Source organism: Protomyctophum parallelum, assembly GCF_964188405.1.
Source record: "Protomyctophum parallelum genome assembly, chromosome: 20".
Taxonomy (NCBI): domain Eukaryota; kingdom Metazoa; phylum Chordata; class Actinopteri; order Myctophiformes; family Myctophidae; genus Protomyctophum; species Protomyctophum parallelum.
In genome coordinates this window covers 33,734,067-33,806,155 of record NC_139718.1, presented here as the reverse complement: position 1 = coordinate 33,806,155, position 72,089 = coordinate 33,734,067, and positions in this window count along the sequence as shown.

Below are 72,089 nucleotides of genomic sequence, written 5' to 3'. Positions count from 1 at the left end.
ACATTGTAGGCTCTACAGGGCCGAACCGACTTTTATTCAGCTCTAAAATAGGAGTATGAATCGCGCCTAGGATCAGAGTTTGTAAAAATCAGCATTCTTCATACACTGACATATGGTCAAGAAAAACAAAGACAAAAGACTCTTTGTGAGAGGTGAAAGAAGGTGAAAGACTTCAGTAACATACATCCTCACACACTGCTATTGTAAAATAGAGCCATCTGCCAAATGCGTCCATCTGTCGTGTGCCCCACTTTTCTCAGCAGCAGGGAAATGGAAAACGTAGCCCCTGGACAACGGTTGAAGGTGGCTGAAAGTTAGATTTAAGCCATCTCATCACACAATTCAAAATCCTGGATATCAATTCATAATCTCCCCTCAAACAAAGTCATCTTCATGGAAACCAAAGAGCGCAATTGCAAACAGAGAAAAGCCTTATTATCTCATACAAAATTCTCTCAGATCTGACTACAAAAAAGATCTATAACAAAAAAGCAAAGGCCCTCTGATGATTACATCACTAGACTCCAACATCACACTAATTACGGCTTAAAAAATACATAGATTTTTCAATATGTTGATGTGAAGCACCGACTCCCAAAAGCAATAGCTACTCAGTACTCACAATATGTATGTTCCCCCCGACATCTTTTGTTTGATTCATGCATTTCTGAGGCTTAATTATCCATGAAAATCCTGGTGGTTTCGCTGCAGAATTAATGTCGAGTTTTACATTTACAATATCGTTTTCAGACCAGCACTCACTGACAACCGGTTTGATGCACGGCACCCAACTCTGATGGTATGCGACACCATGAACCTACTAAAGCCAATCAAAGCCTCATCAGAGACATGCATAAACAACTGATATGCACACTCGTGCATGCAACAGTATGTGCCAGTGTGTCATAGAGTGTGTGCGTGTGCGTGCGTGCGCGTGCGTGCGCGTGCGTGCGTGCGTGCGTGCGTGCGTGCGCGTGTGCGTGCGTGTGTCTGACACACCTGGTTGAGGGTGTGTGAGAGCTTCTGTGTGCATATAGACGAATTCAGAAACGGGTCTCATGGTCGCAGTTTACGTATAACGCCAGTCTTATCCAATACCCAATCTTTCTGTTTTATGAACACAAGGCTGCTGTACTTTATTCCTCATACTAAGCATTTAAAGTATGAGATGATCAAGAACCTATAGACCCATAGCCTCGCTGGACACAATACCATAGCCTGGAAGGACGAGTTCTCTGCAATGATTAATTCGCAAAAATGACTAGAATATTAAGGAATTTAGGTCCTTGTGCCACGTGCACAAGAAATATGATACCGGCGGGTCTAGTAGTATAGTATGCACTATTAGATGGCAGACAGACACACAGGCACAGAGCCGGGTGCATGAATCTCCTAGTGGAGATTAATGACGCTCTTCTTTGGGTAGAAGACTTTCAAAGGAGGGCAACGTCATGTAGCCAAACATTGTACACTTCTCTTCAAAGCCCCTGTGCTGCTGCTATAAAACCCCCCGGAAAACCATTTGCCTGAGTGCAGCAATGTCTATCGGTGACACAGTTCTTTATCTGTTTTGCATGATGAAGAGCCATTCAGCGACTCACTGGCTGCTACAGTCAGCGGAGTGTGAGATGTGCCTTGAGAGGACAATCAGTCTGATTGTGTGCCAGAACTCAGTGTTTTTACATAGACCATTAGTGGCTATGTATTGGCCAGTATATGTCTAGCAAGGTTTAGCACTAACCCGTTTCACCTTAACGGTTACCCATTTAGGCCTGACGTCGAAATAACAAAAAGAAGTATCGTGCCACATTTTCACGATTTTTCAAAAATAGCAGACCTACAATCTCGTAGCGCGCCCTTATCTACAAAATAGCTTATCTACAAACTCGCAATGCGTTGTGTGAGCTTGTAGTTGAATATATATATATATATATATATATATATATATATATACACACATGTTGAATATAAATTATATGTTGAATATACTGATATTTCTGCCAAATCTGTCTGTTATGACATGCCCAGCTAGTATAGAGATGCTAGGTTAAAAATAAACACACCAAGGAGGTGTGTTTCAACAAATATGCTGTGACACAAAACCTGAAATTATATCTAAAGCCACTTTCAGACACTGTACTATGGAACATGGAGAAAATAGGACTTTAGGAACATACTGTAGAACCCTGAGACCTGAGGAAGTAGGACCCTAGCATACAGTAGGTCCCTAGGAAAGAACATGTGTATGTGCCGTTACAAACTCATGTGCCTACTGCCTAGGGGTATAATGAGAGAGCAACATGTAAAAATCATAATAAACAATAAACACACACGTGACCACAGTCGACAGTGCTCACACGCAGTGAGCACATAGAACCTTGGGAACATACAACCCTAGAGCACACATGCTGGGGACATTGGGCCCTTGGAATATAGGGAACATTGGGGGAAATAATTGTCTGCCCATTATGTACTTTACAAAGCTTTGGAATTTTAGCTTTGGATTCTCAGATACGGTGATTTCCTTCTCTCATGCAGCGTCACTGAATTCACCATTCACTAGTATTCATCTCAACAGTTTGTGACGCATCATTGTAATCCTTGACCATCAAAACACGGCAGACGCTTTATCATGTTTGGTTCAGGAGATATGATGTGAAATACATTACCTTATGGCAGAACAGTAAAATGGCTACCATATCTGAAAATTATTTTTCTTCGACATATCCACTGGATTACAGTACATCATGAATTGCAGGTACAGTGTGTGGGGAATCACTATTTCAGTGTCACAAACTGTTTATCTATACACAGTGTGCATTGCACAATAGAGGGGGAGCAGCAACATAGTAGGCTACTTAGCATTTCTCATCTGCTTAGGCTGATCCCAATCCCATATGTATCAAAGGATTAGCTTTTCACACTGCCGCCTCAGGCTTTTGCTTCTCTGTCAATATGAGGCACGGCTGGCATTTTTTATTTTCCCAATGACATGAAACAAAGATCAAATTAAAGTTGTCTTTAGCTTTCACTATACTGTACATGCTGCTTTGAAGCGATAGTATAAGGCCTACATTTGAGGCCCTAGCATTATACCCCAATTATTACTTAAAGACATAGAAATGAAAAATGTGTTTTTCACACTTTTAGAGCATATCCGTGTTCATCATAAGGCATACCTAACAATCTATGCCAAAACAAAAAATTTGTGTATTTTTAAATGAAGTCAAATTTTAAATGACTTGCTTTGAACGAAAACATGATGCATGATGCGTTAATCTTGATTTCATTAGATTCCCATTGCTGCGCGTCCTCCAAACACAGCTGTTTTTTGATTTTTTTGATTTTTTACAAATACAGAAAACAGAAAACAGAAAAAACAAACAGAAGCAACAACAACAACAGAATACGTATGCATGGATGGATATGTATGAACACAGAAACATAATATAAAACAAGGATAGACAAGATAAACAAATAAAAATACAAATAAATCCAATTAAAAGTTTAAATTAGTTTACACGACCAAACACGCAGCATCATCAACCGTATCATAATGTATACTAATACAGTAAACAATCAAACGGGTATTGCCTGACCATGGATCACATCAAGGACCTGCAACATGACTGAGGAACACGTTCCACTTCGAATCATATTTATCCAACTGATTATTCATCTTAAAGGATAACCTCTCCAAAGCCCCTCAATACCAAGCTGAGTGAACCATACATGTGCTGGAGGCAAATCCTCGGACTTCCATTCCTTAACAATGATATTGTTGTATGAATCCAGTCAGCTAGAGGTGCGGGGAGGTGTTTTAATGGCGATGGATCACCCAGAATAAAGAGAGCAGGTGTATAAGGAATATCCTGGTTTGTGATTTGCATTATATTCTCATGAATAGCACACCATAGTGTGCATGGTCCTAGGGCACTCCCACAATACATGAATAAGTGTACCAGGGTCCTCATCAGACCTCCAGCAAACCGGACTATCTGAGCTTAGCCTTGAACAATCTTGTCGGAGTCCAATATATACATTATTTTAAATTGAACTAATCTGGTTCTAAATTCACGGGACCAAACACAGCTGGTTTTGATTACAGAACTACTCCCTTTTTATTCTCATTCAAGATGAAATCCAAACAGTATCAACTCGTTTTAAACTTGCATGCTAAAATATGTATCTGAAAACATTATAGTTTAGAAATAAGACTCTCTGTGACACGCGTCGTGCATGTATAGCGGAGCTCTGATTGGTTCAAAAACACACAGCTTTCCGTTTCAGAGTGAAACTTCAAAATAAAATGCTCCAAAAGGACATTGCATCGCGTCTTTAAGAGCTTGTTCCCAATTAGGAAATCTTTACTAATTATAGCCTTTGAGGTCAGAATCCAATGCTGATGAGACCTCAGGTACAACAGAGCAGAGGCATGGAAGTTCAGGCAACTTGAACAGCGCCATGCACTGGTGTCACATATCCAGTTATACTGGATCCATTGATGGCGAAATAAAATGCACCTCTTCTTCATTACAAGCAATGACTGTAGGCTAATAGATTGCCATTTTCTATGGGTGTGCATCTCTCCCTTACAAGACGATTCGATACATATCGATACGCATGGACTACGATGCGATTCGGAGACGATACATTTTATATATAGAACGATTCGATTCGATTCAGTCCAAATCGATGCGATTTTGATTTTGTGGAATTTGATGCAATTTGATGTGATTCGATGCGATCGGACACATTTAAACTTTTTTTTTATTTTTTATTTGAAGCTAGATCTATAAAGAATAGGGTTGGGAACTTCATTAAAAAACGTTATCTAATTAATTGGAGGCTTTGTGATTAATTAATCTGTGAATCAATAGTGACTACATAAGCAAAAAACAAGTAGTTATAATAATAGTGATAATAATATTATTTATATAATGCTTCTCTGAGCATTTCCCCTCCAGTCATTTTGCATGATAGGAGGTCAGGCTGCTGGTAGCACACTGGGCGATCACCTTATAGTCCCTGCTGTTCAGTGCTGTATAAATTATACTAGAACATGATCAGTGCTAAAACTTGGATTATATTTTGTTGTACGACAGAGTTGCGCACCGAATATAGCCAATCTACAAGCTCACAACGTGTCGCCAAATTTGACACAGAGGGTCGTGTGAACAATGCAGAGCCAAAAGCAATTTCACTTACACTCATAGACCCCCTTTCCACCGGTTGGTTCCCAATGGGAACTGGTTCAGTTCTTTTTGGTTTTTAGTCCATGAGCCAGAGCTCCAAAATTGGTGGGAAAAACTAGACCTAAATTAAATTGTTTATAGGATCAATACAAGTAAATTAATACATGATAACCCTTCCACAGTAGTAGCTTTTTCATATTTTCTATTATTTTGCATATTATCCTACATAATGCCTCATTTTTTAAATTTGTAATACAATAAATCATTGTCTTCATGTAAGTAATCAACTGGGGAAGTTTCATGGTGATAACAATCTAATATACAGTAGGTATAGTTTTGCCCACTCAATTCATAATTAACGGTCCAATTTTGGAGCTCTGGCTCATGGACTAAGTGGGAACCAACCGGTGGAAAAGGGGCCTAGGGTGATAGGCAGATGCTACTGTACAAATGTCACAAATGTCGGTTCGTTGCCGAAATGTCGAAAGGTCTCGTCATGTGATAAGGACCGTCGCATGACGAAACAGGGTTTTGATGCTTATCTGGAGTCAGGTCACGGGGGTAACAGTTCCAGCAGAGAGTTCCAGACATCCCTTTCCAGGGCCACATTAGCTACTTCATGCTGGGGGATCCCAAGACATTCCAAGGACATGGAGATGTAATCCCCCCCACCTGGTCCTTGGTCTCCCCCGTGGCCTCCTCCCAGTGGGACACAAGTTACAACATCAATCATAATATAATTGGAATTACATGTTGAGAGGCGCTTCCAAAACCACTTTTACTTCTTCTCGTAGGGGGCACCACAAATGCGAACAGTATAGCACTGGCTATCATACAAACTCTATTTCCCTCCACATCCTCGTGTCCTGACCGACACAGCCATGGAAAGGCAACCTGGCCTGGCAGAGGGTGCACTTCTATGCGGAATGCGGAATAACTGTACATACTGTACATACATAATATATGCAGTGGCTATTCCCCCTAGCCTGCTCTGCACGTCGTTCTAAAGCTGAATTATTCAAAGGCATTAAACATGCTCAATAACCTGTCTAATCAAATATAATAATTGAGCTGGCAGACCCTGCCCCTCATTTGCCAGGTATAAGCAGGCTATCACATTGCTATGAGAAGAAGCTCACAATCACATCCTCAGCTTGGAGATTTACATACTGTCTGTCTGTACATACGTGTGTACGACTGAACTCCACGTAGCTCGAGAACCGTCTGCCCAGGGTCCAGAGAGACAGACCAGAGATCTCCATATATGGGCAGACAAGGGACACATAGACAGATGGGTGGAACGGGTACTAGCCAGGTGTCCATCGTTACCGACTCGGTGCGCTACAGCCGGGCACGGGTCTAGTGTGTAAAAAGATATACAGTATAGTTGTTGGATCTTGGAACAGAGCCGACGATCCACCACCAATCTGAGCATCACCTGTCCCGCCCCCCCCCCCCCCCCCCCCCCCCCCCCCACCCTCTGGTGCCTCGCCTCCCGAGTGTCCTGCTTTGGGCCCATGGCGATTTTCTTAAAACAAATATCTAGACTAGTCGTGTTGGGCAGAAACCTTGTATCTCCATATTTCATCCTATTTCTATTTTATTTATTTATTTCATAAGTGAATGCTGTATTTTGTACAAGCTTACATGCATTGAATCTCGCTGGTGTTGTGAATAACTAATAACTACATCGGATCCATATTGCAAAAAAAGAAAGTTAAAGGTTTTGGACATGCTAGGTTTCTGCCGGACAGCGACGGACGGCACACTGTGCTCTCCCACCTCGCGCTCCCCAAGAAGCCACATGTCACGTGGATGGACTTCAGCTTGAGATAATGGAGTCGTGAAGGCCCGTCAGAGAAATGCATGAATGAATGTTTATAGAAATGTGTGTTTGGCACCGAGAGAAGGGAGTGGAGAAGAAAGGCAGCACAGCAGGGACACAATGAACATCTCCCTCGGGTGTAGGTGAACTCAGTCGCCTCGTGTTCACGAGGAAGAGCGGGGGGGGGGGGGACTGGAGGGTGTTTACCGCACTTCAAACAAACTTGGTGCCTGCACAGCACTCGCCATTCTACCTCGTTATTACGGTCTGTTTTGTTTTCCCCTGTGCTTAACCAATAGCCTCCGGCTTCATTACCTTTGAGGGGGGTCAGGGTAATGCTTCTGGAATGGCATAACTAAACACCCACATGGGCTGGGCTACAGTAGTTTCCCTTATAATGATACCAAGAATAATGCAAGTGCACACGCACACACAGAAGCTCACACGTACATTCTGCAGACACCTCCCTCTCTCTCTGTCTCTCTCTGTCTCTCTCTCTCTCTCTCTCTCTCTCTCTCTCTGGAGTAGCTTGGGTGACAGTTAAAGTAAGCATTGCCTTTGGCTATGGACTAGAGACCTACCGCTGAACAAACCCCAGATGTGCAGGTTGGACAGGCCCCCTTTAGCAGGGATCAGCTGGCTCCACTTCTAATGAAAACCCAACGAGAAATAAAACAGGCAAAATAAATAAATACTTTACGTGAGCGTGAATTCATTTTCAAATCGCTCACAGTTGTTCAACAGGATATTTTCTCTACCGGCAGCAATGCCGCAATTAAAATGCACATTCATGGCAACGGCAAAACTGATATAATCAATTAAACTATGGGCGCCTTGTGCCATTAGATGTCCATTTGTTTTTCTTGTTGATGAGTTGAACTATATTTTCCAAATGGCAAACACAGGATGAGTCATTTGTTCCTATAGGGCTCCCGGCGAACATTGGAAGCCTCTCTGAGTGGTGTAATCTCAGGCCCTCTGTTTAATCAGGTGGCTAGTTTGGTCTGTGATAACTAATCTGTTTCAGTTGATAAATGATGCTTCACAAACACATTGCCGGACAGATGAGGATAGGCCTATACTGTATGCCAGGATGCGACGATGGTAACATACAGTACCAGGGTCAACCAACACGCCGTTTAAACATTCAGACCCTTGGCATCCCAATTATAGTCAAACATAAATTCTAAAGGTATGTTTGCCATATCAAGAGGCCTTTGGAGAGCACTGTTCAATGTAGAAGCGCACACAAAAAATATTATTATTAAAGTTTTCTCAACCTCAGTAACCTTCGTAAAATTCATAGCCTGCCAAATTATCACGACGGGTGGTTGATCAGAATGGCTCACAAGATCCTGTTTATGGAATGAATACACAATAGTATACTGTATAATACAGTAGATAGTTATCCCCATCAAATAAAGAAATCCAGCATTATTCAGCCATGGCCCAGCCTGTGAAGGCAATAGTTATACAACACTCTGTTAGACACATCATCACAGACAAGAAGATCCAGATGGGGTCAACAGGTCAACAAAATGACAAATGAGCAGTGTGCTGATAGCAAGGGGCAAGGGGCAGCCATACCCTTGGCTACGTGTCCCTTGGCAGGACAAGTGTCCACTAACAGCTCCCCAAGCTTTGTATTGTATAAAAAGCATACACTGCTGATAATAGTTAGGATGGGTAAATGCAGAGAGCAAATGTACAGTAATGTCATCATGTCATCAAATGTGCCATCATGGCAATCCAGCCATTCGGGTTCGAGATATTCCTAAACATTTCCGTGTGGTGGAGAAAAGGTCACAAAAGCTGTTTTCAAGACATATTATCTTTAATGTAAACTAAATCGAAAAGGGCCACTTAAAACAGCTGTGTGCTGCCTGCAGTGTGTTTTGCGGCCTGCGAGCATTGTGACCACTGAGACTCTCTCTCTTTTCTCTCTCTGAAAGAGTGAGACTCTCACGCCCACCCTAGATTCTACTCGTAGTTGGACGAGCCATCCCCATGCAACATGTATTCTCAGAGTTATGTCAACATTGCTTTGAAGCATTTTTGTCACCGAACATTTTTCAGTTACGTACAGGAAGCCTGTCACACGACCACTCTCTTGTTGAAACCAATTGCTCGCTCGATCACCATGGCCGTACTTAGAACGCTCTCTCACTCGACGCTCTCTCTTTCTCCTTGTCGTCAGTGTCATCACGCAACCTCACTCAGTACTTTGATTTCTAGCGTTTTCACTACGGGTAAATTGTTTCTTTCACCAGTTCATTCCTGAAAATGACTAGCAAGCTTGTCGTAAAATATCGAACACCAAAACTTCCGCCAAACAAGATCAGTGCCTGTTTTCTCATGAGATGAATTTCAACATTACAATTTTCCACTATACTTTGGCTATTTGAAAACGCAGTAAAAGTCACCAGAATCAATTGCTTCATCCTCTGCTGAGCATGAACGTGCTCAGCTCAGCAGTACATTTGGGACCAAAGTGGTGGATGGACAGGACAGCGGGTGGATGCACCATCATCACCCATCATTAGAGAACTGCTGTTAGTGTTAGTGGGGCTAAAACTGTACAAACTCAACAATCTGGGTCATGCAGTTAAAAGAGGCGATGACAGAGGGGGCAGTGATTGTGAAAATGCATATTTCTCAACAAGCCATTCATACAAAACCTCGTACAGTATGTTGAAATTGAAAATGTAAGCCGTGTTAGACAAACTGCCAAATGTCTTCGCCGAAAACAATTGATCTACAAGCTTGTAACCCCCGTCGCGCTGTAAGCTTGTAGATAAGCAATTTTCGATTAATGTTAGCCCAAGAATAGGGATACTAGGGTTCAAGTTGTTTGAATATAAATATATGAGAAATGCTTTGAAGAAACTAAATTGTTCAGGATTTTGGTTATCCTGAATTGTCATGCAATGATGACAGTTGCAGTGCCAGTGAGTGAGTGAGTCAACGAGAAGAGCAACGTCAAACAAACTAGACAGCTAAATGCTGATCTCATCCTGAATTGAAGATTTGAGAAGTTTGCTTTCAAGCTGCTCTATTCCAGAGCCAACATGTCTCTCTGTGTGTGTGTGTGTGTGTGTGTGTGTGTGTGTGTGTGTGTGTGTGTGTGTGTGTGTGTGTGTGTGTGTGTGTGTGTGTGCGTGCGTGCGTGCATGTGGGAAAATGCATGAGAATTTGCATCTCAAGCATGCTGAAGGACTGTGATATTAGACTGACTATTGTGTGACACTCACGCGTGGGACACAAACCTCTGCATGTGTAAACCTTTTCACACGTCATCGAAAACGCCGAATCCTATTTTCAAGCATGTCATAGAGAGGCATGCCTCGTGGCAGCACATCCCATTCAGCGACAATGCAGGTCATTTTTGATACAATGCTTCAACGTCATGTTCTCAGTCGTTGCAAGCCCATTTGTTCTTAGTCACCATGTTGGCAGGCAGCAAACACAAAGGATGGGATGGATTCTGAATGTGAATCCACGTGTAGCTTTATCAAACACCATCCTCTTTGTGTGCCTTGTTTACCAGACATTCTAAAATGGAAAAAAAATCTAGTTTTTAGAACTTAGTTTTTTTTTGTGAACAGTTTGTGAAGTTAGATTTTTCTTCATGTCTCTCTCCTAACAAAAACTCTTTGAACGCCACCCACGATTAACGGGAGATGGCCTAATTTATACGTCGTCGTATGACCGTGAAATGAAAGTGATTTTCAGCCGAGTTGAAAAACACTTACTTTCGGTGAGAGACACGGTCACACAACGAAGTATAAATTGGCCATTACTGTGAAGAGAGACGTGATTTGATTGAGAATGATTGTGAGGGCCAGACGGCAGTGGGTAATAGCACTGCTCTAATGTATATTGTTATTGCTGTGACAAACAGCTCCAGACAGAGGTGAGATGGTCGTTTATCCTCTTTTGTGTTTGCCATCCCTTATCCCCCTGGGACCCGCGGGGCCAGTGGCAGTGTCACCGGGAATTCATATAAGACCCACGAGGCGTTCCCATAATCATCACTGTCGCTGTCAGCCGACGACACGAGGCGGCCATTACTCTCCTCCCACGCGGTGCCTGACCTGACCTCCTGGCGGTGTTCCGCAGCATGGGCATTAGACCATTTGGCCCCAATTCATTCCTTGTCTGGTGGTGGGTGGGCAGGGTGTTCTTAGGATGGTAAAAGAAACCTACAGTATCAACTGCCAGGCCCAACAGCATGGAGCAACTACAGCAGTGGTTCTCAATACTAACCTTTTCAGGCCGTGAGTCCGTGACCCCCGAAAATAATAATATTTTAACCTGTGTGAGGGGTGGGCAATCTGGGTTGACTATACAGTGAAAGAATAGTGTGAAAGCAAGCACTTAAAAAAGATAAATACTAGGTTCTGGACAGAAAAGCACTATGAAATATGGAAAGCAAAGTCTTAACACTAGAACTGTCACTCACAGTCATGGTGAGTCACCACACATGACACTCAAAAGGTCACATGTGGTAGTGGTAATGCATTGAAGAGCACCAATGGCATTTTGGACTTCTTATAAGCTTACTTCAAATCAAAGATTTATGATGAGATAAAAAACACTTTGTCGTGTGATGTGTCGTGCACCGATAAGCTTAGTTTGTGAGCTTGTAGATCACCTACAGTAGTTCCGGTGCACGACAGAGCATAAATCAAACATTACAAAGTTGTGGAGACGAATCCCAGCGGTCTGAAATACCCCTCAAGGGCTGAATGAAAGTTCCCACCTAATGTAATAGCAGCCACTATCCCAGCAACAGACCAGCTAGCAGCTGGCATATAACAAGCTCTGAGGATTGATCCAGCAACTTTTGGGTTATTAGTCAGCTCTCCTCTCCCTCCAGGCCATGGCTGCCACCTCAGAGTTGAACATCCATTTGTTTTGTGTTACTTCACCAAAGGGACTCGGACGTGAGCCAAAGGCTACAAGTATAATTTCTTCAGATCCTCTTTATTCAATTGTGGCCAATATAGTGTCTGCTTGACAAAATAAATGGGCCTGTAGGTTCATACAGTAAGTGTCATGGAAAGCATTCCTGCCTAATCGAGTGTTCTCCACTTTACAGTGTACTGTATAATGACTATACTGTAGGTATTCTGTACAAGTTAAAGCACAGACATGAATTGTGTTAGAGTGGATGCCATGTTATATCTAAAAGATATGCAACACTGATTTTCAGGGTTTTTAGCTCGTGAAACGGTCCACCACTGGCGCTGGGAACAGAGAGTAATTAGTTACAAAATAAATTCCACTACAAATCGTATCTGGACCAATCAAGAAATATTCTGCTTTTCTCAAATCAAACACTAATTTAAAAAGATGTCAGTACACCCTCCAAAGTCGTATGCACTGTATTCTATTTCTCACTGCAGCTTTGAGTTATCGGTTTTTTCATATATCACACAACCCTCAGGCACTCACACCTTGCTTATCGGCAGAGACTGCACTTCTCTCACTTCTTCCTCTGTAGAGAAAGAAAGAACCCTTTCTACCCAATTACTTCGTTACTATAATAACAACACACTGTGGGTGTCTTTAGATTTAAATCTGAAGCCTCAGAGGAGATTGTGCCGATAATATATGTTCTCTTCCTACTTGTGTACTGTATGGTTCATGGTTTTAAGCAGCTTGAGGGGATAATCTACCGGACTAATTCAGTACAGGAGAAACTGTTAGTATATCCCTTATTCCTTATCCTCAGCTCATTATTCTAGATGGCAAAGCCATGCCCATTGCTTGACCTAGGGGTGAAAGTTCTAATTGAACTAATAGATTTAACAATTTTGGAGTGGGAGGGTTTTTAAGATGGATGGCTGGATGGATGGATGGATGGATAGATAGATGGATGGATAGATGGATATATGGATGGTTGCCCCTGGTTCATGCCTGCATGTCCATAGTTCTATTGCATTTCTCATCTGTGCCTGGACTTCCTTGGCACATCCCCTCAATTGCCCAATTACAAGGTAAATTAATTTGCATATATAGGTTGTGCATGGAGTCACAGTTAGCAAGGCCCGCAAGCCTCTGCACACCTGCTTTCCTCATCATTGGCCTTGGTTTCTCAAGATGTTTTAATTAGTGGAGGCATAGTTCAGGCTTCGGGAGCTAGATGAAGCAGATGTTTGGGGGTTTTGCAGAGCCCAAAGGTTAGACAAAATTGATATTGACACGTACAGTCCCTTAGCCAATTATCCACAGGCATATGCCCATTTTCCCCTCAGTGCAGCAGGTAGATGCAGAGTAAATACAAAAAAGAAACAGCCAAAATGCTCAATATCTAACCCCCACACAATAGTCTATAACCATTGGTGCCTATCCACAATTTTGGAGAAATAGCAAGCGGAGAAACACACCTAGGTGCTAAGTCATTGGTGCCTATAACTGCACCAATGACTGGCCGTGTGTGTGTACGTATATGTCTGTCTCTCTGTCTGTTTGTGGTACGGATAGCTGCAATACCAATGGGTGACCTAAAGTGACACTGTTGAGCAACCTAAAAAGGGCCATTCACACTGAGCACAGGGCTGAAATCACCCAACGGCTTCTGACATACATAGTGGGGGTGAGGCTTCCCTCACTATATGAGTGGCACCGAGCGTGGAAGCCACAGGTGTTTATCTGACAGAATTATCAGTCTGCAAGTCAGTGCAACTACCTTTCTGACAGAATTAAATTCTGTCAGAAAGGCAGTTACCAGACTTGTAAATTCAGAGAATTTACCAGTCTGATAACTGCCTTTCTGACAGAAATACCATCTGATCTGATAAATGCATTTCCGATAGAAATACAGTGTGATACAACTAATAGTGATGTATGTCGGACATTACTCTAACACTAACCCTAACCTAACCCTGAACTCACAGGGAAGCCACGGCCACATAACTAAACTTTACAGTAGCATAAGCAGGATTCGAACCCAGGAACTGTGGATTGAAAGTCTGTTGCCTAACGAGTGCATGCTGCAAGCTGGCTGCCAGAATGGGTTTTCGGTCTGTGGTAGAATATGACAACAACCAACTCATGTAAAAAGAAAGAAAACCCTCACCCAGTAGGGGAGGGGAGGGGGAGGAAAATAAATAAATAAAGGAAAACCCTCTGCATCCTCTCCCCAGGAGACACAGTGAGAACATGCAAACTCCACACAGCACATTAGTAATCTTAAATGTGCCCTTGATCAAATAATCTTGCGCAGGACAGCAATACTTGGTTGGTTCAAACTACTTTGGTCTAGTTCAGTGTAGTGTAGCTAGGAGGGCTTTTGGAGTCTTGTTAAGAGTTTTTCACATATGTTATATTCTGAGGGAGAATTGCACATTTTCAAAGGAATGTCAACAAGACAAGTTCTGTATATCCACTGAGCTTCAACAAAATGCTATGAAACTGCAGCATAGCCATTTTTGCACCAGAGAATTCATTTTGAACACTGTGGTAAGAAGTGACATGTTGCATGATCCAGCAACTTAAAGTGTACAGTCACTGAAATCCCATTTCCCATAAGTAGATCAGGATAATCCTGAACAGAAACGACAGAGTTAAGTAACTTTGGACATGGTTAGTTGTGTATAATCTTCTTATGTCACTGCACAATAACAGCCACTGGAATTCCCATGGCTGACCAATCCCCTTCATCGTCCTAACTTAAACCACAACAGACCACTTGACTCGGTTCAGGGGTCACTTGTTAGCCACATGAAATATTCATGTGGTCCAAAGACAAATATTAGATTAAAATAGACTAACGTCTGGTGAAAATAGGCAAATGTGTGGCGAATAGAAACGATTTACAAGCTCACAACATGCATGTGGATAGTACAGCAGAGTAAATATAGTGTTTAAGTGGTAATAAAGTCCCATCCCTGCACTACTGAGTTGCATTGTGAGCTTGTAGCATGGGTATTTAGGCACACAACAAAGTTTAAATCAGGTGGCAGACATTCATGTCACACATTCGTGGAAGAATAGTCAAGGAATTGTCACTATAACCTTTTCATGGAAACTAATTAACATTTTAATACTGGAAATATAAATAATTACATTTTTGCAGAGACTGGAAAAGTTTTATTTTTTTTCCATTGACAGGTTCAACCTCTGAACCCCCTTGGAAGATGTTTCAGCACACTTTTTCTTCTTTTTTTTAAGCACATTTTTTCCCCCCATTGTCAACCTCTCTGTATTGTACTTCACTGGAAGGCATAAGTCATTCTGTTGCTGCTACTCCATTACTCACATTTTCATATTTCCAATTTCCATGCTCCTTTAGCATCACCTCCCAGTGATGCATGATATATTCAGCCAACATACCATTACACCTACTTATGAATATGACAAATTATCTATCTCTGTAGAGTACAGACATTGACTACTTAAAGTACATGACATACAGTAGCTTATCTCTGCAGCCCATACTATTTGGAGAGGACTGCAAATCCGTCTTGCCCTTGATATATATAGCCCAGCTCCCTCATAACTATACACAGCCTGAAATGAACCTGCCTGCAGCTTGGGGGTGGATATGAAACCTGATTTTGTACACAGAGTCAAAACTACAATGGCTTTTTCTGTCCTGTGGGTGCTTGGCAGTTGGCACTCTCACAGATATGATGGGATTCAAAGTGTGAACATTCCAGGCAGCTGTTCATTAGTCTAAGTTCCACCCTAACAAAGTACTGCAGAGTCTTCCCACATGGATGCCTTATGCATAAATTGTTGCTGCCGGGCGGAAACACATTCATGCTCCAATACTCTTTTTAATACTTTCCATTGGTAAAATAGTTATAGAAAAATCAGACTTAACCACTTTTCACGCCTCGCTATTGTCATGTCATTTTAGGTGACAAGATTTCCAAAAAGCGTTTTCAAAAGTAGCAAAAATAGCACTCCTAAAAACAATGCGTAGATTGTCTATTCTCACATCATTGTGAGATACTGTCAGGAACAGTTTGTGTTTGAATTGGGGATTCCACCACCGCAGCAATGCGAAACATATACAAGGAACAGATCAAGCAGGAAGCAGCCAACAAGCACCGTAGGCAATGCATTGAGCCTCAGTTTCCCAGAAGCCTTAGGAATCGTGCGTCAGTGTTTTTTTTGGGTCACGTGATCCAAACGTGTGACGTGTCACGGATGTCAGAAGGAAACCCTGTACTGTATGTCTTAAGTTATTCAAAAAACGGCGAATTAAACAAAAGGCGGGTTTAGCGTGTTCCGCAGGGAAAGACAATGGGAAAAAAACGGGTTTCCACAGTCAAACTGTTTAATATACAAAAAACACCACAAGATTAAACATTTTGACTGCCACCATTGAACTCTGGCGCTGTCGCATCACTGCCAACAGGATGCACGGGGCCTTTTATTTAGAAACGCCCGAAATTCATCGCCATGAACCGGAAGTAAAGATTGGCCATTACTAATCTGCCGATCATGGGCTCCTAACATCGACATTCTGTTCAATCACCTCAATCTGAGCCTTGATTCAAAGAAAAACACAGCTAAAGATCACGGCCATGACAGCAGTCTATGCAGTGGCTATACTATAAATATAAAAGAGGCTATTTTGGATTAACACTTTCTCCAGGGTTTCCATCGGACAGAGAGGGATAGGTGACGCGTTTTGATGACGTCTTCGGAAAAACATCCGTCACACTGGCATGCAAAGGGTTCTGGGAAATTGAGGCCCAATGCTTTACAATGGCGGCAGTGGCGTGCAGCGGGCTGGGCACGTTCCTCCTCCACTCTGTTGTTGTGATCGCCACTGGATTATTTTTCAACATCAGCGATCACACCATTTTACAGCGGATGTTCATGAAAAGCAACGATGTCGGTACGGTCGTTCTTCAAAGGTTAGTGAAATCCAAGCAGTGAACGTGGCATTGCGTGTAATTAATTCCGCAGTCAAACTGTTAATATAAACCCCAAAAAGACGTCAAAGATGTAATAGGCAGGGAATTAAATTATATGAAGTTTCTGACAGTGACGATATGCTTTTTATTGGGTCGTAATTCTCAACTCGCCTTCCCACAAGCCGTGTGGAATTGCACCTTACTGTAAATCCTTACAGTAAGGTGCAATTCCACACAGCTTCTGCCTTTGGAGCAATCCATCATCAAGTTAAATAATTTCATATTTTTCTATGAGGAAATACAAATAGAATTTTTGGAGAGGCCAGCAGGCAGCAGAATGTGATTTCTGAGTCCATGGAAAACAAACCAACTCAGTGTTGGCAGATGTGGACAGAAAACTACGAAATAACAGGGAACAAAAAATATGGTTTGACAAGATTGTGAGATCATAATTGAACCCGTCAAAATCAGATTGGAATGTATTTTTCTCAAAGCTGTGAGTTTGCACTCTTGACTAATGTGTCAGTCAACACAATTGAGTTTCACACCATTTAGCACCTATTTTGGCCTGCTATTAGTACAAATAGGGTAATTTTCACCATGCCGGTGTTGCAATTTTGGAGAATTGGCAAGCGGAGAAACACACCTAGGTGCTAATCGAATAGTACATTTCAGCGGCAGCAGCTGTGGGTTATAGCTTACTGACTAGTAGAGTTCCTTGTTTGGAGAAGGCCAAAAATGGTTGTATAGCTTTGAATGCCAGGACAGATGTCATCTTCCTCATTATAATCTCGGCCAAGAGAGGATCTTGCGGCTAATCTTGTAAAAATGTAAAACTACTAGGCAGATGAGTGTCATACTTCTTGTGCATGTATACTGCCAGCAGGGCAAGGAACAGAATTTGTGATTTTTTATTTTTTAATCTGTCAACAACTTGTGCATTCATAATCTCAAACCAACCATCCCTCCATGCTATGGGATACACTTTGAGAGTGGAACTATAGCCAGCAAACGATCACGGGATGTTTTTGTTATCACTTTCCTGCCATAGAGTGCAACGTATAAAGTGCCAGACTGAGTCAGTCTACGAAAGTACTACAAAGCACCAGCCATTTAGATTGCATTAATTTCATAAGAGTGCCTGATCAGCTGGTTGACACTTTAAGTACATTCTGTTCTACTTCATTATATTTTTATATTTATATGTCAATTTGAACAGATATTGGGGCTGCTGTCATTCCAGTTATACCAGGATGATTTGTGCTCCCACATAATTATGTTGCTGGGCAAACATAACTGACATTAACGATTAGAATTCTTTATCATAGCCTCCCAACCACATCCCCCCTTGTCGTGTTATTGCCTCCTCATACGCACACACAACACCAAAAGCAGTGGTGGAAAGGAACTAAGTACATTTACTTTACTTAAGTACTGTACTTAAGTACAATTTTGAGTTATTTGTACTTTACTTGAGTAACTACCAGTACTTTTGCTTCAGCCCTATACATTTCGGTCATTTGAAAATAGCCTCAAGCTCAACAACAAGCTCACAATGCGTTGGGATGTGACACATTGTGAGCTTGTAGATCAGCTATTTTCAAAATAATTGCATACATTTTGAACTTGTGAAATGGTCCATTCTGCATAATGAGTATTAAGTAGCAATATATTACATGTTGACACCAATACTTTAGTACATTTACTCAAGTAAATTTTGATCAGACTTTTACTTGTAACGTACAAGTATTTCTACATTGCAGTACTGATCTTTTACATAAGTAACAAATGTGAGTACTTTTTCCACCACTGCCCAAAGGGCGTGCCACCTGGCAGAGAGTTGCCCTCTACTGAGCGCTGTCTCGTTGCAATTCATCTAATACCCCCCCCCCCACCTCCATGTAATGCAGGCATTGGAAGAGCATCGTTGCCCTCTGTGGTGGGCATGAAATTGGAAGTTTCAAGTTAAAATCAGAATTTATTGTCATGGTTTGCACGCATCTATCATATTCATTTATGGGATTCGTATAGGGAAAAGATTTATTTTGCTTCAGGGAAGTCGATGTTTGGGCCTGTTTGCGTTTTATGTTTACATTTTGGTCCTCTCAGCAGCACACATCCATTTTGCCATTTTGTATACAACGCTTCATTTAGTATACTTGCACTGCAATGCATTGAGAGCATGTACGTAGATCAGCTATACTTTCAGTGCACGACACCGTCGTATGTCAAAGTATCCGATTTTTGCTGTACAAAACAAGGTGGGATTGCTAGCTACAGTAAGAGTGCAGCGTGTAAAAGTGATGCCCAGACAAACACGCACACACAAACATGCGCATACATGTGCACACACACACACACACACACACACACACACACACACGCACACTTGCTTTGTCACCTGCCGCACCTTTCACAGCTCTTCAGGGGATCCTTGGAAGAGAGATTGTTCCCAACCCATGCATCCATAATGACCGTCCAAACCACCAGTCACTCTCCTGGCAATCAAAAGGGTAATGCCCTTGTCATGCACACACCAGCCACACGGCAGCACTCACTCAACGGGGACACCAATCAATTGTGTGTAATGTCTCGAAGCATAATCCAATTGGCTCAAGGACCCTTGATGATCCCGGAGACAAAGGAGTCTAATGCCTTTCCAATTCTGCCGTCTCCGTGCCACCCTCGGGTGCCGTGTCCCTCTTTGACCAAGTGGCTGTCGACACGCCAGGCCCCCCCGAGCATAATCATTAGTGTGTTGTTATTATTTATTCTTATTAACCTGAAGTCAGTGTCGAGGCATGAGAAACACACAAGTGACTGTCCTCTCTAATGAGAGCAATAACTCTGGCTAAATGGGACGACTCCGTCATAGCACTTGGTGACTGCATTCATTAATCTGAACATAAATGATTCATGTGAATAGTTATTAGGGTTCTTGTTGAGTTATCCACTTAAATATCTTGTCTTAAATATAACAATGACAACAGTGACTGCTATTGGTGTTATTGTTTGTTTGTGTTTGTGTGTGTGTGTGTGTGTGTGTGTGTGTGTGTGTGTGTGTGTGTGTGTGTGTGTGTGTGTGTGTGTGTGTGTGTGTGTGTGTGTGTGTGTGTGTGTGTGTGTGTGTGTGTGTGTGTGTGTGTGTGTGTGTGTGTGTGTGTGTGTGTGTGTGTGTGTGTGTGTGTGTGTGTGTGTGTGTGTGTGTGTGTGTGTGTGTGTGTGCGTGCGTGTCCTTTACTTGCACTCTTTTGAATTGTGGGAAACGGTTCCATTTTGGAAACACACTTTAATTCATCTTAGTCATTTAAGACAATACTGAATTACTAGTATACAGCTAAAATATACACAGTGAATGCACAAGGGAAATTGCTTTCAAATTTGACATTTGCTGAATAAGCCATACTACTGCAAATTGTAACCGTTTTGCCATAAAATAGGCTGATGGTAATACTGTATGCTGCCCTGGAAGAATATTTTATGTGGCATTTAAAATGTTATACACTATGTCTGGGCCCTGGGGTGTGGGGACAGTCTTGATTTGTATAACACAATTCACTAAGTACACATTTATCCCCTCAGAGACAAGGGACAACAATTTGCCCTGTCTGCTAATTATCTCAGGCCGCCATGCTGGGAGGCAGAGATTATGTTTTCACCCCTGTCCATGTGTGTCTGTGCAAAGCTAATCTCGGACACTGCTGGGCCGATCACATGTCCACTCCTGATGGCTACAACCCAGGAGAGACCACATCACCCCTGTCCTGGCCTCTCTCCACTGGCTGCCGGTCCGGTTCAGAATCCAGTTTAAAACCCTCCTGTTTGTGTACAAAGCCCTCAATGGGCTGGCCCCCTCCTACATCACCGACCTCCTATCCTATCCCCCCTCTACCAGGACCCTCAGGTCAGCAGACAGGGGTCTCTTAGGGGTTCCGCACTCAAAAAAAGAGGCTCAGGGGCGACCACGCCTTTGCTGTCTCAGCCCCCACTCTGTGGAACAAAATTCCCCTCGCGGTTAGGTCTGCGCCCTCCGTTGAGTCTTTTAAATCACAACTTAAAACATTTTTATATTCACAAGCCTTTGCACCACCGACATGATCCTGCACCTTTCCTTTTAGATTATTCTGTCCTATATGCCTGTTGTTTTATTGACGTCTTCTGCACTGTATTGTATTGTATTGCATTTGTGAAGCACTTTGGTACAATGAGAGTTGTTTTTAAATGTGCTATATAAATAAATTTGATTTGATTTGATTTGATGACTTAAGGCCTATTCATAGTCTGGATTTTCGGTGGTGAGGTGACCACCGCTGGTGAGTAAAAACAGAGAGAAGGGCTGGGGAGAGCGGTGGTTTGCTCTTCACCGCGGCTCAGTGACGTCATGTTGTAGTTCGGTGGTCACCTCACCACCGAAAATCCAGACTATGAATAACGCTTTACACTTCCTTGGCTAGGCAACCCAGCATGGCGAAGCTATACTGTATGTGCTCAGAGGAGTGCCCTTTTTTAGTTTATAGTTTCACAAATATATTTGGATGTCCAGGGAAAATATAGTCATACCAGTTATTTTGTATTCTCAGCTTGAAAGTAAACCTAACCTGATTGTGACTTATGATGTTGCATTGAACGGTTGAAAAACAAAATATGATGGAAGTTAGGAGTTAAAAACAGCAAATTACCTGCAAGTAAATAGCCTCCATGTGGTTTGCTGATGAAAATGTGCAATAAAATCAGAGCAGGATATGCACAAAAAGAATGCCTCCCACTTGTACCCTCCAAATGATACTTATAATGGGTTATTCTTCCAGGGGTATAAAGCGATGGAATCGATCAACACAAAAGTTCATTTGGGACCAAGTGCGATGATAGTTACTCACACAAACTGCATTGAAAGACATAACTAATTAGCCTCTATTTGGTCGTGCAAACATGAAGTACTATGCCTTGTTCAAAACACTTTTCCTGTGCCTCTCCACTCTATACAGAGGGGGGGGGAAGTTGATTATAAGATGTTTTTAACAGTGTTAAGCTTGTTGTAGTAGATGGGAGTATTTTCACCAAATATTCACCCCAGAAAAGTGTTCATGTGGATAAGCATAAGCATTTGATTTTATAGCAGCTAAGAGCTTAAAGGACAACTTTAGTTTTTTTCAACCAAGGTTCATGTTTTAGGTTGTTATTAGAGAAACTAAAAGGTGAGAGTTAATTTTCTTTCATTTGCTGCTTTCTTTCGTTTTAGGGATTTTAGCTCTTTTTGACAGGGGGGCGGGGGCATTCGAGCATGGGGCTAAATATGTATTTTTTTTACCAAATTTGATGGTGATTTATTTATTTATTATTTACTATAGTCCTAATAAACCCCAGGAAATTACATCTGGCCACAAAAGATCACAGGATCTACTGAATGTGAAGGTAGCCTACTGGGGGAAGGCTTATACTGTGTGTATAGGCTCAATATATCAGTTTGTCACATTCAGTAGACCCTGTGATCTTTTGTGGCCAGATGTCATTTCTTGGGGTTTATTAGGACTATAGTAAATAATAATAAAAAAAAATCGCCATAATATTTTGTAAAAAAATACATATTTAGCCCCATGCTCGAATGCCCCCGCCCCCTCTGTCAAAAACAGCTAAAATCCCTAAAACGAAAGAAAGCAGCAATTGAAAGAAAATTTACTCTCACCTTTTACTTTTTCTAATAACAACCTAAAACTAAAGTTGTCCTTTAATTGGTCTATCCCAGCCTGTTTTAAGATTAAGAAAAAGTCAGTAGTTGAGATGTTACGATTATGGATTATTACTTGAGGATTAATTATTGCTCAAATAATTGTGATTAACAAATTAGTTGTGTTTCTGTTGTTGAACATTGAAACATTATTCTGTTTGGCCTTTAGGCAGGCTTTATAAACTAAAGTTGCACATGGCAGATATGACAATTAACTTACCGTACATAGTTAATAACCTTATACTTAAAAATGTATAATAATAATAATAATAATAATAATAGTAATAGTAATAATAATAATAGTGGAAATAGCAGATCTACAAACTCAGACAAGTTTGTAGCTCTGCTATTTCTACTAAATATAGGCTGTGATTAGGCTATTAGGTCATTCTGACACATTGTGTGGTGTAATGTTCAAATTGACAGATCTATCTACTGCATGTTATGTCATTAATGTATTGGGAGCCTGCTAGGGTCAAGTTGGTTTGTCATGTGACATATCCCAGTGGGTATTTCTTATGTCTTACAATTGTAAATAGTTTAAATCATCATTTTGGTGGTTATATACACGGTGACGGGAGCATGACCCGGTGTGCGGACTCCATATTTTTAAATAATGTTCTTCTGTTCTGTCCAGCATCATGGGATTCTTTGAACTTTTGCTTGTAAATCAAATCAATAGTAACAGAGCTAGTAGTTGAATAAACTCTATAATGGCCAATTAAAGAGTTGGATACTGTGTATTCACTCTTAAGCCACAGTACTACGGCTGAATTGTTTCTGGATCATGCCCTTCAGATTTGAATGGCACTAGATGCAAATTGTTCGGAATTGTGACGTTTTCCCACCTGGTTAATTACAAACCAATTATCAGTTGTGCATAGATAATCAGTTTCAGTTTGCGGACAACTGAGTGGGGAACCCAAATTGTGTTTCTGTGTCATTGGCAAAGCGAAGCAGAATGTCATAATTGGGCAACACGATTCGAATACTTCTAATGAACTCTGCTCATTTGCATGCCTTTCTGAGCCCGATAAACCACCAGGCAATTATCATTCATAAACCACTGTGGAAATTAAGGCACGCAATTAATCCATCGTTATGGCGAGACCTTTCCGCTAGCCTCGCAATCTCAAACTAAAACCCAAACAACAATAGCGTTGTAATCATGGCAGTTAGATAAGATGGCGTACTTCCTTTGGACGTTATTTTGTGTTTTGTTTTGCTTGACTCAAGTTGCGCATCAAGGACACACACTGGAGACTACTTAGGCATCATTCACACGTACCAAACACCAATCAAGCAAGTGTTTGGTCATTTTTTTGGGCCACCACAATGCTTTAACAATGGGAGTCACATGGTTTGACCAAACATTTTTGTTTGATGAGGGGGGAGGGGCAGAACACCACCAGCAATCAAACACAAATGTTTGATCAAACCATGTGACTCCCGTTGGAAAAGCATTGTGGTGGCCCAAAAAAACGACCAAACATTTGATTGATTGGTGTTTGGTACGTGTGCATGAGGCCTAATTAGGCTCTGGATGCAAACGATCATGCGTGACAGCGGAAGTGACCCATATCGACGAAATAACTGAAACTTAATGTAGCGATTTCCAGGGTGTCCTGTCCTCACTGTCAGTAGCCCAATATATCTTTATATAGGCTTATGCAAGGTTTATGTGGCTCAAAATGGGATTCTGACTCACTTAATTCACCAGCTATATAGTATAAAAGGCACAGGCCATTGTCTCAGTGTCACAGGTGCGGGGACATAGAGAATCAACAGCTAATAGTGTAACATAATGCATAATGCATAATGCTCACTCAGGCAACACTGCATATGGTACGGCTGGAGCTGTAGGGGAAGTCAACCATGAGATAGTTCCACCAATATAGGATGAAATGCATGAAATACCTTATATCGTCTCTGTCGGGCAGAAACCTGTTATCTCTCCATATTCCAACCTTGTGTGTTATTTCGTAAATTAACACACTATACTTCGATCAAACTACTACGTCACACTAAAGCGTCAATAGCAGCAGATCCACGAGCACGAAGCATGGCGCGAAGAGACACATTTTGGGCTTGTAGATCTGCTACTTTTGAATTTTAAACCTGAAAAGTAACAGTTTTGGACATACGAGGGTTTCCACGTGGGGCAGAAATCCAGGCGATAAACTGTCATTGAGTACAAAAAGGCTATGTGCAGATGCTACACAGGAAAATCCTCAGTGATAATTCCAACTCTGAGAGGATACAGTACTGAATGGGAATAAATTAACCCCAAGGAAACATTTGATTCCATTTGTACACTCTCAAGAGTTACATGGATGAAATGAACACTGGAGATGTTACTGTGTACTGTGTAGCTGCACACTGAACTGCCCGAGTTTTGTTGGTCATATACAGTAAGCATAAGCACACTGAAAAGTAATTTTGACATGGCTGATTTATTCTTTGTCAAACACCTAAAACAACATGTATCGACAATAAAACAACACATATATTTATTTTTACAGAGAAAAGGAGTGTTGGTAGTTTTCACTATAGGAAATATACATGTCGTATTATGACACATTTGATCACACAAACCAAACCACAGGATAGTCTTATAAGATTCTCTTCTTCCGGCGCCCGAGCCGGCGACCTTCGGGGTCGCCACAGCGGCCAAATCCATATGGCAACAGCCATAGCCACTTGCCCAAAATGTGCTGACCTCATCACATTTGTGATGACGGCTATGGTCATTCTTAGCCCAAGGAGTGTTTGTCGTGCAAAACTAATGCTAGGAATGGATTCAGAATCACGAAAATCCCCTGACACGTCACATGCTACTAAAAGCATAATGAAAATGAGTTGCCTTATATAGGTTGTTAATGGTGTCCAGATGGATTTGGCCACCACTGTGGCGACGCAGAAAGTCACGGGCTCTGGCACCCTAGCTAAATCATTAGGGTTGGCATTGGGCTACATATGTGCAAAATGTGGCACTTTTAGACAAATTAGCGCGAAATCACCATTCTCTCTCCCTATGCTCCTCTACTAAAACGTTCAATCAGAACTGAAGCACAGTGCATTACAGGGCTGCATTACAGAGTGCATGACAGTACCAGTTGAAAAGGTTGAAAATGACTCATTCTAATTGAAAAAAATATTTTCATGGCGCTGATCCTGAATAGAATCAGTTAACACTGACATTATATCAAGTATAGAGCATAGCAGTGGGCATGGTTTTCTGGACCCGCTGAAAACTCTCCAATTCATTTTTCAATTTTACAAAAATATTTATATAAATTATTCTGAGCCTAGAATCAAGCCATCCAGTATCCTGGTGAATCCTTTGATTCTGTGAAAATAAATAATTTAATATTTAATGATATGATATACTACTACATTAATAAATACCCTTTTAGTGTTTGTTCATATTTTCACAGAATCAAAGGTTTTATGGTCATGACTCACCAGGATCCTGGATGGCTGGATTCTAGGCTTAACATTTGTGGTCTAACCACAAAAACGTGGGGTTATGGTTAGGGTTTGGGGTCGGACTACAGAGGTTGTTCCAGTGACTCAATATACATACAAAACTGCGGCACAGCGGCGTCGATCTCCTCCTTTCCCCATAAATCCCAAAATGGTGTAATAATATAATTCCCAAAGTGGGGTCCGGGGACCCCCAGAGGACATTGAGTGAGTTCCAGGGGGTACAACTACATGATAGTTTGTGGCGTCATGTGGACGCTCTCAGTTTTTTAAATTAACATTGATTATCAATTGGAGTCCCACAGCTAGAAATGGCATTAAAATAGGGTCCGTCCGAGCTGTATAAATCTTCTCTTATGGGGGTCCTTCTCTTCTCTTCAAATGGGGGGGTCCGTGGGCTAATACGTGTCCATTTGGGGGTCCTTGACATGAAAAGGTTAAAGTAAATCCAACCAAAAGTGGTGACCTATTGAATCCTGTTCCTGTATTATTAGAATCATTACATAGTGCAAAGCACATTGGGTCACTGATGGCGGTGTAACAACTCCCAAACTTCCGAAAACACAGAGCGGGCCAAACCATTTTGGGATTTAAACAGGGGTGGATCAAATATAGGCTTCAAAATATATCGCGTTTATGAACGCAGGATTTCAAAAGTATTACTCCTAAGATAACTTTGGAGCCAGGGGGGATACAGGGGGGGACCCCCCAGCCAGGGGGGACCAATGTGACGCTGGCAGGGGATTCGTCCCCTGCGTCCCTGCGGTTATTGTGCCCCTGGCAGTATAGAGGCCAGGATTACTGCATGTTTTTGTGATGGTACCTATAGTACCTAGGGGACACGGGGTGAACATGCAAACTCCACACAGAAAGGCCCTTTCGCGGGGCGCCCGCTGGCCTGGCCACATATACAGTAGGCTCTAGCTGGCCTGACAGCGTGTTGCGTGTTCGAGTCCCGTTCATGATGACTGCGTGTCTCTCCCCTTCTCTCTCTCATATCAATAGAGGCAGAAAAGGCAAAAACGTAGAAAAAAGAAAAGAAAGGCCCTTTTGCCAACCCCATGAAACAAGACCCAAAATAATCAAAACACAAAACCAGACAGGTTTGTGAAAGTGAGTTTGAAAGAATTGCATTTGTTCAAACAAACGAATGCAGTCTATCAACTAAGGAGGTAGCCATATAGCCTCGACTTATGAAACTTAGATAGCATTTTTAGCACTCTATAGTGTATTATGCATAGTTTCAGAGATATTCGATAGATATAGATATTCCACTGTTCCACTGGTTCTTAGCTTCATGGTGACTATTTTTGAGCGGTGCCTCTGCTCCATTACGTAGCTACAGTATGTGTGTCCCTGGCTGGTTGTGTCTGTCTCCGGGAAGTGATCCTCATTGGAAGTATAGGCCCTAGTACATTATCAGAGTCACCAAAAAAATAACTGAATGTATAATCTGAATGCTGAACGTTTGTTGTCAATGAAAGCCAAGTCAAAGGTATGTGTGCAGTGTTCTACTATTGCACGGGCATATTTAACCAAAAAGCTCATGAAGTCTTTTCAACATGTCCCTATTTAAAACATCAACATGAGCACAGTGAATAACAATAGATACAGCACAAGGTGTTCTCGTTCAACACTGGTATGCACATCAAAGCAACTGCCACCAAAGTGACTGCATAGAGCTTTTCTAAAGTAGCTATTTGTGCCCGTGTCAAGCATTTCTTTAACTACTTGTAGTTGTTGTTAATCCTAGTTGACAGTTTGATAGCATGCCAAATTGCATTTGTCTACCCGGCCCTGCCAACCTGTCGAACAATCGCTGTTGAGCTGCTAACATTGTGCTTGGTGATTTTAATCAAGCATTTGTGATGAAAAGTGTTGCTGTAAATGTACCACCACACATTACTGTAAACACTACAGCAATGGAATTCCAGGCCAATGTCAGCTTTGTGTTTCACAGGCCTATATTGATATAATTGCCAACCAGTAGGCCGTGCCCTATACCCGACGCCAGGAGAAGGGAGACGAAATCATACCACACGAAATCATACCACAGATTGCACATTGAAGTCCCAAATTGAAGATTTAAGGTTTCAAATCATTATCTATTGTCACTATGATGTTACCTACTAAATGGTGCTTATAGAACTGTTGTAGTGTGTAAGACAATAATGTCACATTCTACGTTGTTCTGTATATCAGTAGGGTTATGATTAACCCATTTAGATGGTTCAAAAAAATCTTCTAAATCGTGTTCTGAAAAGCTTGTGTTGCTATATCAGTGGTGCATTACATTCACCCATTAACACACATTCATACGGCGATGGTGGAGGAACCACGCAAGGCACCAACCTGCTAGCACATCTGGAGCAATTAGGGGTTCAGAGTCTTGCTCAAGGACATTTGAACACTAACCTAATGCTCAAGGACATTTCAACACTAACACTAACCTAATGTTCAGCAATGTGCCTGTGATTTTCTACCTATGACCAAATCACAACCATGCTGATTCAGATTACAGCACTCATGTGATGTTTCTTAATTAGCATCATCAACACGATAACACTCCTCAAGTGTTATGTTTTGTATTATTCTATTCAACACTCCACCCCCAGGGGTCCTTGAGGGGGTCCTCAGGTAAATTAGTTAATATAGCTTCTAATGTAAATCACTTTAACCATATATACATTGGCTATTTGAAATTTAATATGGTCAATCTATGGGTTGATTTATTTTAACAAATAAAATCTTGTATGGGTGGTCCCTGGAACAAAATACTTTCAGAGGGGGGTCCGTGGCCAAACACAATTAATTTGGGGGTCCTTCACATGAAAAGGTTTGAAAACCACCGACCTAAACCACACCCATAGTTCCTCAAAGGCAGAAATGCTCCAGACATGCTGGCTCTCCTCCGGCAGTTAATAAGGAGTGATAACGGTTGGGATTAGCGTAGAAACAGTGAGCAATCTGGCACATGGAAGGGGCTTTATCACCCAGGACCGGCACCTGGCAGGGTTTTTGGCTGTTTATGGCATTACCGCTGCGGTCCTCCTGCGGTCCTCCTACACCTAATGATACACTCCTATATTGTTTTCACTGGTGTTCCCCACAGACAGTCATCTTGGCAGGCGTGAACGGACTTCTAAAACCATGCATGTGACTCTCAAAACTCTTAATTAAAAACTAAACTAATGAAATGGCTTTAGGTGACGTTGGCAGCTCCTTCAGGAGGTGTGTGTGTGTGTGTGTGTGTGTGTGTGTGTGTGTGTGTGCATGTGTGCGTGCGTGCGTGTGAGCTAAGGTTGGGCGATATGCCAATTTTTTTCAACCGCCCATCGTCTGACCAAGAATCGGCGATTGACGATGTATTCGTGTCATAAAAGTAAAGTGAGAACAGCTCAGATCTACAAGCTCTTAAGGTGCCGGGTCCTGCCTGTTTTTGCAGCTCCGTTCGCTAGGCGTTGAGAGCTTGTAGATCAGTCTGTTTCTGCTGCGCAGCGAGGGTAACTCGCTCCCTTGCCTCCACGCACCGGTCCGTCGGAGGCTCGGAGCGGAGCCCACAAGCTCAAGGCATCGCGTCCTGCCTGTTTTTGCACTAGTGCCGTTCGCTACGCGTTGAGAGCTTGTAGATCTGTCCATTTTTGCAGCGCTGGTGTCGGGGTTCGTTCACGTTGATGATCAGATCCCCGAGCCTATACAGTGGAGAAGTCTTGCCTCCCCGCACAGGCTCAGAGGGGCGCTAACTCTAAGCTAAGCGCTAAGCTAACGTTGCCCGAGCCTATACACTGTATAGGCTCGGGCAACGTTAGCTTAGCTTAGCGTGTAGCTACTGTTTCAACACACTGAACTAACTTCATCTATACTAACACTACCAGCCTGTTTTTTATTTTTTCCCCCCGACTTCACGGGTGGCGCATTGGGATTGTGATGAGACACGAGACAGCAGTGTGCATTCTGTTGTGACTGTATATTATTAAAATGCATGGGTCTGGACTCTCGGAGCTTAAACAACATGTAGGCTACAGCCTCCCTCGGCTCTTACGGCTGCGGTTAGTGCCGTTAGCCGTTCCCCGATGCTGCTGAGTGCGGGGAGTCGGACTGTGGGAGCATACCATTATAACGGGAGGAGGGGATTTCCACGGCCGCTTGCTGGCCCAAATTGATTCACATGCTGCTCACACTTTACAGGTTAATTGGTCTAAATCGTCCCGAAAAATCGCTTAATAAAAATATTCGGCGATTGGATTCGTATATTCGCGATTGACGATGTATTCGTATCGTCACCCAACCCTAGTGTGAGCGTGCGTGCGTGCGTGGTTCATGGCTCTCGATGAAACTCGAATTAATGTTAAAATACTGAATGTCCTTCAGCTATATCCAGAGGAGGGGGCTTTGATGGCCTTGAACATACACACTGTTGTACAGTATCTTTGTCGATTCATTTTTCAACACATCAAGCATGTCCTTGATTCACTGGTGTTTAGTTTAGGAGCACTAGCAAAAATGTAGTAGAACCCACTTCAATGTGAAATTTGGAGGGTTCCTTTTTCCCTTTTCAGGGCCTACTTTCCTTGGAATTCACTCTAAAATAAAATAATATGAAGAATAAAAGAATACACATAGAACAACTTCTAGGGGCACGGTGGCACAGTTGGTAGTGCTGTCACCTCACAGCTAGAAGGTCCTGGGTTCAATTCCCGCTCGGGACGCTGTGGGTGCTGGCGGCGTGTTTCCTTCTCCGTCATCAGTGCCCATACCCGAGGCGGGGTTGGCGAAAGGGCCTTTCTGTGTGGAGTTTGCATGTTACGCTACGTCCAACCAGGGAAACTCCCCCTTGTCAGGTGTAAAGGAGCAACTTGGACACTCAGGCATGAAGGAAGCATGAGTTCAAGTCCATTGCTCTCCCCATGTCCCCCATATATAGGGACAAGGTTGGCGGAGGGTGTGTAGAGCCCAGGATTACATTAGATAATTGACACAGGGATGAAAAATGGGTTACAAAATCCTGGGATAAAAATTGTAAAGATAAAAAAAGAACAACTTCTAAACTACCTCAAGCATCTTTGTCTATATTTCTCTAAAGGTTTTCATGTCGGACAACATGATGCAGATACCGCTCTATACAGTACAGTACGTTGGTAAAAGTGTCCCACCGTTAAATTGAGCGGGCCCTTGGCATGGTATCTTAAGCCATCTATATCTTCTGATGAGTAGACGACGTGATTCCAAGTAGCTAGAGAAGATATAATCACATAGGGCCTGATTCACTAAGCTGCTTACACGCACATTTGAGGTGTAAAGGAATTTTCCAAATTCCCCATGTTAGTAGTCTGATTCAGTCATCTTTTTATGTAATTTTGCAGAGGGACGCTCTTTCTCATGTCTATTGTCTGATTCTAGACTACTAAAGTGGGAAGTTTGGAAAATTCTGTTACACCCAAAATATGGGTGTAAACAGCTTAGTGAATCGGCCCTATATTTCTAAGATATAATCACATGAGAAAACGGGGAAAGCTCCCTTTGTCTACAGTGTACCAGAGTGTACCTGACCCATGCTACCTATATTCAAATATAGATTTTGCACCCAAATGCCCCAAATTTAAGCAGGGCTTTGCACTCTGTTTTGCTTTGGTGGAGATTCTACAGACAGTGGACAACGCCAGCTAATGAGGACTGCAAAATGACAACCCGAGCCCCCTCACCTGATGTAGGTCACCCGCCCCGCACTCCCTGTCAAAATCACCACTCACTGACTATGCTTTAATTCTACTTTCTTGTGTGGTTGATGTGTGGTCCACAGTAGGAGCACTGTGGAGAGGCTTGGGCCCTGAGCAGCTGTGACAAACTTCACTTACTGATGGAAGCATCGGCAGGGGGAGCTGCAAGTAGGGATTCAATCCCTTTAATTAAGTATAACTAAAGAGATGATGGCCCATAATGCTAGTTGCTAGATGGAAACAAGCGTTGCCCAACTGTGCTAATTAGCCATCCTAAAGTGTTGCAGTAGACTAAGCTGTCAGTCAATGTTCAGTGTTCAGTAAGTAAGCCAACGCTGCATGATTGTTTGAGTGTATAGTACAGAATCATGCACATAATATACAAATATATGTTTATTATTGTATGGCTGGACAATATCATGAAATTATGTTATTCCAGTGTGCTGTGATGATCAACAAATTCCAATCACTCAACGCTGGAAAAGATACAATATATAGATACTGTATATATAGGCCATTATTTGACTTTTTGGATGACATCTGTATCAGTAATTAATTCATTGACTGACGATGTCAGCCGATTTTAACCTATTAAACATTTTCAAAAAATAGCAATGTGTCACATTGTGACACATTGTGAACTGTCAATCAGCAGGTTTTATTTTCTTGTTTGAATATTAAATACAGTTAAATACAATCAAGTTGTGTTGTATAATATATCAAAAAGTAATTTGTATTTATTGATTTTCTTATTATTGAGTTAAATGTTGAATATGAATCAATTTGAATCAATCTTCCCAATTCATTTCAAAATGTTGGAACATTTTGAAATTAATTGGGAAAATTGATTCATATTGATTTTTGTCAACAAAATATTGGGTAGCTATGACTGTCCAAAATTGGGATCCGCATTGGACCCTACAATGTGGCATCAGTCGGGCACTGAGTGGATGCGACAACACACACAGTGTTAGTAACATTTGTAACATCCGGTCGTGGGTTTTGGCTCGGAGGATAATCCTGGTGTGAATTACATCGAATTTATTAACCCAGGAGATAGTTTTCAAGCAGCCGTGGCGTGCATGGTAACCTCGAAAACAGTGGCGTATTCAGATATAAAGAATCATAGAACTAGAGTCCTCACCTTTCCTGTAAAGTGGCCTTTATGCATTATTTTGATTAACTGGCAAGGTTTGGTACAAGGATAAAAGAATAAAAAAGAATACAAAGTTGAAGGAAGAACATTGACAGATGAGATTTCACACGTCACAGATCTGATGCCGCTTGCTTGGACCTGGGGGTTGGGGTCTGCTTCAGGGCACGGAGGGTTTGCTTGTAAACAAGGGAGGGAATGCCAATATTGCAATCAATGCATTTTTATGTTGTTGTTGCGTTTAAGAATAGCACTTGAGTAAATTTACTTTGTTACTTTCCGCTCTGAAACGGCACGCTCACATCTCCTCTGTGCAATGACTGATTAGTCCATTATTTTGTCTTAATAGCACATTGTTTCAAAAAGCAATTAGCTCTAATTATTTTAACACAAAAAATGCTGGAAACGTATCCATACGCTTTATTAATATCGAACGCCGTACGCGCGAAGCGTATGTATACGTTTTATACGTTTTTTTATTGCTTACTGTACATCAACGTCCTATGCTCCAGGACACCGAGGAAAATAACAGCGATCGTCTCCAGGAAGCTCCAATATGTGATCCGGGAGTAAAAAGCCCCTCCCTCCTGAAAAGAGGTCTGTCTGTGGCGAAGACGCTCCCTCCTCCAATGCCTCCATTACACGTATGGGTCTGCACGGCAACGGCATAGACCAACGCAGATGTCAGGGCATCTAAAATGGAGTTACCCATACTCTAGTAGTCTAGTAGTAGTCTAGTGTCTGTGAATACACTCGATTCCCCCTCCCCTCCTGTTTCTACATGGTTTCTCCCGAGGAATCTTTGTGGGGGGAGTCTGAGTCTCTTCTGCCCGGATCGCATTGCAGTTTGAGTTCCCTGGCCCCAGGCCACACTGCGCCTTGTAATCGCCTTGCACCGCGCTCTCATTCTCGGAAAAAGATATAACGCAGTCGTGTCGATTTGCCCTCTGCCAGTATATAAACCAAGAATAATCTTCAACGATCGCCATTTCATAACGTTTTCAACACGCACACGGCACACGCCATGATCAACTAACTGCCTGGCTACGTCTTCAGTCTTCACCAGCCATCGCTATCCGTTGTGTGGATCGCCATCGCGTCTTCACTTTGTTTGTTTGGGCAAGAAGCACGATCAGCGATGGAAAAGAGCTTTATATCCACGGCAGATAAGTAATGACGTATTATCGAAGGACCGCCATGATCAACTTACTGCCTACGTCTTCGTCAGCCAATGCAGCCATCATCGCTATCCGTTGTGTGATTGTGGATGTAGGCTATATCCACGGTATCGAGAGAGACGCCCGGCTGTGATATAGGTCTTATCACTGCAATTATAATGAATAAAAAGGCTACAATCACACAACGGATAGCGATGGCTGCATTGGCTGGTGACAACGTAGCCTCGGTCCCAGGCAGTTAGTTGATCATGGCGGTCCCTCGATAATACGTCATTACTTATCTGCCGTGGATAAAACTCTTTTCCATCGCTGATCTCTGCTTCTTTGCCCAAACAAAGTGAAGATAGCGTTGTCCAACAAAGCAGCCAGTTATTTGATCATCTCTCTCTCCTGTGCTTCTTTCCTCAAACATGTCCAGACATGTCAACCTCAACCACTAAACTCACCGATCCAGTAACGCATCTCACCGTTATACTATCGTTCTGAAGGCAGATATAAAAATAAACATAAATAAATTATTGTCATATACATACTACACACTGAATGAAAGCCCTAATTGTCTACTTTTAGGAGGAAAACAAATACATAATATTGATCCCATGTACAGTTTGTCAGTAGGATATTGAATGCAGTTGTTCAGGTCCAACTATTATTCACAAAATAAGGCCTATAGCGACATGTACATATTATATACCGTATGAAACAGAAGACCCTCTGCTTTCATAAGAAAAAAACTAATACTGTAATAATAATAAAAATCACACCCCTGTGAAGTGAGCATTTCCTCATGAAGTTATCATAGCGAGTTATAAAGGTTTAAAGTCACAGAGATTGACAGGCAGATATAAACATAAATAAATTATTATCATATACATACTACACACTGAATGAAAGCCCTGAATGTCTACTTTTAGGAGGAAAACAAATATACAAATATATACAAATATAGTTTGTCAGTAATTGGCTATTGAATGCAGCTTGCGCCCACCAGAGAGGATTTCAGAAAATGCATGGACCAGAAGAACTATTATTCACAAAATAAGGCCTATAGCGAAATGTACATACTATATACCGTATGAAACAGAAGACTCTCTGCTTTCATAAGAAAAATACTTCTACTGTAATAATAATGAAAATCACACCCCTGTGAAGTGAGCAGTGCAATGTTGCGCAACATTGCACTGCTCACTAATAGTTCTTCTGGTCCATGCATTTTCTGAAATCCTCTCTGGTGGGCGCAAGCTGCATTCAATAGCCAATTACTGACAAACTATACATGGGACCATGTGTATTTGTTTTCCTCCTAAAAGTAGACATTCAGGGCTTTCATTCAGTGTGTAGTATGTATATGATATTATTTGTGTTCATTTTTATATCTGTCTGTCAATGTCTGTCAACTTCAACCTTCCATATCTCTGCTGTTTTTTCAAGCGAGCAGCGTGCCTTCAAAAGCAGGTTTTAGAAAAAGGTCAATATCTCCAGAATGGAAGATGGTAGAATCATAATTTTTTTTTAAATTGAAGTGGACATGTTTGGCCTACTTTTTATTTATGCGATGTGATTCTCGCTATAAGAGGCCCCTCGCTGTGGGCCCCTAAAAAGTTCAAAAGTCCAATGTTAATCGCTTAGCACCAGCAAGCCTGAGCAAATAGAAAACTCTAGCATACAATGTGTTAAAGGGCTAAGAACCAATAAGAACCCTAAAACTGACTGGAGCCATGCTGGGATTTGGTTTTGCATGGGGCTGCCATCTGTGCAGGAATCAACGCTGTGTTAGCAGGCACAGTTAGCGCTGTGTTAGCAGGCACAGGTAGCGCTGTGCTAGCAGGCACAGGTAGCGCTGTGCTAGCAGGCACATGCGGTTAACCCGGATCAAGTAAGGTCAACGTTATAATGCATTGAACGCCGGGCACACGGCCACGTGTTCCTCCTGACCCGAGCAAAAGCGATTAATTTGGTTCATCAGGAGAGGTCCGGAAAGCTGTGTGCACCGGGACAGAAATTGAAGAGAAGCAATAGTATCGTTCTCGCGACTAATCCCAGGCTATTGAGGAGAACATTGAACACACAGATCCCTCCAACGAAGGGGTTTTCTGTTACGACTCGGGGATGCTGCTGAGGCTTCTGGCTGGGATCTGTTTTAAAATGCAGCTGGTAATCTGTGCAAAAGCAAGAGGAGAGGACCAGTGAATGTTAATCCATGAAAAAAAGTTTATTTTCTTCATGCCGAATCTTCTTTTTTTCCTTCTCTCTTTTTGTACTTAAGAGTTGAATTATCCTTGATGCAGGGACTAAATGACCCATGATGCAAGGACCACAGAAGGTATAGGGAAGGCCTCCTTCAATGCTTAATAATTAGTCCTATAAGCTAAAGCTATACATTGGTGCTAAAGCAGCAATCTAAAATGGCTTTTAAAGGACTGCTGAGTTGCCCTTTCCAGCAGGCTTACGCCTCAAGGACACTGAGATTATTTTAGTTAAGTCTATAAAATGGTTTCGGGACCATTTAACAGTAAGTACCACTCTCTTCTACTTGGAAATTCAAGGTTTTCTTTGCGTTTCTCTCAGCCAAAGCAGCTTTATGATTATACATGCAATGAAAGTATTCGTACTACAGTAGTGTCCAGGTGTAAAACACAAGCCTGGCTTTGCAAAATGCTCCAACACAAACAAGGGATTTCCTGTCGTTGTCATGCACTAGTGACAGTAAGGAGGGGACCTGGAGAGGAGTGGTTCTCAAACACGTTCATGTCAATGACCCCCAAATTAATATCTACGTAAATTTGGCCACGGACCCCGATCTTAAAATATAGAGCGACAGTAGGTCGCATTTACTATGAAAACTGCATTCCCATGTGTCACGTCACACCTCCATATATGGTCACGCTTCGTGACATCACGCCTCCCTCTCCATTAATGGAGCTGACCTGTTCTGACCTTCCATAAAGTATGTTGATCCTCCCCAACCGTCCTTCCTCTTCGATGTCTCCCTTTTGACAAATACCTGTCCATTCAAACTCTAGACGGGCCCTCATGTTTTATTGGGTCTAGTAGGACTATAGTAAATAATAATAAAGAAATTGCGGTAAAATTGTCAAAAAATATGTATTTAGCCCCTTGTTCGAATGCCCCTGCCCTCTGTAAAAAAAAAAGCAAAAATCGCTAAAACTAAAGAAAGCAGCAAATGAAAAAATAATGAACACTAATGTTTTACTTTATCTTACAACAACAACCTAAAACATGAACCTTGGTACACTCAAGACACTGCCCCCGCTGCCACCCTTAGATCTCCATATATGGAGTTGACCTGTTCTGACATTACATTATGTTGATCTGACCTCATCAAACCCTGTACACTCACACGGTCCATATATGGCCAGACCTCATCAAACCCTGTACACTCAAGACACTAGCCCCGCTGCCACCCTTAGATCTCCATATATGGAGCTAACCTCAGGCAGTCTCACTGGTATAAATAAATAAAATCAAGACATTGTGACCCATTGTTAGCTTGTAGATCGGCTATTTTCAAATAGCTGTTAAAGTGGTTAAACAAATTTTGATGCTATATTAACTCAATTTGCTGGGGACCCCTTGGAACCCTCTCAAGGACCCCGGTTTGAGAACCACTGAACTAGGGTGACAGACATGCTGAAATATTCCACTTGTACCGTTCCTTGTTACCCAACTTCCTGGAACTTTTATACACATACACTCTTGAACTCTGTAGACTGTACAAGACTGAATAAATGTTGAATTAATACAAATTTATTTACACATTTCTTCCCCTAGTTGTCATCAAATATGCCATCCATCCATCCATCCATCCATCTTCAACCGCTTATCCGTAGTCGGGTCACGGGGGCAACAGCTCCACCAGAGTGCTCCAGACTTCCCTCTCCAGAGCAACATTAGTGACTTCCTCCTGGGGGATTCCGAGACGTTCCAAGGGCAGTGAGTCAATGTATTTCCTCCAACTGCGCCTTGGTCTGCCCCGGGGTCTCCTCCCAGTGGGACGTGCGTCGAGGACCTCCCTAGGGAGGCGCCCAAGAGGCATCCTAACCAGATGCCCGAACCACCTCAGCTGACTCCTTTCCAGGCGAAGGAGCAGCGGTTCTACTCCGAGTCTCTCTCGTGTGACTGAACTTCTCACCCTATCTCTAAGGGAGATGCCAGCCACCCGTCGAAGAAAACTCATTTCGTCCGCTTGTATTCGCGACCTTATTCTTTCGGTCATGACCCACACTTCATGACCATAGGTGAGAGTAGGAATGAAGATTGCTGTCTACCGAGCAATCAAATATGCCATGTTTATTTTAATACCCATAACTGGACAGGACATAATGTACTTTTCCACACGTTTTATGTGGCAGTGTTACATGTCGTCGATCGATTCCATTCTCCTATTCACACATACTAGGTACTGATGCCACAGTACTATGGTATAGGTAGCAGAATGTGGATGCTATTCCTGTCTGTCTGTCTGTCTGTCTGTCTGTCTGTGTGTGTGTGTGTGTGTGTGTGTGTGTGTTTTGCCCGTGCGCGTGCATTTACTGCTTTTTGTCTTCTCGCCGAGGAAAAACATCCTGTGGGACTTGAACAAGTCGCTGGCAGAACAAATTAGGCCCATTACACTGTTGTGACATGTGAGAAGGAAATCGGACAGAGACAAATCGAAAGTCAAGCCGCTGACCTTTCTTTCCCGTCCCCGTCTACATCCCTTCGACTAGAACCATCCATAACAGCTGCATTTTAATAAGATGCCGATTGTACACCTACCGGCCGCTGCATTTGGGAAGTGTGCTTGAATACGCGGTAAAACTCAGAGACGTTCATTTAAGTCAGAGTGTGCGCAGATTACGGGTCCATTTGGTTGAATTTGGACACTCAGTAAAATACGGGGTTTTTGCCATTTCATTCTGTGTACTGGCAGCTCTGTCAGAACTGATTGATATAGCTAATCAGCAGCAGAAGAAGAAGAAGGGGGGGGGGGGGGGGGTAGTGTCGCGCATCATCTGCTATATTATTATCACAATATAAAGTGATTGATTGACCTAAATGGCGTTATCAACAAGGATAGGATGTTAAAAACACTATTAGCCTGATGCAAGTCTTGATCCAAGGCTATGAAATCAGAAATTACTTTAGAACTTTAGTTAAACTTGCAGAGTGACTGGGTTACATCTTGTGGGCTACTTGGATGTTAACATTATAATCCCTTGGTGTTTCAGTAACGTGAGCATGACGAAAATGTACTAAGCTCGTAGTGATAAACTCGACCACACGTGGAAATGCTATACGATAAGGATACCAAGAATTCAACCGTGATGTCACTGCTATGCAACACGGAGGGTAGCACGGATGCAAAAAGAACGGCATTATGCTCAAAGCTGTTTATAAAGATACCAAGGATTCGTCAGTGATGTGACATCACTGGGAAATCCTTTGGGCATGTGACGGATTTAACTTGTCTCCGCTGCGGTCTATTGCCGCTGTTTATATAACATCTTGCAGTGCGCTCAGATTTTCACAATAAAGTGTTACCCGCCCACATTTAGATTAGTACCGGCCGTCCCCGTGAACTTATAAAAGTATACTGTAGTTTTCACCCGTCAAACGCGGGTACCCGTCAGATATCCGTGGGTACCCGGCCCGTTGCAGGACTCTGACCTACACTACAGTCTCTTAAAGGTACCATATAGCACCTTTGTCAAATGGTGCTTTATAGAACCATTAGAGGTGCCTCAACTATACAGCCAAGAACCACAGGGGCAGAACAAGGTTATCTGTACCCAGAGGCGCAACACTGACCGAACACTAGGGGGGGGATATAGAGTGGCACCGCGAAGCGGCGCCGCCGAAAAATCCGTCCCCCCCACCACCCTAGCGGAGGGGGGGATGGGGGGGGGGGGTCTAACCACAAAAACGTGGGGTTATGGTTAGGGTTTGGGGTCGGACTACAGAGAGGTTGTTCCAGTGACTCAATGCACATACAAAACTGCGTTTTGGCACAGTTATTATTATTATTATTATGAATTACCTGGCTGTGATTCCTAGTGTTAAACCCATGCAACTCGAGAGGAAAGAAAACCTGGCTGCAGCTTACCTGGTGTTGACAGTTGTGCTTTCATTAGCGGTGCCGGTGTCGATCTCCTCCTTTCCCCATAAATCCCAAAATGGTGTAATATAATAATAATATAATTCCCAAAGTGGGGTCCGGGGACCCCCAGAGGTCCTTGAGCGAGTTCCAGGAGGTACAGCTACATGATAGTTTGGAACCAAATGGACCCTTGTGGCATGTCACTCTCAGTTTTTTAAATTAACATTGATTTTACATTATCAATTGGAGTCCCACAGCTAGAAATGGCATTAAAATAGGGTCCGTCCGTCATTTTTCACGCAGACGAAATGAAAGCCTGGGTATCGAGGCTATCCGTAGCCTAATGACAAATTAAGCATGTCAAACTGCGGGTCCTTGAAATTAAACGGGTTGAGAATCACTGCTAGAGCTGTATAAATCTTCTCTTATGGGGGTCCTTCTCTTCTCTTCAAATGGGGGGGGGGGTCCGCGGGCTAATACGGGGGGGTCCTTGACACGAAAAGGATAAAGCTTATCCATTCATCTACTGATAGTCAATACATATCTTACCAAAAGTGGTGCGTGACACCAAAAGTGTTGACCTATTAAATCCTGTTCCTGTATTATTAGAATCATTACAGAGTGCAAAGCACATTGGGTCACTGATGGCGGTGTAACAACTCTCAAACTTCCGACAACAGTAGAACGGGCCAAACCATTTTGGGATTTGCACAGGGGTGGATCAAATATATGCTTCAAAATATATCGCGTTTATGAACGCAGGATTTCAAAAGTATTACTCCTAAGATAACTTTGGAGCCAGGGGGGATACAGGGGAGGACCCCCCAGCCAGGGGGGACCCCCTAACTCATCTGGGGGGGACCAATGTGACGCTGGCAGGGGATTCGTCCCCTGCCAGCGTCCCTGCGGTTATTGCACCCCTGTCTGTACCAGCATAGAGCCCTGAGGAACTCTACTCAACCAAATATAGTGGTTAAATCTGTAATCTGTCCTACCTGGGATTCAAACTGGGGTCTTCCATATGAGAGACCACATTTCTACCGCTCACCAGAGGCAGTCCTCGGTTGGCCATGGGGAGATGTTGCACTTATGACCTCCAGGCATCATTTGGAATGCCCTGACATCTTCCATTAAAGAATGCAAGTCACCGGCTTCTTTCAAAACTGGCCTGAAAAGGCCAGAAAGTCAGAAAACTACTGCTGGAGATGGATATTAAATCCCATTGAAATGAGGGCTCAAAAACCGCCACCGTTTTACCTTTTTTTTCCTGTTCTCCTCTGTAAATATAGCAATTTCTATGATTTGAATACATAGGACCACAATGGAAACAAATCCCCGGGACGTTTTCGTGTCATCCTTTTAGACCAAATGTTTTACTGTGTTGTTTGTTTATGTTTCTGACTAATCAAAAATTTAATTTTATTCTTTAAAATAAATTACAGCTTTAAACACTACAGTCTGTTTTGTTTCATTTGTTCATTTCACCTGTGGTGGTCGGCTCATCCTTATCCATGTAGAAAGCAGAGTATAGGAATCACATGACGATGACCCCCGTTTAGTTTATCTCCAGCTGGTGATTGTTTCCAACCCTTCCAATTCCGGGGAATTACTTTCTAAGCACCTCATTATCGCTCAAGACGTTTTACTTAATAGGCGTTAGCAGATGTTGAATTTATCATCTTACTCTGAAGGGAGAGGATTAGGATTCATAGAGCTTATACCCTGCGCATTACAGTCTTTGTAACGAATAGCAGTGTACGCGAGGCAAAAATAGGAAATTGAAGCCGCAACCCCTCGTGCACAAGTTTGCCGGGCTACAAATCAGAAAAACTCAAGTGGCACTTTTCTGGTCTGTGCTCCCTCGCTGTATTTACTGGCGGAAAGCGGGCGCAGTAATGAGTATCAATTTGAATAATGCATAGCTACGGCCACGTCTTTCAGTGGCAATCAATTATTCAATGTTGTTTTGCTCACACTCAGCATGTTCTGCAATAGTACTAACTTCTGTCATATCAAAAGTGACATTACCTCAAAAATATTATTTTTCATTCAGGCCTCATGAATAAGGAATGAATGGAGGACAACAAGCACAGTATATCTGCATAGCCGGTGCTCCAACGCTCAGGAAGGAATGAAGGCGACAGCTTGTTTTCTTTACATGCCCTTGCCTCAAAGCAAAGCCGTTTAAGCCCATTTCTCCCTTTGTGTCATGTTTGGTGGTGAAAAGCAGTGCTTAGCACACAGGATCAAATCCCGTCAATGTATCTATTCATATTATCAATTTTTTTTCTGTGAGCTTAAACATTAATTCCCTAACAGCATCAGATTCTGTTATGACAGATTTTAAGAACTCTACCAACTAAGATATAGGCGCTACTATAGGACTGGAATGATCTGAGCGATCTTGCATGATTGCAGCATTTTAAGCAACCTCATTATGGTCCCCTGACCTACAGTATACATGACAGTAATAGACTGAAAGACTGGGCTTGAATTATTACGCTCTTGTTATTCTGTGTGCTTAACAGGACCGCCAGACTTCTGATGAAATCTGTGAGCTTTGGCAAATATTTGAAGAGCTGCTGCTTCTGCTGTGTATTGAAATATTGACAGAGAGGCGAGGGGGACATCCTTGGGTTTTGTGTGGAGCAGTGCGGTGCAAAACCAAAGGATGCGAAGCAAGAGAGAGTCTCTTGCATGATGTATTTATTTAACTGATATTTGCCCTTGACCTCCCACAGGTTCCTTCTACGTACATCCGACCACCTGAAGAGCAGCCTCACATATACAGCCACTACTATAAACCTGCCTGCAGCCTCATGCATACAGCTCTGCCTCGCTGTGCAGGAGATAAAAGGCGCCTGCCTGTGACATTTGTTCCGCGAGTTGGTGAGCCGCACAGGCAGAGCCTATCGCATCACAAGTCCGGTGCCACCATCAAGCTGAGGTAAACCACCTCCTCCTTTGACCATCCCCCCCTGTCGCCCATCCCCTCAACAGAAAGCCAAAGGTCATGGTCATAGATCTGCATTTTAAAAGCTGATTAAATTACATAGGCATGACTATCTTGCACAGCAGCTTAAGACGTAGGTGTTTGTTTATTTATTCACTGGTGCATTGTGCATGTGGCGCTTGGTATGCATGTACAAGTGAATCTGCACCGAGGCAGTTGCAATGTTTATGTGCATATCTAACTCCACGTCTTCCTCAGCTCCCAGAGTAAAACAAAGACAGCAGTGAATTATTGTTCACGTTGGACTTGTTTCCGAGCATTAGAGCTTCCAAATACTATACCATAATCCACAATTATTTATAAAAAACTTGTACAGTTTTTGATAAATAGAGATAAATATTGTAGGCCCCATTGTTTGAGCAACCTTGTTTGAACTCCAGATTCCCTGTTGCGTTTCTGGAATAACGTCATAGATTTATTTTTGGGTATAGCAATGACTTAGGGCTGCATCAATCAATTGTATTATTCTAGGGATTACTTTTGCAATTAACTGAGAAGAGTGTTTATTATTGTTATTATTATTTCGTATATCAACAAATCAAAAAAGATTCTAATAGATTTTTTATATTTAAAAAAGAAGAAAAAAAAAACGATTAGTCTGACTAACCACTCTATTTTATATCTTGCCATCTTGCCATTTTTAAAGGTTCTGAAAAACAAATTTGAATATTGCCCCCAAAAGGGATGATTTGTATTGAAACAGATTCTTCTTTTAATCGATTCTGTTGCAGCCATAGATTTCAGCAAAAAAAAAAAAAACAATAGACCATGTAATGTGACATTTAAATGTAGCATTTAAAAATGTTCTTAATATTCCAGTTTTTAGGGCCCCTGGTAATTTATTTCTTTTTCAGAATAAAGGCGCTAGAGTGCCAATTAAGCAGATGAGGCAGATTTTACTCTGAAAAGCCCTGCCTTCCATTTCCCCCAAAAAACGGGAGGTGAAATCTTCCATTACTACCTCGCGCTAATAAGTCTGATCTCTCTTTAGAAGCGTTAATATTCCAAACGAGATGTTTGATGAAGTCAGAAATTAGGACAGAATTGCAGTTGGTCAAAACCAATCAAAACCACGGACAGTGCAGTGCAGTGCGTGCAGTGCACATTGAAAAGCAACACAGCAGACAATAATGTGTTATATGTACTTTACAAAGGTCTCAGTTATTCAAAAATAGTGTTGGTCACTGGGCTCTCATCGACTCCAATGTATTCCACCGGACTAGTTTGGTTACAAGTTAACAAAGGGCAGATGAGTGGATTACAAGACAATCTCGTCAGAACGCACAGCTGTGTTGTGAAGACCACAAAACTGCACAGCGACTTGACTTATCATTGCACGACGGGTAAAGTGACTTTATACTTTTATTACAATATACAGCATCATATCAACAATAATGATGTTGTTTTATTATTGTGTCATAGAAACACATTGCAACAGTGCTGCAGCTGTGTGTAACTACAGAACGTTGGGGTACGTATACACTGACATGGGAAAGAAAGAATTAAGTGAAGGCGGGGGCCGCATGTGGCCCCCGGGCCTGCAGTTCCCCATGTGTGACTATATATACTCACTTAAGATCAGACCCTTCTCATGCAAATCACTTTCTCTATGCGTTATCTTTTCCATATTCCCACTCAATGACACACTTCTTCAACTCCATCAGAAGAGTGGAAATCAACTTCAAGGTCAGCGTGACACTAGTTCAGTGTAGTGTGGCTTTCCCATCTTGAAATCTACACAGTAAAATCCTGAGTGCTAATGTGCTCACTCAGAGACACATTTTACTGGAGTTGAATTAAGACTCAGGATTTTACTGTGAAGATAACAGTAAGACCCGATGGCTTCATTCATAGCAACGAATGCTTGCCTCTGGCGGTATCACAAGCCTACACTTGGGAAAGGAGCTAGCACTTACAGCTCACAAGTGAACCTTTTTCCTCCCCAAAGCAGGGATTAAAGCAAAGAAAGAAAGAAAATTAAAAAATCTCACAGCTGAACATGTTTATTAGGCCATATCTCAATCTTCGACTTGTGAAATAGTGTGAAAGGGCACGTTTCCTAAACGATTAGCTAAATATGTATAATTATTTACATTTTGGTACAGTATTTGGTGTTATAGGCCTACATACAGCCAACCAGTTGAATAAACCGCGTAAGGCAGGGGTTCTCCATATCTTTGGCTGGGGACCCCCGGAAATGCTTTGGCCATGTATCGTGACCCCCCCCTCCCCACCCCAATACAAATTGACCTCTACAATAAGCTTAATAGTAGAGAAAATACATCATAAATAAATACTGAACCCACATATAATCATTAAGGAAAGTTTATGCATGCACGCACTATGTGTAGTGTACTTCTTCTAAAAGCAAGAAAGGGGACCCCCGAAAATAATTGGCGACCCCCCGGGGGGTCGCGACCCATGGGTTGAGAACCCCTGGCGTAAGGCTTTAAAATTTGCTTTAAAAATATATATGCAACAGTTGTAGTTTATGTAACCTTAATCTGATCAAATAAAAGTATTATTACAGCAGGGCTTGGCTTTACCAGGCACAGTGGTGGAAAAAGTACTTACTTTAGAAAAAGTATCAATAGTCCAATGTAGAAATACTCTGTTACAAGTAAATGTCCGATATTCAAAATTCACTTGAGTAAAAAAAGTATTGGTATCAAAAATGTATTAACACATCCAACGTGTTAATAGCGACGACGTGTGTACAGGTCCTAGCGCTTTTTCATTGATATCAAATCCTTCTGCAATGTACTCCTTGCTTTTCACGCATGTGCGGTCCCGTTCACTTCCCTGTTTAGCGATCAGAATCGTGGTTTTGACCAGATGGCTATACTTGTCTACATTTCTGACTTCAACATGCCTCTCGCCCGGAATATTAACGCTTTCAGAGTAAAAGCTGCCATATCTGCCCAGCACCCCAAGCTTCTATTTTGAAAGAAATCCCGGCGCTGATTGAAGTACCAAAAGTGGAAAGTAGCCATTATCCAGAATGTCCAATTTCACAACTTTTGAAACTAGCAGCCAAAATGTATAGGCTGAAGTGGTTAATGCATGTTTTGTAACAATAATAAAAAAACTATAGTTCAAATAATATGTAGTAGCCTAAAAGGTACAATATTTGTAAAAAATACATTGAAATTGTACAGTACTTGAGTAAACGTACTAGTAATACTTTACACCACTGACCAGGCGCATTGGTGCAGAGCGCATCAGTGTTAAAGTTACACGACAAGAGAAAGACATGCTGGCCTCTATGGAATCCAAATGGCCGACTGAACTTTAATCCATGCCAAGGTCAAACCTTTACTAATGGCTCTAAAACGTCATGTCAGCGATAGTAAGAGCAATTTCCCTCAACATAAGCTCAGGGGGAAGAGCGGAACTACATATTTTTCACTGGAGCAGTGTTATGCCAACCTGACAGCTATCTTCACAGATTTTACCTCATTCCATCAAACGGCATTACACCTCTGCCTCGGTCCTCTGTCCTTGTAAGAGAATTGTCTGCTGCCTGCCTCTAAAACCTGTGCAAACGCAACTGAAAGGTTCCTTGACATGACAGTGCATCGAATACTTTTGTGAATTGCCCTTTTGTGAATTCAATAAAGAGGAATTGACGGTAGTTACAGAGCTAGAAAAACAGCCATACATTTTCTCTGTACTGCTCAGGAAGAGAGCATGGAGGGGGCACGGTGGCACAGTTGGTACTTGGTAGTGCTGTCGCCTCACAGGTTGGCGAAAGGGCCTTTCTGTGTGGAGTTTGCATGTTCTCCCCGTGTCCCCTAGGTAGGTACCCTTACAAAAAGCATGCAGTAATCCTGGTCTCTAAACTGCCTCCCCCTGGCCAGCCGGGGCGCCTGATGGAGGGGAAAGGAACTGGTTGGAATACCAACCAGGGAAACTCCCCCCTGTCAGGTGTAAAGGAGCAACTTGGACATGAAGGCATGAAAGAAGCATGAGTTCAAGTCCGTTGCTCTCCCCATGTCCCCCATATATGGGGACTAGGTTGGCGAAGGGTGTGTAGAGCCCAGGATCACATTAGATATTTGACACAGGGGTGAAAAATGGGTTACAAAATCGTGGGATAAAAATATATAAAATATATTTTCCCAATCAACTTCTACCCTTCCTTCGCTGCATGCCTAACATACTTTGTAAGGGATACACTCATACAGCATCACAAAGCAATAAGGATAGAAAGGTTCAGCAGCTAGTCTTATGGGTAGCCTCGACTATCAGAGATCTCTGCCTGCTGATACATCTGATGACATTTAAATTGCTTTTACCTAGAAATATTTGATTTGTGGAAATATGTCGCTAAAAGGGGAATGAAGCGGCAAATTGTTATTCAGACAAAAACAAGCCATTAATGGAAACACACACTTCGAGACATTGATGGTTATCGCTGTGCATAACAGTCTTTACCATGTTTGAAGCCACAGTAGTGAGTGGGCCTTTGAACTAAGAAGTGGTCGGAAACTCGGAAAGGTAACACAGATATATATATTATGCTATCGGGGAGCATTTTTGGCGCTGACCGACAAAACGGCTGATCTGACGTTAAGCGGTGCCCAAAAGGTAGATCAGGATCTACCAGTATAGATCACAAAGGCTTTGCAGGTAGACCACATGACATGGCCCTAAAAATATATATAATTTTAATATAAAAAACGATTTTTGCATCTGCCGCTTGAGATGACCTGAGATGACTTGATTGATTGACATCAAAAAGGGCCTGTCAGCTCAAACACACAATGCAATACTTGTTGTTGCGTACAATTATCAGTAGCAAAGTCAAATTCCAAAAATAAAAACCAATGGGATGATAGTTTTATTTTGCTGGTCGTTTTGAAAGTAGCTCTGAAGTAAAAAAAAGTGTGGGCAGCCCTGGTATAGTTGATTATATATATATTCATTCTGTGGGTAAATCCCTGGCTGTAGGCTACCCACATATTGTTAGCATATTACCTATATTAGCCCAATATTGGCGTTACGCATTTCAGTTGAATAATGTTGTGTGCGCACGTGCGCGTGCGGAGAAAGACAGTTATTTAATGAAACTCAAGATTATAACGTCCTGTCTCGCTGGCGCCGTGTATAGGCTGCACGGCTATTCCTGTGTGTGTGTGTGTGTTTGTGTGTTTGTGTGCGTGTGTGTGTGCGCAATGAAAAGTACTCGGCAGGCGAAATGGCGAATTCGAACGGTGTAATTGTAATAGTTTGGAACAAACCAAGTTCTGTGGAAGAACAATGTTGACGTAACTAAGAGATTCGCTGAGTAAGCGATATTTTATATACAGTGATTTAGAAGGAATAAGCAAAATCGTGAGGCGAAGATTCCTCTCCTTGCCAGGTTGGCGAATTGTAAGCGAGTCGTAGTGTGTGTTGAATGGCATTTGAATGGCATTTGTGGGCTTGTGAATGAATTTTCTCACATGTAATTTGTGCTCACTTGCATAGACCTGGCGAATTTAGCGTGGTGAAAGGGCAACAGTGTTCCGGGGGTGTGGGTGCTTCGGGCGATAATGTGGAAGGGAGGCATTTTTGGTGGCAGTGCCAGTGGCAGTGTTTGGCGGGTGGTGTCGAGTTTTGGCGTTCGGCGCGATAGGAGGAGATAGCGTTGCAACTCTGCGAAGGTAAGTGTGTGACGTCACTGCCGTGTGAGTGTGTGTGGGTGTAGTGTGTAAGATGGTGTTGTGGGTGTTGCAATAGCGACATGGCTGTTGTGGCTTTAGGTTTCTTGGCATGTGTTGGGTACAACTTCTCCAATATAGAATAGATAATTGCATCGCAGAACACTACAAATACTTTTGGGGCACTCCTTCATATTATGACGGTGCCATGGTGTCTGCCCATAGATCCGAAGTCCCGTTAGTCCGAACATGCATTAAGGTTGGTGAACATGCATTAAGGTTGGAGAACATACATTAAAGGTTAGAGAACATGCATTAAGGTTGGTGAACATGCATTAAGGATGGTGAACATGCATTAAGGTTGGTGAACATGCATTAAGGTTGGTGAACATGCATTAAGGTTGGTGAACATGCATTAAGGATGGTGAACATGAAAGCCGCCGGGACAATTGGTAGACATTTCAGCACTCATGTCACGTGGGGGACCGGGGTTCGAATCCCGAAACAAATGGATCGCAGCTTTAACACCTTTTCCATGTGATTTGTCCAGAAATTATTCTGACCACTTAGTTAAAAGGCACACTCACTGCTATACACTTCCGTTTACATGGGGAACTAAACAGAGAGAGTAGAAACTGCTATCCTTGGGGATGTCGTCAATGTCTTCAGTGAGTCTTTCCATTAATGGCTTGTTTTTGTCCGAATATAGCAATTTGCTGGTTCGTTTAGCGACATATTTCAAGGAAAAACAATTCCATCTGACAGAATGGCTATAGGGAAAGGGACGTTTAACTCTATCTCTTAGAGACAGCATTCGATTCTAAGAGGAGAGGCTAAATGTATAGGAAGGAACCACTCAGCTTGCACACCACACTTACAGTAGCAAGTGGTAGAAAAGAAGGGGAAAAGATCCAGTGGATCAACAGATTAGCAGACAGGAACTAATAATGGCACGGCACGCATGGATCTCAGACTTCATTTGACCAAACAATGGAGCGCTGGCATTTTATTTCTCCTATGGGCACTTTCCTGCTTTAGATTTCCCACGTTATGGGAAGTTGTATTTATACAACGTAGTTTCGGGAGAAGAGACCTCCTTCCGCTTGACCTTAACCACTCCTCCCTCATTATCAACAACTCCTCCCTCCTCATCAACTCACCTGCCTTTCATTATCACCCAGCCAATCCCTGGTGCAATCACCACAGCATAAATACACCTGCGATCTCTCAACCAAGTTGTTTGTTCTGCTCCACGACAGACCGAACATGGGTTGTGAGTACTACACTCTAGGAATCCAGGGGGGGCAGTGACGGGGCAGAGACGACCAACCGCTCATTCCGAGCATAGAGCAAAGATGACCGTCAGCTCCAGAGACTACGCCCCCACCCTGAGTCTCGCCCTACCTTGGGTTCCTCATCTCATTCTGTTTCAAAATAAACTGTTAATCTTGAGCGAAGGTGTGGTCTCTTACTAAGTGAAGATGTAGGTATCAAGGGCTAATTCATGACTTTGCTCAAATTTGTATATGAAGTCATCTGGTTGCTTTTGCTCCTGGGACTAAGAAGGGATACTGGTCTGTGATCAAACCAAACGTATTCTCTTTTTCTCCACAATTCGTCCCAAGTGTGCATTATTCCGTGACCCTTATCTGGAGCTGTCCTCATTGTTGGTCAACATAGCTATCCACTTTTCCAGTGTAATAGGTGTGCTGAAGGATGCTCTGGTTTTCCTCATCTGATAATTTAATCTCTAACCCTTTGTTTATGTGACGCTCGCTCCTCTCAGTGTCACCGCCATGTGCAGACACAGTAAACATCTCGTTAAACCCCTGCTCTCACCATGAGAGCCAGCCACTTCTCTCTGCTCTGTTGTTGGGGCCAACTAGGGTTCACAGGGCTCCTGTTAAGTCCCCGTGGGGATGTCACGATTGGAGGATATGGAAATGGGGATTTTGTGTGTGGCCTGCAGCCTAGTGCATCTATACAACACGGTCTGCAACGTTAATGAACACCAACTCCCCCAACCCCCTTTGGCTTTGCCAATGAACGCTTTCCTCGATCTGCCTCCTCCACTATAGCACTATACAGCTTTTGCCAGAGAGTGGGAGAGAGAGATATGCGCACATCAAAAGATGTCAATGCTCTGTTTGCTGATGGTTGTATGCAAACCGGCACAAGATCAGGTGCAGGGAAAACAGCGTGGAGGCCCGCCATGGTGTGGTTCAAAGTAAACAAACACCACTTACCGCCTCTAGCAGCGACTGCCGTGGGCTAGGTGGCACCTGGGATCAATGCCAACGGAGTCCCTGCCATGCACTCAGCCATTGTTATATTCAAAGGGCTGAGACATATAGCCACACACAGGCATAGGCACACACACACACACATACCTGGCTGTATATGAAGATAAAGAAGGGGGATTCCATGCGGGTATTAGCGTGGTTGTCTTCAAGGGGGCCTACAGTATATAGGATAAGGTAAGCCCTTGGCTTAGCCCTGGGCGAGTGACTGTTAGGCCATTCCATATTTCATGAGCCTGACGGGTACATACCGATCTAATTTTGTCCTTGGAGAGATCCACAAGGCCCCACGTGCGATTTATCTCCGGGTCACCTGCGAGGCTCCATTCCAAGAGGAGATGGATGAAGTGGTAACAGATGACGGCCCGCACAGCGCCAAGAGCCTGACTTATGGGTGCACTTGTCAATAAAGTCCTCTGGCTGGTTATACTACAGCATGTAGTAGGACTGGGTTACTGACCATAAAAGGCCATAACTGACCATGAACGGCCCGGCGTCAAAGACAGATGGAGTCCCGCCTTCGAAGACCGATGGAGATGGGGGTGATATTTATTCCCCCTCTGTAGTGAATTGGGTGCTCATATTCTAGCCACTTGTCACCTAAATTGGATGTGATGACAAGGAAATGTGTGCTGCATATTTACTTGCTATAGGAAAAACTGCAATTTCCTTTGCATTAGTGAGGAAGTTGCAGGGCCTCACAAAAAATTATGGAATTTTGTGTCACCGTAGAAGAATGTCTCTTTGAATTTAAGGTATGCATTTGACTTGAAGATGAAACGTGAGATCAATTTGCTTTACCTCATGCATACAAATACTGTCCATGCGAGCAGTGCAGTCAGTAGTTTATATAATACACATACCCTGCACGATGTGGACATATTTTCACGCACAGGCATGTGTATTTCATTGACAGGTAATGAGTGATGTATGACCCCTTGACAGGCTGACAGACCATACTTGATTTATGAAAGGGGCATAACCCCCATTACCATTACCCCTCCTCTAACTTACTCAGACCATAGACCCACAGACTTACTACAACCATCCCTCTCCCCCCTCCCCATATAGTGACGTCCCACTCTTGCCCCAAGCCTCCTGCACCCTCCTTTGGCCACTTTCAGTCTCTCATATACTTCTTTGTAGTTTTATTTGTATTGCAGACTCTTCATATGTGTGAATTGTATCATAAATGTATATAAGAATGATATGAATGGTTTCCTCGCTATAATGATGGTCATTAATTTAGATGGCATCTAACCTGGCATCCTATAGTTTGGATAGTAATATTCTAAATTAGAGTGGGTTCCAAATGGCCCTGTACGGGTCTGTAACTCTGAGAATGTACAAATGGAACCGTTCCATTTGTACACTGAGTTACGGGGGTCCTTGAAATGAAAGGTTTGAGAATGGAATGGCCTTAATTAGTATCATCGCCGGTAACACTTGTGAAGGAAGTAGGGAAGGGGCACGGAAGTAGGAAATAAAGTTATTTTATGTGCATATTAGCCATATATAGAAAACGACTGAATATTACTGTAGTGCTCTCTGAAGAGGACACTTGAATCTTGCCCTCCCTCGTGGTGGGTGAATGATTCCAGGAAAACAATGTAATTTGCATGGCATGCCCTCCCATGGCGAAGCAAGATTGCAACGTTGGTGAACTTTGACTGAGCGTCAAACATTAGCAATGAAGTGCAATGTGTGGTTGACCACTCTTGGCTGTAGTTTTTTTTAATGAGTGGTGATTGTTTGATCAATAACCACAACCACCCATACAAGCAAGGAAATTTCTGTATTCATCACATCACATCACATTCTGCACTGGCTCACTTTCAGCATGACAAGATTGCCTCAGATGACGGTCACTCCTCTACATCTGGCCTGGACTCTTTCCATTACACGCTGTGCCAGTTTGTAAAGTATACATGCTACCATATGTATCTGTTTTGGCTCCCTAGCCTAGCTCTATTTATATGTTTCCAAGTGTTTTTCTGAGTTCCATCTCAGATTCTGCACTGCCTGCCTGCTTCAGTGTTTTTGACCTTTTTGCCAGTCACCCAAAGTAGCTTTTGGATTATTCCCTGCCTTCTCCCTCTGGACAAGTTTGCCTGCTTTGGACTACTTCCCAGACCTCTCTGCCTGCTTACGTTTGTAAGCCTTGCAGTGTGTGGCTGCTTCATTGAGCTTTCTCTGCCTACAGTTGTTTCAGTCCTACCCTCCTCACACACATGCTAACAGGGGGTTGAGGAGGGAGGGGAGGGTGGTTGGGGAGGGCAGACAGACTCGATTCAACATGTTACTGAAGTGAATTTACACTTAGTTAGAATAGCCTAGTTATATAATAGCATTATTCATATTTGACTGTTGTTGTTTTTATCTGGGAAAGCAATTCTGTATTTGTAAATTGTACAAGCCTATAAATACAAGACAAACTAGGTTTATAGCCTTAAAAGCCTTACATAATGTAATTAAAACTACACACTGCTCGCCTTTTCAAACCATAGGCTACCCCACACCACAGTATACATTCATACATACAGAATAACACATTTTTACTTACTTTTTTTAACCAAATGTTTCCTATAGCAACCCTATTCTGGACATGTCATAAATAATAGGTGAACATTCTGCTAAATTGATTTATTTAAAACTCTGCGTAGGACAATACTTGAAACATGGAATATGAATAAATGCCCTTATCTTTACACAACTGAATTCTAAATTGACATAATATAATCCTATTATTTTCTATTCTGACCAAAAAACATCTGTCAAATCTCGCTAATCCTCTTCTTCAATCCCCAGGGAGTTTGAATGACCTTCACAAATTATACTGTATAGTGTATACAAAATCCACCTGTCAACCTTTGATCCAGCAGCATCACTCTTCCATCTTGTTTGCATTAATTTTGAGCAACGCAGCTCTGATGTGGCTCAACACTTAATTTAATGACACATTTGCAAATCACTCGCTCCCACAGCCAACTTGATGGGGAAAAGGCCTTATTTATTCTCGATGACACAAACACAGCTAGGTCTGGATCCACAACCCGAGAGGTATCTGATCCAAATACAGACCAGTAACCACTTCAAGCAATGACCAGACAACCAGGTAACAGTGGTATAAAGTCATTACTACAAGTACATTTACTAAAATGCTCCGTTGTATATTGTATATTGTACTTTTTACTCCACTAGCTACAAACTTTAGTAACTACCATAGTTACTCAGTAGATTTGAATTATTCCAAACAAAACTTCACTCACACCCAGAGTTTTGGTGCATGTTGATGTTCTCATGTCTGTGAAAAAATGAAAAATTAACCCTAACCCTAATACATTTATTACAAAATGTATTTATATCAGCGAGATGACGTTTTACGTTGTCATTAACTGCCCTAAACAAACATTAAAGTCCATAGACTTGGGTGGCATAAAATTGCTGCATAACTACCAAACAAAGTCCATAGACTTGGCTAGGGACGGGGAATTAATCATTTGCCTCTAGACAAACATTAAAAGACTTGGCTGGCCTACGACGAAATTTTGGAAATCCATGCATTGGGGAGGCTAGTGCCCCTCAAAAATGTCTCCTTGAATATGAGATATATGAGACGTGTGGGGACAAGATGACGATGATGATGGCATTTAATGTTTGTGTTGCAGACATTTTGTGGGGACAAAAGCTGTATATAGGAGGGGCTAGCACCCCTCAAAAAATCACGTGTGAAGTGAGGGGCCCATGGTAATGTTGAAATGAAGCGAGACATGGCCAAAGCATTTTCTGGGGTCCCCAGTTAAAAACGTTGAGAACCCCTGCCCTAAACAAGTCCATATACTTAGCTGCCATACAGTATGACATACTTTCAAGAGCCAAGCATTGGAGGGGCTAGCGCCCCTCAAAAAGATTAATTATAGTACATTTTGAGGACAATTCTTTTGTAGTTTTACTCAAGCTAATTTTGATGACTTTTACCTGAAACAGTATTACTACATTGTGGTATTGTTGCTTTTACTTGCCAGTTTACTTTACCCTGCCAACACAATCAACTTCAGCGGATCACTTCAGGTGGCTCTCACTCAAGTTATGGAGTCCCGACACGCATCATCAAAGGCAGAGCAATCCGTCTCGCTGATTCCTATCTGATGGAGGTCAGTCAAAGGCTACCACTCACCGGTCTGACAGGGTGCAGAGAATAACCCGACACGTTTGTGCAACAATGATATGGACACCAATTTGATCAGCTGGCCAGACAGTGTCCACGTTATGTTTCAGTCATAGATAAAGACATTTTCTCTTTATAGTAGCGCTTTGTGTAGTTCGCCCATATTTATCCTTATTCAGGGACCCCTAGTGATGCTGGAGGACCCTTTACCACAGTGGCCTGGCCTAGATCATATAAAGGAATCAGGAGAAATCAATCAATCAATCAATCTCAATCATCACAAGATGACACCTTCATCAGCATGCACACATCTGGTGGAGATCCAAAAGGTCAGCTCAATAAATAAATAAGATTTTGTATATAACACAGTCATTTGTATTTAATACAAATGTGCATTAATGAACGTATAGAGATGGATTCATGCTTGCAATTTCTGATGTGCTATTACTGCACGTGCGTGCGTGCGTGCGTGCGTGCGTGCGTGCGTGCGTGCGTGCGTGCGTGATTGTGTGTGTGTGTGTCAGACAGACAGACAGACATGCAACAGGTGGTGCCCCTAGCCTGGCTGGTCCTCAGCTAGACTGACACAGCGTCTGTTGTAAATATCCTATACAGAGGGAAGCTCCCATATCCTCTGATGTTCGTAGACCGACACAACACTCTGCAGCGCTTTGCAGTCGAGGGCAGTGCAGTTTCCCTGCAGCATGTCAGCCAGTAGGCCTAAAGGATTTGGGTCTACATCAGCCACCCGAGGTGAAAGAGGCATTGCTTTGCCCTTTTCACCTCGTGGGCCGGTGTGCTCATCCCAGGCGAGGTTGATGTGAACGCCGGGGAACTTGAAGCGGCTGACTCTCTCTACAGATAGATATGTGGTCTACTAGTCCAGTGGTTCTCAAACCTTTCGGGCCACGACACCCCCAAAATAAGCCCTTGGATCGTGTCGAGGGCATTACATTTGGTTTGACAACGCCTCACAGCGCCAGGCGTTGTGAGGCTATTTTCTAAATGTATTTGACAATTTGGCCTATACTGAGATCTTGTTAGGTCAGTAGACGGCTACTGAGAGCATTCAATGATATGACTAAACATGATTGTGGCATTCGAAACGGGTGGTCTGTGGTCTGAGGTGAGAGGAGGTAGTGTCATAAATCAATCATGGCCTGTCAACCTGTCAGGGGTCATAAATCACTCACTATACCTGTCAATCAAATTCACACGCATGCATGTAATTCACGTACACATGCAGGGTACATAATTATGCCTTATATCAGGGGTTCTCAATGTTTTGGCTGGGGACCCCCGGAAAAATAACAGTATATTGTCATTTGAGAATTATCCAAGCTTTGGTGGGATTGTAAAGTCAAGTGAGATCTGATCCATTTTCCTGCCGGTCGAAGATTCCGTATAGTTCATTAATCTGGGGACTGGCGGCATGGATTGCCCCTTGTTACCAACTCTGTTTCTGCTGCGAAACTGCAGTCAATCAATGGGCTGTAACAAAAAAGGCGAGAGAAATCCATTTGTTCTGAATTCCTCATTCTGAACAGCATTAAAACCATCCCTTGGAAAAAGCATTGATTACCTGTGAGAATTGGTTTAAAGTAATTAGATCATTTCAATAAATATGACCCACCCGCTCCAAAATGGAATAGTCCCCTAATGAAAATTCTCTATTGGAAGCGAGTCCTTCGGTTGATGCACCTGCAGTTTCAGCAGCTCGGCCCATTAATGTGGCTCTAATTAAATTAGCAAGTTTTTCAAGTTATACTCATACACAACAGTATCCTGAGCCAACTTAAGAGCTCAATGGAGACATATTCTCCTAAATAAAAGACAATAAAGCCTGTTAAAGGAGATCATCCTCCAAATATGTACTGTACTGGCCAGGGAGTGTGATGTCCTGTGCCGTGCACATTCAACCATCCATACTGCACTGCCACCTAGCAGGCTTAACAAAAAAAACACCCCATTTAAATTATGTTTAGACTACAAATTCATCAGAATGCTGCATGCTTTCAAAATGCTGTACTTCCGTGGGCAGGAAAGAGCGTGAATTTGTTAGCACAGCCAACCACTTTCTCCAGCACAAATCTCGTCTTTTCAAATGTAAACCCACCCCATCAATTCAGCATATATACAATCATATCCTAACGTACATGCCTGTGAGTGAGTTCTGTCCCTTTCTTCCTCTTGCCTCATTTATTGCCATCTTCCTCTCTCTGCCTGCCCTTTTCTCATTTACACTAACCACCCACATGTGCAGGCGCACACACACGCACACACGCACGCACGATCAACAGAATTCCCCTTGAGTGTTTATGCTGATTGTGCTAATCGAGTATGCTAAACAGATCAAGTAGGCTACATGGCGGCTACATGTGACGCTCTGACTCACCAATTCACACCGTGTGACCAATGGGGGGTGGACGGCTGGGGGGGGGGGGCTTCCCTCAGAGGACGACATGGAACATTTCCCAGTCCATCAGCTCTGGCTGCCCCGAGGAAACAGTCGATACCAAATGTTTGGGCACTTAGTCACTGTTGTCATCTGTCAGATACGGGGGGATTAGACTTCACTCGCACTGCACAGACCTGATGAATCATTGTGATTGATTACAGGTGAATTGCCACATATGTACCAATGTGCAGAAGGGTGGCAGGGGGTCAGATGATGAATGTATTAATGTATACTTTTTAAACCTATATGTGGCTCTCAAAACACGTTGAGAGCTGCTAAGATCTCATGTTGCTGTAAAAAATAAACAAATAGTGTCCACTTTCAAGCATTATATGATGTTTGATGCCTGAATAATTGTAATGCATTGTACTGTACATGTATGAAGTCTTCATTGACCAAATGAACAGTGACATTATGATGGTAAAAGATAGATAGATTTTAGGCTTTATTATCAACTAAATTAGCAGTAGAATGCAAGCATCTACCATCTGTTTTGCCATCGCCATTCATTTGCACAAACTTGAACATTATATAGTCATCGACTGCAGTGCTCAACTGTCTTTTGTCACCAAGATCTCATGGATAACTGTAATTTTACCATCTGTCTCTCTCCTCGTCACCCTGTGCTCATTGTAAATTCATGACTCCCAGTTGCTTAGTCTCTTGTTATGGCTGCCGGTGTGCGCACAGGGTAAGACTTCGGGCTCCCTTTCCCGAGTTCCTGCTAAATTTGTTGAAACACCTTGGCAACTCCCTCACTCATAGAATTATGCTCAACCCCTGTACCCAAACATCCCACTACTGAATTATGGAAAATCTTCTAGGGCAAGGAACTTCAAACTGCATCTCAATTCCAATTTAATTGCGAGAGAATTGTTTAGGCATATTGTGTGTTAGGTGTACATATCCCAGCACTATAGGCTACAGATAAATGTATTAATCATGATTGCACATGTAACATGTACACAGAAGTCAGTATAGAGAGACAGGAAACTTAAGGGCAGAGAGAGAGAGAGGATAGACGCGAGACAAGACATCAGATTCTATCCTGGGTCCTCGCGCTCACTAGTTGCATGTGGTCATAGTGCACACACTGCACAGCTGAGCCACCAGGCAGGCCCCCCTGAAAACATCATCATTTGGGACAGTCTACAAATATTCGATCAAAAGAAAGAGCCAGTGGACAAGAGAATAATTTTGCGCTAATCACACATGGTCACAAACAGGTGATTGTAATTAAAACATAATAGCCTGGTGAAATGAAAATAATTCCCTTAAAGGTGTAGTGAAACGGAAATGGTGAACAACATGAAAATGGTGTTTCAACATGAAACACCGGTCTGAAGTTGCTGAACCAATCAGAGCGTCGCATCCCTTCAGGCGATGGGACGGTAGCTAGGGACGGTAGCTATGCTATGCGCAACAGCGTGGTATGTGTTTGTTTATAAATCAGATGGTCGGCCAGCTGTACCAGTTTACTGTTTACTTATTTCTAAGCTATAATGTTTTCAGATACATATTTTAGTGTGATGATTGAGTTGAAACCGAGTAATACACTGTCTGGATGTTATCTTGAATGGAAATAAGTATATTCTGTAATCAGTAGCAGCTGTGTTGGACGGATGCGCAAATATGGGGAATTAAACGGGTGAGCTTCATTGTTATTAGCTTTTATCGATGTGTATCTCTACACGTCATCACGCAGCACGTTTTCGTTTTAATAAATAAATAATACAATCGTTTTTATGGACATTTGATATAAAAACACACAGAAATGAGAATTTTCACATTTTTTTGGCATCCATTGTTAGGTATGCCCATATGATGACCACGGATATGGTCTAAAAGTGTGAAAAACGTCTTTTTAATTTCACTGCGCCTTTAAGTTATTCCCATGAGAATTATGTTTGTTTTTTACTTTACTGTGTTGCCTAATTAAGAAATGGCAGTGGCGGCGGCAACGGTGGCTCAAAGGTTAGCGTATGGTTCCGATGGCTGCAACCCATGACTTCGACAGCTCTAGGAAGGAGCCCTGGCGGAGCTACAGTATGCGCTCCGCAGAGCGTGCCATTCTAGTTAGACATAAATTCTAGCCTTTGGGACGCTGCCGTAGACTATAGTAGTTCACTTGACATGATAATGGAACTGAAACAGCCTGACTCACTTGTCTTGCTTTGACAGTTGTAGTCTGTTGTGTATACAGAAGGATTTTTGGTAGACAAGAGATGGGATGCTGGGGAAAGTGCCATGGGGATTGGGAGAGCTGGGCTGAGAAATGATGCTGTGTTATTGTAATTCCTCTTTGTTTGTTGGTTAGTTACAATTGCTACAGTCAATATTTTTCTTTTAGCATATCATCCTTCCTCAGTCACTATCCAGCAGAGTGAAAATAGCATCGGCACACCTGTAACGTGAAAATCGTTTGCCTAAGTGACTAAATTAGAGACTAAGATAACAAACAATAACATTGTGATACAGAATGTCTCTAACCACGTCAGCCTTTGTGCCATAAAAGTAATGACACGATCAGAAAAGTCATGGGGTCACCAAAATCAAGATTTCACAAACCTGACTATAGCCTGCACTTTCTTAAATAGCCACAGTGTTGTCAACATCCACACTCTAAACTCGAAGCAAACAGTGGTGGGCAGGACATCTACTTAAGTACAGGTATTTTGTACTTTAGTGCATGTTTGGCTTTTCTCTTCTTCACTTGAGTATGAATTTTGATATAATTGTGTCACCCATTTGTACCAAAGAGCACCTTTTGGGGCATGCGCTTCTTCCACAAGGACTCCAGTACTTAGTATAGTACCTAGTATCTATAATTTGACCTAAGTAGGCCTACTGTACTGTAAAGTTGCAGGGGGAAAGGAGCTTTGATCCACTATAACTGATAGATTCGATGAGACCGATTTGATATCATTTGGCTGCTTAACACCACCTTGTCTGGCCTGGATAGAAACAAAAGCCATGAGATAAGAAGCAATTACACAGGTGAGACACAAACGCGTCTCGGGTTTCACACAACGTTACTTGTAGTATTAATGTACTTTGCCATGGGCTCCTCGGAGTCACCATTAGGGTCCGTCGTCAGCTAGGCATGCGGGAGCTTTTCAGCAATAACTAGCGACCTGAAGACGCTGGTCTTCTTATAGAGTGGGTCCAAGGCACTGACGGCAGGTAATTGCTGAAGGCAGCTGGTTTTAGAATCGGATCGTGCGTGGGTGTGACAGTGGGTGCAGGTTTCCATTTGTGCAGCTGAAATCTGTGTCTGCGTGAGTTGCAGCGCGCGTGCGTGCATGCGTGTGTGTGTGTGTGTGTGACTGTGTGTATGTGTGTGCGTGCGTGTCAGCGTGTGAGAAAAGGGGCGATTAGGAAAAAGTGGAGAGCAAGAGGAAGAGAAACTTGACAGAGCTGTGTGCCTGCGCTGCTGCTGTGGACATTTCCCTCTGAGGATAATGTAATGCAGGCTCGCTCTGCCTTTGGTATGCAATGCTCATCTGTGTCTGGTGCACCGAGAGGAGAGGAGGCATGGCTTCCTGTCACTCACTCATCTGTGTCTGGTGCACCGAGAGGAGGCATAGCTTGCTGTCACTCACTCGCCCCTGTCTGCTCCACCTCTTCCATCTCTGTCTGAGGAGGAAGCACTTATGTTGACATTTGGACACCTTGAGCCGCATCAAAGGTTAGCAAATAAATAAATAAGATGCCAAAGCCGGGGAAGGTTCTCCAGCGTTATGGACATGGATACTGACATCATGGAACTAATGCACTATGAGACTGTTTCCTGAATGAAAATCTGTGTGTGTGCGTGCGTGCGTGCGTGCGTGTGTACCAGACTAGCAGGGATGGATTGGCCGCACCTTGGGGTTAAGCAACAACCTTAGGGGCCGTGACTGCAGAAAGTATTTGTTTGAGCTAGCAGCACCCTTTCTGCCATGCATTTCTATGATAAAGACTCGCCGGAAGCACTCTGCAGACCGGTCTGGCCCCAAGCGCTGGGTGGGCGTTTTGTAGAAACCAAAAAGTGGAAGAGCCAATCGGCGTCAGTCAATCCCATGCATTGCCCTGCATGAGCGCAGACGCTGATTTCTGACGCCGACACTGATTTGATTGACTTCTGCAGAAGACACATGATAATATGAATGCTATAGATTCTATAGTGGAATGGCTATAGAGCTATGGATCTGTAAGCCTCGGACAAAGCCAACAGGTGAGTGTACAAATCATGACAATAAACAAAAACTAATTTGGGCCGAACAAATAATTATAAAGAAAAAAAAGAAAGTGTTGTACCCTGCCCTATTTTTCTTTCTTCTTATTTTTCTAATTATTTGTTCGGCCCAATTTCTTTTGTTTATTGTCATGATTTGTAAACTCGGCTTTGTCCGAGGCTTAAATGTCTTAATAAATACTTTATATGTAGGAAGGCCGCTTTGGCTCTTGGCGGCCAGCCATGCAGGCTACCTGTTTCTACAACTGAAAATAAGGTTGATTTGATTGATTTGACCTCTGATCAGTCCCAGCACCTGGCATTGTGGTCCAGTGTTCTCTTCGTCTAGTGGCAGATCGGTCAGCTAGGGCACTGGCATCCTACAGTGTGTACAATTTCAATGTACACTTTGTACAGATTATGGATTATGTTATATAATAGATGCCGTCTGTGTCCAGGTCCTGTCGAGTGTGGACTTTAACTTCAAGATCAAGGTTAGGTCTGTAAAGCCACACTTTTCAGCCGCAAGGTCTTATTTTGAAGAGCCCAAAAGCTGATTCGGCAAACCAGAAGAAAAAATCTTTCATTTCCGGGTCAGCCGCTATAGTTACTTTCGCTTTCGTCAGAAGCGCTAATATAGACCGATTCCGTACCGGTTTCATGGTCGCAGCCTACGTATTTCCTGTAGGCGGACTCGACGTAGCTGCGGGGGTAAAACCCTCACCAGGCGCACCTCTTCCACTACAGTGAACGGCAGAGTGACTGATGTTAGTTTGCCTCAAACTTTACTCCTTTACCTGCTTTTTTACTAACACTAACATTACAAAGATGCCCAGAACATCGAGATGAACCTGTGTAGTTTATGGCTGCTCCAACAGTAGTGGCAACATAACAAATAAAATAAAACGGAATGTCTAATATCCACCGCGATGGCTGAGACCAGAGCCATTGAGCAATGGTTGAGACAAAGCAGTGAAAGATACATAACGCCAGTCTTACCCAATACCAAATATTTCTGTTTTATTAACACAAGGCTGCTGTACTTTATACCTCATACTTTAAATGCTTAGTATGAGGTATAAAATACAGCAGACTTGTGTTCATAAAACAGAAAGATTGGGTATTGGGTAAGACTGAAATTATGTATCTTGCAGGATTCTTCACTGCTTTGTCTCAACCATTACTCAATGGCTCTGGTCTCAGCCATCGCGGTGGATATTAGACATTCCGTTTTATTTTATTTGTTATGTTGCCACTACTGTTGGAGCAGCCATAAACTACACAGGTTCATCTCGATGTTCTGGGCATCTTTGTAATGTTAGTGTTAGTAAAAAAGCAGGTAAAGGAGTAAAGTTTGAGGCAAACAAACATCAGTCACTCTGCCGTTCACTGTAGTGGGAGATGTGCGCCTGGTGAGGGTTTTACCCCCGCAGCTACGTCGAGTCCGCCTACAGGAAATACGTAGGCTGCGACCATGAAACCGGTACGGAATCGGTCTATAGTACCCCAATGTCGCAGAGATTTTTTTATTGAGCTCCTAAAACATTGATGTTCTGTATGATCTGAGCTTCAATGAAAAGTAACAGTTTTGGACATATGAAGTTTCCACCTGACAGATGATATAGGATGCAGGATACCCACAGACAGTTGTAATCTGAAGCCCATTATTTTGTGCACTACAGGAGCAGTGTATGAGAGCCTGCAACGCATGACAGAGGTCGGCCGCCTGAGCCAAAAAGTTCTGTAAATGCAGGATGACTAACTTTCCCCCCTTTTTTTAAGCTCTAATACCTCTAGAAAGCGCTCTGCTGTTAACAGTTTAGATTTAAGTTACCACTGCCGTTCCAGCAAACTAGAATGTTTATCCATCTCTACTCTTGAAAACGGGAACAGAGTTGCATTATGACGCACCGCCATTACGACTATACGTTGGTTCCGCGTGCATTTAGGTTTAGGCTTAGGGAAAGGGTTATTGAAACCCCCTTTTCTCTGGGTTGCCAACAACAGCACCGCATCCGATATGTGTAAGGGAAAAGCTGTCATAGAGCTCGGCGTTTGGCACATGTATGGTCCTGCCACAATACTGTAAGGGCCATGCACAGCATGTGAGTATAGAGCAGGTGACTCCAGTGACTTCTTGGTCTTGATTATAGGGTCCACATGTCTGTCGTGGAGAGGAACAGTGACCTTTTGAATTTGAGCCTTAATTGTGCTGCGGTCCCAACGGCCACACGTTATTTATGTTCTGGTGAAGACCTTCAACCAGATCTAAAATACTGAAAATAGCAGATCTACAACCTCACAACGCATCACAATGCTATTCGATGTGTTCTTGTAAATCGTCTATTCTCGCTGCTTTTGCACGACACCTTTTAACAATGAAGAATAAAATAGGGCTTATGTGGTTAATCAGACTAATATATTTTGTTGGTTATAAAAATAAATTATAAAGACAAAAATAGCCTACATGTAAATCAATAATGATACATAGTTGTTGCCAAAACGAGGATGACGCAAATCGTGACACCTTTAGCAAATCACTGTGCTGCAGAGAATCATAAGGAGTCAACAACTAGCCCATTCCAGTTCCCCCGGTAATGACCTTCATTGACATACACAAGGCAATCGACTCCATCCACAGGGGAAAGATATAATACTGGGCACACACTCAGGGCATATACGGTAGCTTGGGAAAACAGTGCCTGTATCCTACGCATGCACAGAGGCCAGGGTCACTCACTCTGCCCAAAGGCAACACTGAGATGTTTGACATCTTGGCAGGAGGACTGCTTGCCTGGGAGACACACTCGCTCCACACCTCTTCATCATCACGCTCGATTATTCGATGAGAAAGGGACTTTCACTCAAGTGCAAATTTGACAGAGAAACTTTCACTTGGCGAAACTTTAGTAGTTGAGTAACAATTGATTAGGAGTATCAATATTTTTACTCAAGTACTGGTGCTGAGTTCCCACCACTGCTCATTATAATGGGAATGATCTTATCTCATAATAACAAGAAAAGTAACATCCTATCCCCCAACTCCCAAGACAGTTAATGAGATTAACTTGAGTCATGCAAACGAGAATTTCAGTTCAACATTCCGTTTGATCAATGCATAAGCAATACCTTTGCATTGATATTTAGCTTGAAACAGCAGATATAAATTATGTAAAAAAATATTTGAGCCTATGCCAGACTACGATCAAATGGTGGAGGCTGGGTGGTGGAGGCAAGATTGCGCGCAGCAACAGCGTCTGTGAAGCAATGGAGCAGCTGTAGTGTAGCCGAGAGACATCTTTAAAGGAACCACTCTGTTAAGAGCGTGAGCTCTGATTGGAGTATGGATGTGTGACGTAACGGTCAGCTGAGATGTGAATGAGGAATTGGGTGCTAGGCTGAAGCAATCAGCTGACTGACAGCTGATTACAGCAAAGGCATTGAGAGTTCAGACTAACGTGCTCCTATATGAACTAACGCAGGCTCCATTCCAAATGGACAGGGCCGGATCTACCATATGGTCACTTTGGGCACGTGCCAGAGTCCTGCAACGGGTCGGATACCCGAGTTTGACGGGTGGGAATGGTCGGGACAATATACCTTTATAAATTCACGGTTGCGGGTGCGGGCGGAACACAACGCAACGCGCGTGGGTGAACTTTATTAATCAGCGGACCTGCACTGCACGATGTTATAAACAGCAGCTGAGCTGGGGGTTTTCTCAACAGCGGAGACAAGTTAAATCCGTCACATACGCAAGGAATCACTGCCGATTCCTTCATAATGGCCTTCTGTTTCTGCTGCTGTGCTTCCCTGTGCTACTTCCTTGTTGCATAGCAGTGACATCACACACTGTCACTCTGGTGCGGGGTAGGCAGACGGGAATAGGCTAATGTTACAGCATAAAACCGCCCCAAAATGCCCCAAAACGGCCAAAATGTTGCACTCGCTCTGCGCACGTGCACACAATTCAATTCAATTCAAAGGGCTTTATTGGCATGAGAAAACATACGTTTACATTGCCAAAGCAGAACGAACAATACAACAATACAACAATACAGCAATACAATCAAAACAAAAATGATGTATATTGAAGGTCAGGATCTTCAATAGATCAACTTCTATGTACCAAGATCACTCGATGCAGGTATAGTGCAGGAATATACACAATGATTAGTCTTTAGGGTGGTTGTGTTCCATTTGATATCCTTCTCCTATCACAGCAGCCCACAAATCTTGCTGCTGTGTTTGCACATTGTTGTACTTCGCCCAGCAGATATGGGAGTTTTTTGTCATTGGTCATGTTTTCAAAATCTCCGTGTGTGGTTGTAATCTGTGGGAAGTATGTGTCTCTGATGTCTTGGTACAATGGACAGATGGTTAGGAAGTGTAGCTCGGTTTCCACTTCATTTAGTGTGCAGTGGGTGCATAGTCTGTCTTCTCTCGGGATACAGGTCTGCCTATGACGGCCTTTCTCGATCGCGAGACTGTGCTCACTGAGTCTGTACCTAGTTAAGATTTTTCTTTTCAGGTTCGCACATGCATGTGCAGGGGCCCTCAGAGGTGTTAATCCGGCCCTGCAAATAGATCAATGTAGTTTATTATTTAGTCACAAACTCTTGTTTAAACCCACACTTTGTTTCAACCCTATTTCTGTCCCCATGTCAGGCTACGTGTCCTCTCTTTCTTTCTTTCTTTCTTTCTTGGCAATTATAGGGCATTAAAATAGGGCATTAATGGAGGGGAAAAACATAAAAAGATGAAATATGCAGCCAAGTACGAGGTTTATGCTCTATAGCGACGATTTGGTCAGAGACAGATCTCTCCCAATGTACACTGTATGATATATTGTGTCTATGTCTCTGACAACCTGTAGTGGCAACCCAAATATGTGAAGCCTTGCCGATCTTCCTACAAGTTACACGTTGTCTGGTATTCAGCAATGCAAAAGTGCAATGCTGAGTGACAAATGCTTTCTCTCTTGCATGCTTTGATTGCGTTCCACATCCATCGCTGTCTACTGTATGTTCCGCTGAAGTATAAGTGGGCACTTTCTCTCTTTGTCTCTTTCTCAATCTCCCTCTCCATAAACCACCTGCATACCAAGTGGAATTCTGATCCCACGTGGCACACATTCAGGACTCAATGCCAGTGGGCCTTCAAGCACATCAGTGTCCTGAAGCCGAACCCCCCCCCCCCCCCCCCCCCCACCCTCCCCGGACTGCTGCAGCTAAGCTAAAGGGTTCTACTTCAGCAGCAGCGTTGTGGCTCAGTCATTTGGGATAACAACAAGGTTTTTTGGAGTGCGCTACAGGCATTATATAGCTCTGTAAGGCTGGTGATTGGAGTGGCTGTTAGGAAGAGGCTGGGCCTAGCGTTAACTTTGTTGAGGTAATCATCACAGGCACTCAGGGACCTGGTCTCGAAATCACTTGAGGTGTCAAGCTGGAAACCCTCGTCATCAACACTTTTTGATCAGCTAGCTTGATGGGATCTGTTGAAAAGTGGAGCGTTTTGATGGGGGGGAAGACACACAGTAAAGTTTGTCAGGATCGGGACTCGAACCCGTGACACACTGTCATGCTGGATTACCAGCCAAGGTGCCTTGACCGCTGGCCAGCTTAGCCAAATGAGCTGCTTAATAATTTTTTTGTAAATTACACAAATATTGGGTGTCTGACTAGCGCACATACTGTACAAACAAGCTGCCAGTGATGGGCTATATATTTATATATTTTTTGTGATGTAGGGTCTGCTCAGTTGAATGCAAGACTCCTTACGATCAGAGTCAGGAGGAGTAACAGCTCGCAATAAATAAGGTAGTAAAAAATTAACCAGCTGGAAATGCATTAATGTTGGCGGTCTATGCGGTGGCTGATGCTCGTGGAACACACCTGGCATTTATATGGCAAGTTACAGTATATGAGGTGAGAAAAACAACATATTTCATGGGGATTCCTCGAGTCGAGCAATAAAAATATGAGCATACCTCACCTCTTTCCTATTTACATTGATTCTCTATAGAATCAACACATACAAATGTGAGTGTGAGTTTTAGGGTACGGCTACACATGATTGAAAGTTCACTACATTCTTTGCCAGTTTCTGATGAATTGAAAATGGTGGATCCTGTTGTAAACAAGTGTAATGTTTAATCATGGTGTCATCCACAGTAACAGTTTTTGTATAGAGCACCGAAGTCTGATGTCACTTTCAGTAGAGGGCGTCAGTCCCCAGGTTCATGTATTTGTTTAGTTGCATTGAAATCCCCATTGAGGCGATTTTAGATCGCCTCATATAACAACTGTGTTTGAAAAATAAACATGTCACCCCGGCCGCTTCATTCATATGGATATGAAGAATCAACTGACTGAGAGAAAACGCTAATGCTACTGCTGCTGAATTAGTTAGATTTTCGCTAGAAGCAGACTGTATCATATATGAGTGACTGACTGTTGCAAACGATACAGAGACAACTCCCTAACAATAACGCAGAGACAGCTTGTTTATTTTTGGACCACAACGCTTATAGTAGACGATATTAAGATCACCCCATGTTATTCTCCATAGAGAAATTACTTCCGCGAACCAGGGGAATCGTCGGGATGAGCGAGTTACGTCAGGACTTCGGTGCTCTATTTTTTTTATTTATTTATTATTATTTTTTTGAACCCGCGGCACACTGCGACTGGATTACCAGTCCGGTGCCCAGACCGTTACGCTACGGCCTGGGCCCTTCGGTGCTCTATTGACTTGTGCTTTCCTTTGGAAAGTACCCATTCTGCATACTGTGAACAAAAAATTCCAATCAATCAATCAATCAAGTGAAGGGGTGGCTCATTAGCAAAACTTTTCAAAAAGTTCCAACTTTGTTGCGATGGAGCTCCAACACATGTGTTGGGCAACTTGGGCACTGTCCTGCCATTGCACTTAATTAATGTACAGAAATTTTAATATGCAATTAAAATGTTTACCATAGCTAACTACATGGGTCTAGAAACTCCTTTGATTGTCCTTACAAAATATTAAACAAATGCCCAGGTTCTATTCATTGTTAACTACATTACCATTTTTGCAACAGCATAGTACCATTAACATGTTGACTTAGCCTAAGATTTAGACTCTCGTAGAGGTATTTTTCGATTCTGACGTCTGTTCTCTACCAGAGTCTAATTGAACATTACTCATGGTGTTTCAATTCTTGCCTCGAGGACCTATAATCGCTCTTAACATGTACCTACGCAAAATCTAAGGTGCTTACGTTGTTGCCCCACTTCTCAGCTTGGCCTGCGCCCTAAGTCTACGGTGCGTTGTTTTCAATAAAAAAAGGTGTTTTGATCCACTCTGTCTCGGAATCTGGCATCCATCTTGGATTTCACTCAATTGTAAATGCTCAACAGAACATTGGCCGCTAGGGGCACGGCTAATGTTCTGTTGCGCATTTACAATGGAGGGAAATGCCTGATTCTGAGATGAGTGGATCAAAACACCTTTTTTATTGAAAACAACGCACCGTAGACTTTCAAACGCAGGGCGCAGGCCAAGCTGAGAAGTGGGGCAACAACGTAAGCACCTTAGATTTTGCGTAGGTACATGTTAAGAGCGATTATAGGTCCGCGAGTCAAGAATTGAAACACCATGAGTAATGTTCACTTAGACTCTCGTAGAGAGCAGACATCAGAATCGAAAAATACCTCTACGAGAGTCTAAATCTTAGGCTAATGTTGACTGATAACGTGATCAAGAAAAATCCAAAACGGTTTAGTCTAATATTATAGCCATAGGATTAAAAATAATAATAATAACATTTGTCTCTGCTTTCTGTTCCCAGGCAGTGTTTATGGTAAAGTGAACACAAGCTATATTCAATTGCCAATAACCCCCCCAGATTAAAGTAACTTTTGAGATATTTGGTTTACATAGTCATAGCACAAAACAAAATATTCTATGGGAGTGTGGGTCTTGGAAGATTATTAAAAATGCTGGCAGTGTGTGCACTGTGCAGACTGTTCTAGAGAAGCCCTGGCGGTAAATTCGTTTTTATTTTGTTTTATTTGGGTAGATATTCCTGCATTCTTCTAATAAGCATCAGCATCTAAGGGAGAACACTCAGAGCTCATAATTTTAATGTCCTAAGGATGTAATTATATTGAAGACCAGTCAAGAACAGTAGTCGTTCTCTTCGTTGATGTACAATTAGTATCATAGGAATGGACCAACTGACACCACCTAGAAACTAGAGTATATCAGAGATTATTATTATTTATTTTCTTTTTTTGTAAGTGTAACTTTAACACTTTTAAGGAAGTGTATAAGACACATCGGATTTCAAAGTGCTTTCTCTCTTCACGTCTCTATATCTGCCAACAATTTGCAGACCCAGAGGTGTTGAAAGCATCGGATGAACGATCTGAAACAGACACCAAAACAAGGGTAAAATCAACACACAGGAATCTCCCACTGTGATTTGGTCACAATAGGCGTACAGGGAGGATGAGCTCTACTCCACATTTTGATATTGCTTCCAAACCCCTTTCCCCTTTCAAGTCCTAGTAAGTTGCATTTCGCCAAGAAGTGTTTAAAACGTGTTTGCCCAAGTTGTCATCTGTATCACGTTTTCTTTTTTTTGCATGATATTAATATACTGTATGTTAATTTGGCTGTGTACGGATGAGTGTTGTACACAGTTGCTGCTGAGTAGACCACACACGGTTTGTTACTTTAAAAGTTACCATAATGTTTGATTTACTGTAAGGTGCTGCATCTGTTGTTTTTTAACAAAGAACGGTGACAGCTTTCCTTAAATAAAATCAACAGCAACATATAGTGCTACTGCAAATGAACTGGCTTTGAACACTGCTGTGATGTTCATCTCAAAACTCAAACATTATTTTTGTCTTCCGACAACGAAACTAGAGATGCATACTGAATTATGTACAGTATTCTCACAGGCCATTTGTCAGATCCAGTCAATTTTGAAAGCTTCCTGGCATGACCAAACAGAGCTCCACTCTCCTGGGGCCAACGGTGCTTTAAACCTTGCTCAAAACAAGTACAATCAAAAATACGCAGTCAGCCACCCTAATGAGGGGGGGGGGGGACCATTCAATGAAGTGGCTTGATACAGGAATCATGAAAAATTGTTTCAAAATAGTTTTAGTTGCAAGCGGATACATGGCTACTGCAAGGAAGGATGCTGAAGGGCTTTTCACAAGGGAAGCAACTGTAAAGCAACTAGAAAATAAATTCCAACTAGAAAAAGTGCCCTTCTGGGCACAGGTCTCCACCAGGATGAGCAAATGTGAAAAATTCCAGGCAAAGGTTTTTCCTTGGCCTCTAGGGAGTTGGCATACAAAGTTATCCACAGATCCGTGCAGTTAGAGGTAAAAACACTTTTCGGCCAGTTATAGCGCCACCTTGAGGCTGAGTTGAAATTGTTCATGTGGCATTTCGTCCTCGGCCTAGTGGGAATGTGGGTGCACAATTTCACGGAAATCACGCGATGTGTTCATGATTTGCAGCATTTTGTTTGAAACTGAGCACTCCTGTGAACTTTGGAAGCCAATCTTAACCAATCAGGATGGAGTCTGAGAAATCTGAAAGACCGGTTTCGTTGAATGGCTCTAGAGAGACTGTGTACCAATTTGCGCGATGTTTGGACAAAATCTGTAGGTGTACTGTGCAAAAACTTGTTTTGCACAAAGCGGCCTCCTGGTGGCGCTATAACAGGCCGTTCTGGAAAGTTTGGGGCAGAGGTTCATCGTTGGCATCCAGGGAGTGTGTGTGCAAAATGTGGCATCGACCGTGTTAACGGTGGCCGAGATTAGCTGGTCACGGACGGACACACACACACACACACACACACACACACACACACACGGACGGACGGACGGACGGAGTGCAAAACATACTCTCTCCCCATGCCTTCGGCCTGGTGGAGACAATGAGTGTTCACCGAGTGTTCCCCTCTACCTCAGGTAGAGGGGCTTGGCCAAACTGCAAGCATAGCGGAGGGAGGGACAGTGGCTCAGG